The sequence below is a fragment of the Boleophthalmus pectinirostris genome, unplaced genomic scaffold (assembly GCF_026225935.1).
Source record: "Boleophthalmus pectinirostris isolate CB_2022bp ecotype Guang Dong unplaced genomic scaffold, ASM2622593v1 HiC_scaffold_14, whole genome shotgun sequence".
Classification (NCBI taxonomy): Eukaryota; Metazoa; Chordata; class Actinopteri; order Gobiiformes; family Gobiidae; genus Boleophthalmus; species Boleophthalmus pectinirostris.
This window is the reverse complement of record NW_026571047.1, coordinates 2,736,376-2,808,464: the sequence shown is the minus strand read 5'-3', so window position 1 is coordinate 2,808,464 and position 72,089 is coordinate 2,736,376. Positions and strand designations below refer to the sequence as shown.

Genomic DNA, 72,089 nt, shown 5'->3' with positions numbered 1-72,089 from the left:
CATTCCATTAAAACAGGGGGTAACACTTTATAATATCTACACCTTATTTAGCCTTAATAAAGCTTGAACAAAGACTTAATTAATAATGATTCAAGCTTAGTAACTACTTAATTTACTACCTGAATTAGCACTTAACTTGCACTTAATTCACCTGTGCTGTAAATAGTTACTCATAAGTATTTCTTACTTAATTACTCATGAACTAACTATTTGTGTGTGCATTTGTAAATGTATATTTAAGTACAAATTTGAGCATTTATTAATGATTAATAAGCCATGAGAGAATGATTTACTAGTAATGCATTATTGTTTCTCTGGAATTTGACCAACCTTAACAAATGCTTAATAAACATAATTAGTCTTCACTTTAGAAAAGCTCTCAGAAAGACTTAACTAACAGATAACAGCTGCCTGAATGATCATTGCATTGTATTATTAGTAAATCATTCTCTCATGACTTACTAATCATTAATAAATGCTCAAATGTGAACTTAAATATGCATTTGTAAACATGCAAATGGTTAGTTCATGAGAAGTATTGAGTAACTATTTACAGCACAGGAGAATTAAGTGCAAGTTAAGTGCTAATTCAGGTAGTAATGAAGTAGTTACTAAGCGTGAATCATTATTAATTAAGTCTTTGTTCATGCTTTATTAAGGCTAAATAAGGTGTAGTTATTATAAAGTGTTACCAAATAGGGTGACCATATTTCCATTTGTGAAAACCCGGACACCTTACCGGGGGTGGGAGGTGGGGCCTCGACACTGAGCTACAGTCGTCCCTCGCTATATTGTGGTTCACCTTTCGCAGTCTCGCCATTTTGTGGATTTTTTATCTTTTTCTATTTTTTTGTTTTTGTGTCAATTTTGCATGCTTTTTTTTTTCAGGACTAAACCAGGTCTAAACCAGGACTAATCTTGGACTCAAAAGAGAGAAGGCCGAGCAGTTTGTCCACAAAGCTCGATCGGGCAATTGCCGCTTTTACTTCCGTGATGATTGGAGCTCTCCATCGGTCCTTTCTTCATGTGATCACCTCCGAGCCTGTCCTGACAGTGAGTCCTGGTTCATTTCTGGTTTAGTCCTGGTTCAGTCCTGGATTAGTCCTCCTCTTCAGGTCTGGAATTAGTCCTAGGTTAGTCCTGGGTTAGTCCTGGTTAGTCCTGGTTTAGTTTTAGTTCAATCCATGGTATATGCAGCGTAAAAGTTTGATATCATCTCGGGTTAAAGGGCAGGTGCGGTGTTATACTGGGGGTCTCCAAGACTCCATTACGGAATGAATCAATCTTCAGTTCGTTACATAAAGAAGGAGGAAAACAACATAAGGACGACAGCAGCAATAAGTTTTAAGAAGATTGTTGTAACTGTCCTGTCTGAGAAAAGTGTATAAAGTTTGTGCTGAGGGGTTTTACAGACTTAAAACAGATACTAATTGTAAAATATAAAATTGACTACTTCGCGGATTTCACCTCTCGCGGGTTAGTTTTAGAATGTAACCCCCACGATAAACGAGGGACCAATGTACTCTCACCTCACAACCTGTGCACATGGCCTCCCACTTGTCGTGACCAGGATGGAAAACTGAGAATTTCTTGTACATGCGCATTTGTGCTTCGGTATGTTGCAGACTGACCGACTGTTTGTGTCTCTCGCTCCTTCTGAGTCACAGACGCTACAAGAGACGCTCAATTTAATGCCCCCAATGAACTGTAATGGAAAACCCGGACATTTACATCACTTAAAAAAAAAAAAAAAGTCCAGGACAGGACACAAAATACAGACATGTTTGGGGAAAAACGGACGTTTGGTCACCCTAAAGTTGGGTAAAGAAGCAGACTCATAATAGTTCAGAGCTGTTTTTGCTATTAAAACACACCATTAAAAGTGACCAATATTAACCTTACAGTCTATAATCGTGTTACTATAGAATAATGACATCAAAGTGTCTCTGCTTTTGAAAGATCATAGAACTCTTCGTACAACCATTCCAACAGCACGTTTTGAACACAACACAATTACTCTAACATTATTTCAGAGCAGCTTGTTATCCGACAAAAGTATAGTCATATTTATAACGACAAAAATCTATTTACGGGAATAAAACCGACTTAATAGCGCCGCTGAATCTGGACTGTACTTTTGGATTTGTTAGTGATTTCACATAACACATCAGCTTGCAATGCCAATGTCTATAATTGGATTCCCATAAAAGCTGGACTCACACAATACCTTTCCTGTATTCACCCTCCCACACTGCACGTTTGGTAATGGCTTAATGGAAGAGGACTCACGCTGTATTACTATAGACTATTCTTACGAATTTGGAGGCTGGACGTATGTAAAACTGACCTCATTATTTGCTTGAAGACGACATACTGTGTTTCTGTCTGCTACAGTTTATAATAGTAGGTATAATCTTTGACACCCATGGACACCCACATGGTAATTTGCACATTTAAAAACACAATATTCATCTAAAATAAACAAACTTAAAACAAACAAATCTGCTGACTTCACCTTAGAAAACTGCGATGCCCAACGGGAGCTGACTTCACCGTTATCGTCATTGTCAGAAAATCAAATTGGAGATTGGAGTAATGATGGTGGTGAAAATGTTGAAAATTTTCAATAAAAAAAAAAAAAAAAAAGTAGCTATTAACTTGTTAGAACTGAAATACAACCAAAAATTGTTCAAGGTTAAATCCTTTAACCTTCCACACTAAAATCAAGTGAATATTAAACAATGAAATCTAAGTCTCACTGCCTTTGAAAGATGATAGAACTGGTCTCACAACTATTTCAAGAATATGTTCTGAACACAACTGAATTAGTCAAACATTATTTTCCTCACCTTTCAGTACAGCTTGTTATCCACCGAGGTACAGAAATGCATTCACAAGAATAAAACTGACTCATACCGCTTATGAATCTGCACTGTACTTTTGGGTTTGTTAGCGATTTAACATAACATAACAACATTTACAATGCCATACATCAATAATTGGATTCCCATAAAAGCCACGCACACAATACCTTTCCTGTATTCACCCTCCCACACTGCACGTTTGGTAATGGCTTAATGGAAGAGGACTCACGCTGTACTACTATAGACTATTTTTACGAATTTGGAGACCGGACATATGTAAAACTGACCTCATTTTTGGCTTATTGTGTTTCTGTCTGCTATATAACATAGTAATTATAATCCAGAACACCCATGGATGATTATGTTGTAATTTGCACATTTAAAAATGCAATATTCATCTAAAATGGCTTCATAAAAGAAGTTACTGATTTTAAAACAGCAGTCACCACGGGGTCAGTCTTATCATCAGAAGAGCCTCTAGTCAGAAAATCCATGTTCAGGTAGTGTTACAAATTGTTACAAATGAAATTGTATTTCAAGTTTTAAATATTTTAAAAAGTAAATATTAAAAGTAATAAATATATTAAACCCTTAAAATACAGCAAAAATGAGGAAATAATGATTTGGGTGGAAATGTCTGTCTTAAGTGGAACAGGGTTAATAATTGTCTGATTTTCAGGCAACAACTTGCAAAATGTTCAGTAATTCGAGCTCTACAACCTTCATTTCAATTTTATTTTAAATCTTTTTCTTTTAATATAGCATTGGTGGGTTTGTAAACCAACAAATGAAGTCATGCTGCCCTTAGCTAATGCTGTTATGCATGATTATGCATTTTCCTGTCAATATCTCTAAACATTTTGATGTTGCACCCATTTTTAATTGGTAAACATCCAAAAGTTTACTAATTCTTCCCTGATATCCAGGGATTATTCCCTGTTACTTTCACCGAATATACATTCAATTGTTCAAGAAAAATGTTCCTGACAAACATCATGGGCCTTCTGACTAGTGGGCTTTCTGACTAGTGGGCCTTCTGACTAGTGGGCTTTCTGACTAGTGGGCCTTCTGATGATAAGGGTGTAACCATCACCAATGGGAGCTGACGTTGCTGTAATCATCATTGTCAGAAAATAAAACTGGAGATTGGAGTACTGATGGCACTGACGCGTGAGTTGAAAATGGCCATTTAAAATATCAAAATGTTTAGCTATTAACTTGTTAGAACTAAATACAAGCAAAAATGTTCAAGGTTAAATTCTTAAACCTTCCACACTAAAATCAAGTGAATATACAACAATGAAATCTCAGTCTCACTGCCTTTGAAAGATGATAGAACTGGTCTCACAACCATTTCAACAGAATGTTCTGAACACAACTGAATTACTCAAACATTATTTTCCTTACCTTTCAGAGTGGCTTGTTATCTGCTGAGGTATAGTCAAGTTTATAACAATAGAAATGCATTCATGAGAATAAAACCGACTTAATAATGCTGCTGAATCCACACTGTATGTGTAGGTTTGTTAGCGATTTAACATAACATAAAAAATGTTTACAATGCCATACATCCATAATTGGATTCCCACAAAAGCCACGCACACAATACCTTCCCTGTATTCACACTCTCACACTGCACGTTTGGTAATGGCTTAATGGAAGTGTGTCTGTGTTGTATACAATAGGCTTTCTCCGAATTAGAGAGCCACACCTATGCTAAATTGAAATACTGTATTTGTTGGACTATTAAATCAGAGAATAATTCACACTAGCTAGAAGAAGAAAAAAAAAAATCATATATAAGTCGCATCAGACTATAAATCGCATTTTTTTGGGGACATTTATTTTATAAAATCAGAGACCAGAAACAGACATTTCATGTTGAAAGTCAAGTTCTAGAGAACAACAGACTGTTAACGTCACATATGAACAGTTCTTCAGATAAACTATGACATAAACAACAGAACAGAACAAGTTTACCAAACTCTCCATCTCACTCCAAATCACTAAATCCATTCAATTCTTCATCCTCGGTGTCACTTCTGAACAACTCGGCCTCCACCTCCGGAGGTAAACAGAGCGTCACTTCCTCTTCTGTGTCGCTGTCGTCAGACTCAGCATCAGTTCCAGTTAGAATTATTCGAGCCTTTCTGAATCCAGACAGGATGGTTTCAGTGTCACTGATGACTGGTTCGGTTGTCACTGCTCGATTATCGTTTTCAGCTGCAGATTTCACGACTTGCAGTTTGTAATCTGCAAAATCTGATTTTGTTTTTGGGGGCATTTGTGTTCAGTTTTCTTAGTCGTCTTTATAAGTTTGTTTAAATGTTAAATTGTTCAGTGGTGCAGAAGTAATGGTGCGATCGACTGACATGATACAGACAGAACAGAGGCTCTTTCTGCAGGAGACATGTGCAGTAGAGTGAAGTGACAGTGGTACAGGAGGAACAGGAGCAGCAGAAACTCACACACAAGACTAGAACGCGCTTCAGTGTGAACATTTTAATATAGAAGGAAACACCCAAACCATTAAAAAACATGTGACTTATAGTCCAAAAGTATATGAGATTTTTTTTTTTTTTCTCCTTCAACACAGGCATTGGATCGATTCATGCATGTTCTTGAAATGACCAACATGTTTGCCAATTACTCAATACCGAGAACAACAACAACAAAACCTTTTCTTTTAACCTTAGTAAATATAGAACAATGAAGTCAAAGCCTGCACTGCATTTGAAAGAGTATAGATCTGGTAACATTATTTTCCCCGCCTTTCAGAGCAGCTTGTTATCCGCCGAGGTATAGTCGAATTTATAACGACAGAAATCCATTCACAAGAATAAAACCGCCTTAATAGCGCTGCTGAATCCGCACTGTACTTTTGGGTTTGTTAGCGATTTAACATAACATAACACAATCAGCTTACAATGCCATACGTCCATAAAGGGATTCCCATAAAAGCCACGCGCACAATACCTCCCCTGTATTCACACTCCCACACTGTGTGCTCCGTAATAGTTTAATGGAAGAGGGTCTGCGCTGTATACTATAGGCTTTCTCCGAATTAGGGTTCCGGAGAGGACCATAATGGAGGCATTGACTGGGCCTATTGGATTCTCATTACGGGGCATGCAGCCAGGTGGACTACAGAGGGATGTTGCCCACGGCTCAGGAGCAGCAGGAGAGGAACATTTAGAGCAGGCCGGTTATTGCTCTTCTTCACAGATCGTTATAGTCCAGGCTCGGCGAAAGTGAGGCGAGGAGGAGTTCTAGCATATTGGAGCGCGGTGTATCCTCTGACAGCGGGTTTGGCACGAGAAGGTCTGAGTAAGGGAGAATGGATATACAGTACTTAAAGAGGAGGTATTACACTTCTATGGGGTATTAATTGTTAGTGCAGAGTATATTTAGATTACCAAGTCACCTTTTTATCATCGTGATGATTACTTAAACATGCATGGATGACATATGGGCCTGGTCAAGCAGAAGTAAACACAAGGCCAAAAATTCAAGTTAATGCATCTGATATAAAAATGTATTGAACAGATACATATGTACTCTAGTTTATGAAACTGTTGACCTTTTTTCTGTACCATTTTTGGTTCTAAAGTTCCATATGATTTTAAACAGACCATGTATGAAACATGGAACAAAAATTATTTCCCAAATTTCAAAGACCTGCAAATCATGTCAATAAATGGATGTATTTCATCATATCTTGTGTTATTCCATCTTTGAACTGTTGATGAAGGTACATGATTTTTCAAAAAAAAAAAAATTATTTAAAATGATCAAAATGTTCTTGGAAGGACTGATATATTTTATAGAAATAGTTTCCTTTCATTTTGAAGTAATATTAAAGTATTCAGAAGAAAAAAGTGACAAATGATGTCAAATCCTGCACCTTCTACTTGTTTGTACAATTTTCCCTCCGTTACTTTTCCCTCCGTTACCATGACCTTTCTTAATAAAAAATCTCATGACTCAAAAAGTAAGAGGTTTTTCAACCTAATCTTGTACCATATGGTAGAAAACTATATGAAGCAAATATTCAAACCAGTTTGTTAAGGATATGGAAGTGAGAACCAAGAGTTATCACTGTTTGGATTTATTGACCAAAAAGTGCTGCATATTTCATTCCCTCCGTTACTGACATGAGTTTTAAAATTTTTTGTCAACAACAGTGTTAACTCTTTCCTACATTCTGATACTTTACTTCAATAGTCCCTCTAGTTTCTGAATAAGAGACATTTGAATGTAAAAAATCTGCCACTGTTTCCCTCCGTTACCACTTGACTGGACCCATGTAACACCACATCAGACATGGTTTTGATGAGGGAGCAACATTATAACACGGTAGAAAGATCAACCATGTCAATTTTGCATAATACCACCCATAGGTTTGACTGAAATGATCCAGAGTATGAGGTTAAACCATGTTACGTCCCCTTTGCTACGGGAGAAAGGGAAGTAACAATAACAAAAAAACAAGATGTTTAAGGTTTAACAAAAAATTGTGCATTTATTATTTACAGTGTAGGAAAAGGGGGGAGCACAGAAATTTGGGGAGAAAATAAAAAGGATTTAAACTAAATAATCTACTAAACTAAGGTGCCCTAACTAAGTACAACGCAACAAAATCTAACTAAAGTTGCACTGCGAAAACAAGGTGTATCAATGAAATCAACAGAGGCAACATTATAACAAAAAACAAAATGAGACAACCAAAATTCAATCAAACAAAAGGGGGAGCTGGCCGCAGGGATCCAGCCGCCCCGAGCAGGTGGAAGACTGTCCTTTTATACCCTGCGCTCCCACAGGGGGCATCCACGGATTGGTGGGGGCGGAAGGGTGACCGGCCAATCCTCGACGTGATCTGACGCCCAGCCTCCGTCCGGCGTCCACTGCTCCCGCGCATTCGGGTCCAGGACTTGCAGACCGATCACATAACACACACAAAAGCAAATGGAAAGAATGGGAGCACTCTAATACCAGAGGGCCAAGGCCTGTAACAACCAACTCAAATCAGGCCAAGTTATAGCTCAGATCTGCACAGAGTTGACCCATCTTAAATTTATTTTCTGCCATTTTTGCTTGTGCAGGTGAACGTGCCTGAAGACTGGAGTAAGGCCATCTTCACGGGGTACAAGCACGGTCAGAGGAACCAGAGCGAGCACACATCTCTGCTGAAGCTCGAGGGCTTCTACACACAAGACAAAGTCGACTTCTACCTGGACACAAGCTGCAACTGCGTCTATAAGGCCAAAAAGAACACAGTGACCCCTGGTGACAAACCCAATAAGACTTGTGTGATTTGGGGCAGAGTGATGCGAGCCCATGGCAGCAGTGGGATGGTGCGCGCCAAGTTCAACATGAACCTCCACGCCAAGGCCATCGGGCACCGTGTCAGAGTGATGTTGAACCCGACACAAGTCTGAGGAAAAACTGGTTTATTTGTAAATTAATGAATGAGGTTATGATATTTTTTCAAGGTGCATTTGGGCAATAAAAACACCTGAATTACTACAAGACCAGTTTAATGCCATACTGTGGAACGTTACAATCAAAGCTATAACCGTGGTGTGAAACTCCCCCGTAAAATCACACAGTGTCATTCTGGGTATCCCCACATTCATAAGTGTAACATGTCTGGGATGGCTCTCACTCTGTTAGTTTTGTATTGTTCTGCACTGGCCTCCACCCAGAGCACAGCGCTGCCATGTGATTAATCAGTCTAGTGTGGGACTTATCACCTGCAAACCATTTGAATTCTTGTAGCCAATAATAAACCATCATGTAGATTAGATCATTTGATGAATAAAGACTAGACTAATGATGTTCTATTCAAAACTACCAAATGAATTCTTTCCTGCAGGTTCTGCTTCGTCATAGCAATCAACACATTTCCATTCATGTTTTATATGTGGAAATAAAATGCCCACAGAACCATTTGAACAGTTGAACATTTGTGTACAAGGCTGCATTCAGACTGCAGCCTGAAGTGACCCAAATCAGATTTTTTGGCCTCTATGTGACCTGTATCTGATCTTTTAATGACAGTTTGAACGACACAGATCCAATTTTTTCAAATGCGACTCACGCCACTTGGATATGTGCTCCTGAAACCGATACATATCTGATCTTTTGACATGCGACTTCAGTGTGAACGGCCAAAGCACATTCATTTGACCTACACATTATCAACAAGCCACAAACGTCACTATTCTGCGCTGAAGTAGGCGAAAATTGTTAATGAACTCTGTGTCACTGAAGCGAAGCACATCACCACTCACCACTCTTGGCTACATCTACGCCACGGCCAAAAACCTCGTCCTTCTCCTTCTCAGTCTCCTCCTTAAAACAAGTAAGTTGTTCATGTTCTGGCTCCGGTACGAGAGGAACTTTAAAATCTCCAGGTGCTCGATGCTCGCTGTGGTTGACGTCATCGTGTCTCCAGTGTCACATGTGGGACACTTTCGGGCCGTTTACTGTTCACACTGGAGTCACATACAAGTTTACAATTTAATTGGAAATGTGTACGACCTCGCAAAAACATCGGATTTCACAAAAAAATCGGAATTGAGCGTTAAACCCTGCTGTCTGAACGTAGCCCAAATGTAGTACAAGGCTGTGTGTGGGGATAAGTGATTTTCTGAGCACTCAGGCCTCAGTTGCAGAACAGAACAGTCTTACTCAGACATGCAGGGTTTAATCAATAAACAGTATAAACCACTGTAACATGGTTAAAAGCTCTAAGAAGTAAATGTTGCAGAGATGTCTCCTTTAATAACTGACACAATAAAGGACCAAGGACACTTCCAGCTTAGTCCTTTTGCCATGTCTTTGTTGATAACTCCATCTGACCTGCTCCTCTGAGGTTACACTACAATGGAATATGGTCAGACTTGAATTGACCACTTCAACAATGTGTGGAGTGTTCACGTCTTTGGATCTAGTAGTGACGGTACATGATTACTCTTTACAACTCTAGGGCTATTCAAACCACCTCTACAAGAAAAAAAAAAAAAAAAAAGTTTAAGAAAACGTTTTAAAAAAGTAATACAAGAACTGCCCCTTGGACCACTTAAGTGACAGTAGCGACCGCGGTCAGGTTCACAGGGCCAATCAGGCTCTGTGACCAAGAAATGGAAGCTCTGGCCTCTTGATGACAGTGGAGATTGGGGTTAGAGTTTGTCATTGTCAAACCACTGTGTAAAAAAGAAGTCCATGTAACAAGCAACGCAATATCAACTTTTTAAATTATACTTGGTAAGCCCTATATGTATGTATATCTACATAATGATATTTACGTTTGGTAACACTTTTGACATGGATAGTTAATAGTAAAGTGCATAAGTGCTTAATTATTTATTTAATCCGTGTGTCATTCGTTCTTTCATTTTTCAATATAAAACCAAAAATAAGAAAAAAATAAAAATAAAAATATTTTCATCATTATTTGTCTCCAAAACCAAATTGAGGAAAAAACAAAACAAGACGGATAACGATTTGTTTTTTTCAGTTTTCGATTTTGTGTTTAAATGAATAATGGGAAAAAACTGATAAAGTTTCCTATTAACGTGACTTAAGCTGCGATGCCAGACTTTTGCACTGCATACGGACTGAACCAGGACTAAAGCAGGTCTGACCAGACCGGAACCAGACCGGGACTGGGACCAGGACTTAGACAGGGATGAGACCAAGACTGAGCCTGGGACCAGGACTTCTCAGTCCGGGACCAGACTAGGACTGAGACCAGGACTGAGGCTGGGACCAGACCAGGACCAGGCTGTGATTGAGACCGGGACCAGACCAGGATTGAAAACGGTCCTGGTTTAGTCCTGTTTTATTCCTGATTTAGTCCGTATGGGGCGTAAAAGTCCGGCATCACAGTTTCAGTCACTGAAAACCATTCATTTAAACACAAAATTGAAAACTGAAAAAAAAAAAAGAAAAAAATCGTTATCTGTTTTTTTCATTTTGGTTTTGGAGAACAATAATGAAGAAAATAGTTGTTTTTTTCTGTTTCTTATTTTTGGTTTTATATTGACAAACTAATGAAAGAATGATACACGAACGGATTTTCTTTGTTAGTATTTATAAAGTACATTCAATGCATTTTTGTTTAAGGCCTTTGGTTTTTTTTTTTTTTTTTTTTTTTTTTTTTGGGAGTACTGACCCATTAACTATTTCCTTCTCATTAAAGTAATGAAGATTACAATAAATGTTTTTTTGTGCATACACTGAAATGTTAATAAACATCAATACGTGTTTGATTAATAAAAAACTAATAGCTGAGTAACAGCTAATCATTTCATTAGTTAGTAATATGTGGTCTCTAAACTCAAGTGTTACACCACATTTATTTACATTTATGTGACATATATCAGGTAGGTGAAAAATACAGTAGTATCGGTATCGTTAAGGACTATGCAATGCCCCATTTACACAATTAATTTAAACTGTGAATCGATATCTTAATATCTTATAATTTGCAATATTATTTTAAAACAACTCAAGAAAAGAAAATAGTTCTCAGATGTTTGCATTAGAAAACTGGTGCCCTTGAGCTGCAGATCAAACTGGCTAACATCAGATTCTTTTTTTTTATTTTTTATTTATACCAAAATGACTATGTGATGCTGCCAAATCCATAATTGGTGAACAAAGTAAGTTTGTCACAGTGGGCGTGTCCTGGTGGAGCTGAAAACAGGGTTGATCAGCAACACGAGGTCTTTAAAATAAGTGATAAAGTCGCTCAGACATGCACGAATCACTCCAAATACAACTTTGAGCGGGTAAATGAGAAGGGGACACAAGAACCCAGCAGGAAGCAAGCCAGGCTATCCAAAGAATACTTTTCTTTCTCCCACCCCAGTGTTCGATTCCAAGTGTATGATGTTGGTAGTAGCTTCACTTTTTGTTCCATAATGGTTCATTGATGTTACTACAGACCAACTTTTGGAGCTTAGAAAGAAACATTTTGAACCTGAACAGAGAATTCCAAACTCTGTGAAAGTGTCTTGATTATGGGTCCATTCTGTTCCAAGTGAAAGGGCCAGGACTCAGTTTTGAGCAAAATTGGTCTTGTCCCAGTTTAGATGTATTGTATAAGCAGGTCTTGTGGTCAAAGTAAGTTCACTGTGTACTGTCAGCTTTTGTTTAGGAACTGTTTTACTGTCCAATAATCAGGACGTGCATGTTAAAGGTTGTATAGAGGATTTTCCAAGGAACGAGAAATGCAGCGACTGTTTGTCCTTTTTCAAATGTTGCGCATGCGTGAAACCACCCCCCCTCCCCCACAGCTCCTACGTAGAAACGCCTCCTCCCACCTCCTCTTTACGCCAGAAACAGGTTTGTTTACAGCCGGTGAGCTGCACATGACTTGTAAACAACTAACTACAGTGTTGGTTAGGCAAGGCGGAGAAGTGAGGAGCTGGGGGAGCGGGTGTGCGGACATTTCATTCGCGGACGAGAAGTGAGGAGCAGGGAGAAGAGCGGAGCAGGGAGAGAGGAGAGGAGAGGGGAGAGGGGAGCGGTGCGCGGAGATTCCGTGCCCGGAGAAGTAAGGAGCAGGGGGAAGAGCGGAACGGGCAGCGGGGACAGGAGCAGGAAAGGGGAGCAGAGAAGGTTGCGCGGAGATTCCGTGCGAATGAACTAGCTACAACACGCAGCAGCAAGCGGACTCTTTCTTTGCCTTGAAAATGACGTTTTCAGACATAGGATATCGCTTTCGTGTCCTGAAAAACGTTTGACTAGCTCTTGGAAATAAAGTACGTTTTCATAATAAGCAGAAGTTTCCTGTCCAGGAGTAATTTGTGGACCAGTGCGTCAGTCTTTAGACCCTTCGTCTGCTTCAGTCGCGCCATCGCTGGAATGAATCTATAAGAATCACCTTAGTTTGGCTTCGCTGCTTTTCCCCTTGTCTTCTTCTTTCAGCGACCTCAAAAACTGACTTTCTTTTGTGGCTAACTGCTCCTGGATTCTTGTCGCCATTGCAACAAACTTTGTGCGAACTGCGAGGAAGATATAGGTCAAAAAAAGCCGCCAAGAACTGTTGCGTTGGTGGAGTAAACAGCGTCTGTGCGTCTTGCGTCTGTGGACTGTGTGACATTACGTAAACCACGTAACGGCAGCGCGCAGACAAGTCAGTTACACTAGAAATGTAGGGAGTTTGATTGACAGCCTGTCAGCTCACAGATAACGAGGCAGTGTCGTTATCTATTGGCAAATGTTTAGCCCCACCACGTCCAGAGTTGATGAATTTTTATTCTCTTTTTTTTGGTCATCATAATTACAAGGCTACTGCACCTCTATAATGCTATCATTGACAACTTGAAACAAAAAAAACAAAAAAAAAATCCTCCATACAACCTTTAAGACAGAAAAAAACTGGTTCAGTGTCCTTACATCATCTAGTTGCTGTTAGGGGGTCAGTCTTATCATCAGAAGAGCCTCTAGTCAGAAAATCCATGTTCAGGTCGTGTTACAAATTGTTACAAATGAAATTGTATTTCAAGTTTTAAATATTTTATAAAGTAAATATTGAAAGTAATAAATATATTAAACCCTTAAAATACAGCAAAAATGTTTGAGGAAATAATGATTTGGGTGGAAATGTCTGTCTTAAGTGTAACAGGGTTAATAATTGTCTGATTTTCAGGCAACAACTTGCAAAATGTTCAGTAATTCGAGCTCTACAACCTTCATTTCAATTTTATTTTAAATCTTTTTCTTTTAATATAGCATTGGTGGGTTTGTAAACCAACAAATGAAGTCATGTTGGCCTTAGCTAATGCTGTTATGCATGATTATGTGTTTTCCTGTCAATATCTCTAAAAATGTTGATGTTGGAGCCATTTTTAATTGGTAAACATCCAAAAGTTTACTCATTCTTCCCTGCTATCCAGGGATTATTCCCTGTTGCTTTCATCAAATATACATTCAATTGTTCAAGAGAAATGTTAATGACAAACCAATAGAAGAGGGAATGATTTTCTGACTAGTGGACCTTCTGACTACAGGACCTTCTGACTAGTGGGCATTCTGACTAGGGGGCCTTCTGATGATAAGCTGTTAGAGCCCACCCGCCCCCACATTTTGAAAGCTCACTGCGGCGTGGGCGTTAGTGGGACTGCAGAATGCGGGAGTGGGCGGGTGGGATGATAAACTGCAGTCCCGCAAACTAAATACGAGTCTAAAGTAAAATATACAAATGATGAATATAAGAATATCATGCATCATTTGTGCGGGAGATTTTATTTGGCATTAATAAAAAACATTTTAAGCAGCAGACTGTCCCCCCTCCCGTACGTCGTGTGGGTTGCACCACTAAACCAGAATTAAACCAGCTCTAAAACCAGGTCTGAAACAGGATTTAGTCAGGACTTTATCATGCCACTGAACTGCCCACCACGCCTCCTCCCATATGCAGCCCAATTTCTTTGGCTTCTCTGTGTTTGATAGAGCTTAAGAAAGCAAAGGTTCCCATCCTGCGGGACTTGCGGGCAGGCGGGAGCGGCACTGAAAATTACAATACCTTGAGGGAGCAGGACTGAAAATTCTGTCCTGCGCAGACCTCTAGTTGCTGTTAAATCCTACGAGTACACTGGGGAAATCAGTGAAAGATACTAGTGAGTAGGATTATCAAAAGTTTTTTAACCATAGAGATTGTTATTGTTTTGCCTGGAATGTCCCATGGTATGACATTAAACATTTCCATCCTGCATTTATTCATTACAAGTGTTTCTATTGCTTAAAAATACAATAATTCCTTCTGTGAACGGAGGCGACTCTCCACAGATCTGACCTGTAATGTAATGTAGTGCTGTAACCTGCTTGTCTATACTGTGGAACATTCTAGACAAAGCAATAACATTTTCATGGAGACAAGCAGGTGGCGGAATCTCCACTAGAAATGTTACACAGTGAACCTTTAATCAATACTACAACTAGTATCAAAAGTAGATACTCATTTGAACAGGTATCGATATTAAAAAAGTCTCATTACCAGGACATGGATGAACTTTTCTTGAATGTGTTTAGAATGATGTTTCTCTGTATCAGAACAAGTATCAGAGCACATAGACTAGTTCACACACATGGACACTACAAACAGTGTTGGGAGTAACAGATTACATGTACCAGAGTTATGTAATTACAGTACAAATTATGAGTAACTGTATTCAGTTACAGTTACTGTTTCAATGAGTGGTAATTGTGTTTTGTTTTGTTTTTTTTTTTGTTGTAATTCCACTCATTGCCAGACACTAAACTAGGACTAAATCAGGATTGAACCAGGACTGAACCCAGGTCTAAACCAGGACTAAAACCAGGTCTAACCTAGATCTAAACCAGGTCTAAACCAGGACTAAAACCAGGTCTAAACCAGGATTAAACCAGGTCTAAACTAGGTCTAAACCAGGTCTAAAACCAGGTCTAAACCAGGATTAAACCAAGTCTAAACCAGGTCTAAACCAGGATTAAACCAGGTCTAAACCAGGGCTAAACCAGGACTAAACCAGGTCTAAACCCGGATTAAACCAGGGCTAAAACCAGGTCTAAACCAGAACTAAAACCAGGTCTAAACCAGGTCTAAACTAGGACTAAACCAGGACTAAAACCAGTTCTAAACTAGATCCAAACCAGGTCTAAACTAGATCTAAACCAGGACTAAAACAGGATTTAACAGGACGAAACCATTCTATCAGTAAAGTCCGGACTTTTTATTGTCTTTTAGCAGATAAAGCATCTTATGTGAAGATATCTGAGTCTTTGCTACTTTACAGCAAATCAAGTAATCCAAAGTATTCAGATTACATTACTCACTTTAAGTAATTTAATGGATTACGTTACAAACTACATTCTGGGTTATGTAATCTGTAATCTGTAGGGGAATATATTTTAAAAGTCACCTTCCCAACACTGAACATGAACCTACTGCACCACTGACAATTACACACATATAAAACTCATGGGAATAGAAAAGAAAGTTCTACCAGTTCATGTTGAAAATCACATTCTTTTAGTGTTGTAGTACTCAAAATCGATCTTGAGTGCATTTGGACTCGGTCTTGTCACAGACTCGAAAGTGACTCTCGTCGAGTGTGATCATATTTCATTGCGGCCGCTGCTGTTGGCAACAAACTTTTACCAGTGTGCGGGAGCGCGGTGCTTCTCACTGCGCGGCACGTCACAACACACATGGTCCCAGTGTGTGACTTGTAATGTCTTGAGTGTGTGCCCTTGTCTCAAGGCAGGTTCAACTTTTGAAAACTTGATCCTGCCTCATGTCACTGCACCACTCCTCTGCTTTTTTTTCGCATGCTCCCTCCTCCCTGTGTCTAGCGCAGACAGACTCTCTCCTCACTGAGCGCTGATTAGAGGAGTAAGACAAAATGTGAATCAAAAAACAAATCCACATATGCTACTCTACTGTGACATCCACATATGACAGTAGAGTAGCCCTACTGCGATGTGTGGGCTGAAGTTTCCTTAATAAAAGTGCACAAATCCATTTGTATTTGACACAATGGGCATTTGGTTTGGTGAATGTGCAGAGGCTGGTAAACAAGCTCTCACCACAAAACCAGTAAAAGAAAGTGACTCCAGTTAAGGACTACTTGAAAACTACTTGAAAAAGAAAAAAAAAAAAACAGGTTTAGAAATCCTATCCATTTACTTCAGTTTGAATCAGTTTTGTGTAAAGTGTCGGTGGAAGTTCTCTTAAAGAAGAGGTTCTCAAACTGTGGGTGAGGGTCCAAAAAGGGATGCAGAGTGTTTAAGTGCAGTAGAATTTCCCTGGCTTATTTTAAGACTAAATGAACATTTATCAGATCAAATGGAATTAGATTGATACAACCATTGATATAGATGATTTTTAAATTGCAAAGGTGATTTTGATTTGGTCTCAACCTTTAAAAGTCTTGGTCTTGTCTCAGTCTCGACCCTCAGAGGTCTTGGTCTTGTTCTGGTCTCGACTAGTGTGGTCTTAACTACAACACTTCGATTCTTTTATCATCACTGTGCGATCAGAATCAGTATTGAGTATTAAGTCTATTCCTTGGTGTCAAAATCAAGTTTGAAATTTTAGAGCTCATCAAATGGACACAACCAAAGTTAGTATTTTGCCATTGTTCACCAAAAATAATATGCTAATACACACTTTAATTCACTTTGGGGACTTTAATTTGAATTTCCAACAGGAGACCCACTTAGGCCGAACAAAAGCTGCACCCATCATTTCATAATTAGGAGTATTATGAGATCGGAGCATTTATCCACTCATTACCAGACCACCACCATATAATGATTCTGCTATGGGCCTCTCTTCTCCACAGCGCACAGAGAAATTAAATGCTGGGATTGCACCACGTGAAGTCATTAGCATGTCAAAGCGCTGTGTCTGTGTGGTGGCGGTGGGTCTGGAGCTGTGGAGCTGTCACACTGTTGATGTGCTCTGTTTAGACCTGGACTCAACACAGGAGAACAAAGAGGAAAGAATAGAAATCCACAAGATATCTGGACAAATACCAAAACATCACTGCACCAGATTTTCTTTCAGTGGACGTAGTTATCAGCAATAAACTTTTTTTATCAGATTTTGCTAAGGGGGTATGAAACCAAATCAGGTTTTTTGAGCTTCTCCCATTGTTGTCTCATCGAAAAACATGTCTGAAGATTGTTTTAGATGTCATCCGAGCATGTTTGAGTTGTGATCTCCATTCATCCATCCATTTTCTTCCTCGTATCTGGGGCTGGATTGCGGCGACAGCAGTCTATAGGCGAGTTTCATTGTTGACAAAAGCGCGCGTTGCATGCTGGGAATTATTTTGGTCGGCGGCAAGAAACACTAATTCAACATGACGAACGGAGCGAGAAAGCACGTAAAGGGTATTGATCCCGGTTATTTATCCACTCTAACAGCAGAGGACCCAAGACCATTTGACCAGAAATTGGTCATAAGCATCGATGGAGCCAAATCACCCTTTTCAACCCCGACAAAAGCCTGGACCAAACCAAATTTCTGGTCTGAATCACCAACTACCTGGACAAATATTCACTTGGGCGATATCCACAATGACTTGGTGGAAACTCCTGGGTCATTCACAGCAGAAAAGATGAAAACCTCCAAGAGTCTCGATGTGTTGTTGAACTTGTTGGAGTCCACGGTTTGTTAGGATCTTCTACGTTTGCTCTGCGAATGTTTGAAAGCCATTTAATTCACCGTTAGTGGTTCTTTTCACTCAGAATACGAAAAAGACATTTACCTTCTTCCGTGCTTCTATTTGTGCATCCGATAATGCAGCAGAAATTTACCATTATCGGGGATAAATACGTTACACTGTGTTTGACTCCTACCAAAATATTTCCCAGCATGCAACGCTGGGCTTTTAATAACAATGACATCAGATGAAACTCGCCTATACAGGTGCTCCCAGACTTCCTTCACCCCGTACACTTCCTCCATGTCCTCCAGGGGGACCCCAAGGCATTCCCAGGCCAGCTGAGAGATATAGTTGCGATCTCTTCAAACTTTGCTTACGGTTGTCAGTAGAAGCCTGTACAAGACTCCGCCCATAATCCTATGTAACCCATGATCCTCCACTTACCTGAGCAACCAGTCCATTCTACATTATGGTAGAATCCAGAAGTGTAATCAGACCGCAGAGATCAGAAAACTCTGTTCAAACTCCACAGCTGCTCATTTATATCACGTGTCTCTTAACTCCCGAAGACATCTCAGAAATTCTTGTATCATTTAAAACTTAGGCTACGTTCAAACTGCAGCCTGAAGTGACCCAAATCAGATTTTTTTCGCCCTTATGCTCCTGTATTTGATCTTTTAATGACACAGATCTGATTTTGTTTCAAATGCGACCCAGGTCCTAAAACTGATACATATCCGATCTTCTGACATGTGACTTCAGTCTGAACGGTCAGGTCACATTCATCCCTACATTAAAATTACCAACAATGTCCAGGCTGTCTGTGGGCAAATGGGTGTGCTGGTGCGCTGGGGGAGGTGGTGGTGGTGTAGCTGACTCATTCTCTGGGGGAGGTGGTGCTGCTGACTTATTCTCTGGGGAGGGGAAGGTGGTGATGCTGACTTGTTCTCTGGGGGAGGGGAGGTGGTTCTCTGGGGAGGGGAAGGTGCTGACTTGTTCTCTGGGGAGGGGGAGGTGGTTCTGCTACTTCTCCTCGGGGAGGGGGAGATGTTCTGGACTTGTTCTACTTGTTCTCTGGGGGAGGTGGTTCTCCTGACTTGTTCTCTGGGGAGCGGGAGGTGGTGATGCTGCTGAGTTGTTGTCTGGGGGAGGGGGAAGTGGTTGTGGTTGTGGCAGTGGTGGTGCTGTCAATGGTGCTGACTCGTTGGCTGGTTCTCTGTTTGGTGCAGTAGGGATGCTTCTCCCATTTCTCTTTTCTCTCACTGGATGCACAGGACCCTGTCCAGGCCGGTGCCTCAGAGCGTGGAGGAGGTTTTCCGTCAACACTCTCACTCCACCTCTGCTTAGGTGTGGGCCATTTCCCTCAAAACAGGTCCTTCCGTTTCCAAAAAAAGATCAAAGTTCTCAATGTAGTGCAATCCTCTGGCCGCACACACATTCAGCAGCCACGTGTTCAGCTGAACAGTCGGGTAAATTTGTTCCTGTTCCTTAGGTCTATGTTGGGAAGAGGTCCACTGATAAATGTATTAACCTCCACTTTATTAAGCTCCTCGAATAATTTAGTGAAATCCCTTTTCAAGACTTCACTCTGTTCCATTCTGATGTCCACTGCACCCACATGCACAATCAGCTGTTTAACCCCTTGGTGTGTTGACAAACTTTTGGCAGGAGTTTTGTTATCTCAGAAACAGTGTACGTCGGGTAGCAGCATGTTAGGATTCTTCTGTGACTCACACCACTGATGCCCCGTCTCCAGCAGCAACGTATCTCTGACCTTGACGTTTGGCACAGATTCCCGGTATGCCTGCACTCTTTTGCCAACTTTATTGTTCTTGTTTTGTGATGACAGTACATTATCCGTTTGTACGTTAACATCAGTCTGTGACAGTGGTGAAAATCTGTTTGTTAGCTTTATTGTGGGTGATATAATGATATTAGCATTGTCTTTTATCACTCGCTGCGCTGGCTTAGCATTTTGGTCTGTACCAAGTTTTGGAAAAGACACAGTATCAACTCAGGTTTAAGTTGAAATAATTTTCACCCTCTTCTCTGGAAGTAACTGTAGGTTGCTCACCACTGGAAATCACTGGTAGTGTCTGATGAAGTCCTTTTTCAGTTTCTAAAGCAAATATTCGTGCTTGTAGCTCATAAATTAAAACAAATAATCTGTACATCTTCTGGCTCCGGTATGACAGCAACTTTAAAATCTCCAGGTCAACGCTGCGTCCATGTCTGTAACACTCCAATTCTCATGCAGGTCACTTCTGAGGCGTTTAAAGTTCACACTGGAGATCACATACAAGTCACATTTAATTGGAAATGTGAGCGACCTTGCAAAAACATCAGATTTCACAAATAAATCCAAATTGAACATTAAGTCCTGCAGTCTGAACGTAGTAAAGTTTGGTGTTTTCATTGTTGATTCATGTAACGAATGGCCTGTTCGTTACGTAATAATTACACATGCACTTTCATTCATTTTGCACTTTATATATATTTACATTGCACTTTATAGCACGCAGCACTTATAAGATATGCTAATTTGCACATATTAACATATTAAGAATTGCACACATTTGTATTGTTTTAAATATATATATTTATTGAAAACATTGTCGGTGTCACGTGGGCCGGTCGGACGGGCACTTCCGGGTTTGGCGGCCGCCATCTGCGAGGATACACCAAAAGCTACAATTGGATAGTGTGCAATATATGTGCCGTGTTTTAAATTAGTTGTGTGTCTTGTGTGTGTTTGTGTGTGTGCCATGTGGTATTTTAGAGTGTGAGAGTGGTATGTGCGTGTATGTTTGGTATGTGAAGTGCTTTTACTTACCCGTGTCTTCTGTCCAGGTGTCTGGCGAAAAGATTCCCCGGAGCAACACGACACCTTTTAAGAGTTCCGGGCTAACTCATCACGGCGGACATCGGGGGGGAATAGCACTCGTTTTAATTGGGATATTCACGTTGGGTTTTATTAGGAATTAGTTTTAGGGTTTTATTATTTTTGTATTTGGGTTTTATATAGTTTATACATAGGTTATTTTACACCCCTTGGAGTTTTATATGGTTTTATCCAGTAGTATATAAGGCGCCTGATTAGACCATTTCCATAGTTCTGCTGCTGGAGAGACCTTGCTCCATATCCTCCCTGCACTTTTGCACCGCACTTTGTTTTCTGCACTGGCACTTTGGAATTTTGAAAAAAGAAATAAAAAAATTTGTGGACCACACTAACCTGCCTCCATCATCTGTTCTCGGTTTCTCACTGCAATCCAGCCGCTCTACCCGTCCTGGTCACAATTCAGTTGAAATCTGTTGTGTCTCAGTCCTCTGGGTTATTATATAGAGATTTTAATTAATTTATTTATTTTTTACTCATAAAATTCCACTTTAGCTTTCATCTGGAACAGAGTATGCATCTCTCTGATTGGTTAATCCACCTTTTAAACACGACTTCTGGAATCAGGGAGACGGAATATGACTCCAGACCCACTTGTCTTTGTAAAGTTATAAAAGTGCGAGTTAGGGATGGGCATGATTAGTCGATTAATCGATAATTGATCATTAAGAATTTCATCAATTACGTTAATTTTAATCGACAAACCAAATATAGGTTGCTGTGTGTAGCGTGACCAAACAGTGGTCCGTACATGTGTCTCTCTGCACTCAGAAGGAGCGAGACATAAACAGTCGGTCAGTCTGCAACGTACCGAAGCACAACTGTGTATTTAACGATGATTTGTACAAGAAATTCCACACTTTCCGTTGCGTTCGGGACAAGTGTGAGTCCATGTGCACAGTGTATAAAGCAGCACATATGTTTCGGTGTCCAGTGGGAAAAAGTTTTACCAGGTGAGAGTCGCGCAATGTTGATGACGAAGTCCCCACCTCCCTCCCCCCGTACGGTGTCCTGGGTGTGACAAACGCAAATCTGGTCACACTAACCTGCATTCCACTGAGTCATGTCTTTTAATCCGACAGAAATTGACCACATCAGCGACACAAGAGCTGTAGTTTTATCTTCGCTTAGTTTATGCAAATTAGTGATGCAGTTTTAAGTTTTGTTTCTGTGAGAGTTGTGCAAAACTGAATTAAACACATTATAATGTCAAACGGGCTGATGTGGCTCTAGAGCCGTTACGGTTTATATGTCGTAAAGTTTAATTTATTTCTGCAGATTAGTAGTGCAGATAGTAATAATAATGATGATCATTTTAATATAAAAACGCTAATGATTAATTGATAATCGATCGTTAATTCTTCCGACGATCGATTAAGAAAATTTCATCGAATGCTCATCCCTAGTGCGAGTGGTTCTGGCTGGACAAGTAACTCCTGCACAGCTATTTTTTTCATAAATATACAAAACTACACAGCAGCTTGAGAAACATGATGAGATGTGCAGTAGTTTCATTAATGGGGCTGTGGCATAGTGCTCTGAAAGGGGAGTGTCTTAGTGTGGAGAGCAAAGGAAGAGGGAACTCAGAGCATCAAAAACTAAACTGAAACTTATTAAACATGTTAATGAGTCTTCAGAAAATATAACATTTACAAAACAATAAAAGGTAACATGGTGATCTAAATACAGTAGGTGTATATGTTTTAATTAATTAGTTAATACCCCATCGAAGTATTTTCTTAGTTACTTTTCCCTTTCAACACACTAGTACTACGAGCTTTCACCTGCAACTACATGCACAAAACATTCCAATTTATCCTTAAGTGTCCACTGGATTTTACAGAAGCATTTGTTGACAGCAAATGCCAGTCAAAATGACTGAAATTACATCTTTAAAAATAAATGCAAAACACTGTCTGTCTAATCTCTAATCTATTTGCTCAAATGCTCTCCAAATACCCTCTAAATACTTTTGTATCTGTGCCAATAAAAGAGCCAAGATATGTTTAACATGGCTCTATCCATTTTTCATACTTGTGAAATTTTGGCCATTTTTACTCACAGAATGACTTATTTTGTATGAAAACATTACACTTTTAAAATTAACATTATCTAAGTTTCAAATTAATTCATTTAAATGTTTGATTTTTCTCACCCCACACTGCCATACCTTTATAAAACACCAAACATATGCGTGTTTATAAGAAAGTTAATGCATTAATTTTGGTACTTTGAGTCCATTCCATTAGGTAACACATTTAAGTATTAGAAAAACTGACTAACTGACTGAAAATGGTAATTAAACTGTTATTTAATGTATTCTGAACCCCACAAAAATTAAATGTAAAGGGCTCGTATGATGCTGTTTTCTGCCCTATGTTCTAATGTAGTTTCCTCATCACAAACAGATCTGGAGTTATGTTTTGTTTCATTCACACGTGTTTAACACACACGGAAAACAATCTGTATCAAATTGTGATGTCGTGGTATTACAGGACATCTGTAATAGTTTTTAAACTTACCATATTTTTTTTTAACTATAAGTCGGACTTTTATTCTTGGTTTGGGTGTTTCCTGCCACTTATACTCCAGTGCGACTTATATATTAAAATGTTGAGAGTGAAGTGTGGAGAGGCTCTGGTCTTGTGTTCCTCCTGTACCACTGTCACTTCACTCTACTGCACATGTCTCCTGCAGAAAGAGCCTCTGTTCTGTCTGTATCATGTCAGTTGATCGCACCATTACTTCTGCACCACTGAACAGTTGAACATTTAAACAAACTTATAAAGACGACTGAGAAGACTGAACACAAATGCCCCCAAAAACAAAAGCAGATTTTGCAGATTACAAACTGCAAGTTATGAAATCTGCAGCTGAAAACGATAATCGAGCAGCAGAAAGAAAGTTTGGAGTGAAAGAGAAACTTGTGGCACCGGGAGGATGCATCATGAAACTTTCCTGAAGTCACTGGATGGATGGACAAAGTCTGAACTTCAGTGACACTGAAACCATCCTGTCGGGATTCAGAAAGACCAGAATAATTCTAACTGGAACTGATGCTGAGTCTGACGACAGCGACACAGAAGAGGAAGTGACGCTCTGTTTACCTCCGGAGGTCGAGGCCGAGTTGTTCAGAAGTGACACCGAGGATGAAGAATTGAATGGATTTAGTGATTTGGAGTGAGATGGAGAGTTTGGTAAACTTGTTCTGTTCTGTTGTTTATGTTATCGTTTATCTGAAGAACTGTTCATATGTGACGTTAACAGTCTGTTCTTTACGGAAGCCGAGAGGGGTCACAACAAATACAAATGACCGTGGGACTCTATTTTAATGCAAACACCGCAACAAATACAAATGCCACAAAACAAATGCAAATGCCGCAACACATTGAAAAGCCACAACACATTAAAAAGAAGAACTACAACGTGAAAAGTAAAGGAACGGAGAAGTTGGAAACGTAAGTAAAAGTCATTTATTGTTTTATCATTATTCGTTTCACATTGTAGTTCTTCTTCTTCACTTGCCGCTTGATCGGTCCGTCGGAAAGAAGAGTCCCGCGGTCACTTCCGTTGTGGCTTTTTGATGTGTTGTGACATTTTCATATTTGTTGTGGCATTTGCGTTTGTTGTGACCCTCTCGGCTTCCGTAGTTCTTCTTTCTTCTATTGTTATTACTGTAAGATGAAATGTCAGTTCCTGCTATCCGATTTCCTCCCAAAAGTGCAACTTATGATCCGGTGCGACTTATATATGTTTTTTTTTTTTTCTTCATTACGCACTTTTTGGTTGGTGCAACTCCAGAGCGACTTATAGTCCAAAAAATACAGCAATAAATCTCCAGTAGAAACATTTAAATCATTTCAGGCCTGGAATTTCCTATCTCTACGGACTAAAAGGTAGAAAGTAGCTGTTACCTTAAAAACCAACCGCTTCATGACATCACAAGGTGGAACAGAGCATGTTGAGCTGTAGACAGACTAAAAATCCAGGATGTGAATGAAACAAAACACAAATCTGGGTGTGTTTTTGAGGAGGTAAAAACATTCTGACGTGACTTAAGGCTCTTTAAAGTCAATTTTGTGTTATACAGGACATTTAAAGCCTTTACTTTTTTGCAACGTTTTAACACCCCACCAAAAAAAATAAAAAAGCCTTTATTCCAACAATCGCCGGCTTACCGTAATCCGTCTGGTCTTGGATCCATAAAGAGTGGGTGGTCCATTGTGTGCACGTACACAGAGGGAACAATGGCTGAATGCAGTGGACAGTGTTCCTTGGGTGGCGCTCTATAGATCCAGTGTGTTTGAGCCGTGCAATTCAGACGTGGGAGTGAAGAGGAGGACAGTTGGCAGAGCTCCGTGGAGGTGGGGATATGGATTCTCTGTAGAACTGCGCTGGCAACGCAACCTAGGCCTGATGCAAGGGGACAGCGCTCTAAGTGCTATATCCTTGTAAATTATGGATCACTTCTATACTTCTATTGAATTAGTTTATCTCTTACTGTTTGCTTTTATTCATTCTGGGAGCCGTTCGCGGTGATTTGGCCGGTTGCCTGTCCCGTCCCGCCCAGCCAAACTACAGCAGTTTGAAGCGGATACCTTGTGGTTGGACGGTGATTACTCGACCCACTTGATCCGCGCGTGCATTTTAAATGTGCAAATGAATTATTGACTGCAAACTAATGCATGTAATGGTTTCAGAGGAGTCTGTGTTCCCGTGGACGTGCTCCTGTATGTGGGAAAAACATCAAGTAGATCTCATAATTATACATGTGTGTGAAGGAGAACAGATTTATTGATGCTCTTGTTGCTTTCTGTTTGCAGATTCTTATGAGCAGAGGCCACAATGGAACAGGATTTAGTTAAAAATGTGTAAATAAATACAAAAATACTGCACTCCAGTAATAGTAATGGCATGCTTATAATAATAATAATAATAATAATAATAATAATAATAATAATAATAATAATAATGAATCAGTTTCTTAGATTTCTTTAATGTTTCATTTTTATGCTTTTTACTGTGTTTTGTTACTGTCCATAACTTTCACCTGCTGCACCCACATACACAAAATTTCCTGATCTTATAATAATACATACTACATTTTGAAGTACTGCAGTACGATTGGGTTTATTGAAATACTGAAAATGATAAAATGATATTCTAAATAACTGAGTGAAAACCTTTAGGGACTTTGTCACCATGAATCCATTCAGCAGGTCTCAGACCATGAGGAAGTGCAGATACTGTACTGTATTTGTATGTATTTCATTTTGGTTTTATATTTATATATATATATATATATATATATATATATATATATATATATATATATATATATATATATATATATATATATATATAGAGAGAGAGAGAGAGAGAGAGAGAGAGAGAGAGAGAGAGAGAGAGCTTTTGTGGAGAGGTTATTTATTGCTTTTAAAATACCTTAACAAGACTCAATGCAAATGAATACTGTCATAATCCCAACAATTAAAGTAAAATAATAATAATAATAATAATAAAATAAAATAAAATGAATCATGGTATATGGAGTTGGCATGAAAAACAATTTTAGCAAATGAACTGGTAGTCCAATGAGGTTCATTTTGTCTTCCGATATTTTATGTTATTAGATTCTTTTTCAGACCAACAGTTTATTTTCATCCCTGACAGTCTGGACTGCTCACTAGTGCTCTTCCTCAGAGTCACAGGATGTTGCTGTGTCCTGTCAGTCCCACTTCCTCTGGACAATATCCCGAGTGTGTGAGAATAAAAAAGCCCCTCATCCCAGTATATAGTTCTGTGGACACGTTTCCATATGAAAACAAACTCTTGGTCTAAAAAAATAACTTAATAACAAATGAACTTGTGATTTAGTGACAGCCCACGATATTATTGAGAGAACTTTTATGATACAATATCAAGATATGTTGGTTATTGTTACATCCCTAATAGAAAGATATTGCTGTCACACCAAAACTAATGGCATGTTTTTTTGTTTTTTTTAATAGTCTTCCAACTTTGCAGTGCTCACTATTAAGAAAAGCAGTTCACCAAACAAAGACAGAAGGTTTTTCCAATAACATTTTATGACGCTCCATCCCAGTCTCTATAAGAGGAGGCTTGGCTAAAGGCGCTGCACCTGATTTGGACTCTGATAAAACATGAACAACAGAACTAGTTCAACAGTTTGAAGTGGTCCAAAAGTTCTTTCTTACTTACCTTATGCATATTGAACATCCTAATTATTCATTGTGATGATTTTATGAGCGCGTTCAGAACTCTCAGAGGCCAGAGCTGAGTTTGACATCACAGTGATTCTAACAACAACCAGTGTTGGAGAGTAACAGATTACATGTACCAGCTTTACGTAATCAGAGTACAAATTATGAGTAACTGTATTCAGTTACAGTTACTGTTTCAGTGAGTGGTAATTGGATTACAGTTACTTTGTTGAAATAAACTGATGACTTACATGGCGGTATTTTCCTGTTTTCACATTTTGGGCTATATCCGTAGTTTTTTATTTTTTATTTTTATTTTATTTTATTTCAGTAATTCCACTCATTGGCGGAAACCCAAACAGAACATGTGCAATGAGCTCTGGAAACATTTTGTTAAAGTTGGTGGTGTCAGTCACACAGTGGACGAGGTTGTTAATCATCGTTGTTGATAATAATCTGATTCCGCATCATTTTGAGTAAAAACATCCAATATTACTGATTTTTACTAGGCTGGCAATTTTTTATGTATGTATGTATGTAGGTATTTATTATTATTTTATTATTATTATTATTATTATTATTATTATTAATTATAATTGTATTATTATTATTTTATTTTTTTTCTTCTTCTTTTATTTATTTATTTTATTTTTTTATAAACAATATGACATCTCTATCAATTTATTTAATATGTTTAAGGAAAGTCTGGGCTTTGTATTCTATTTAAGCAGACTAAACAGCAAACAAATGTCTGTTCATGGAGACTTGGGCTCAACAGACAATTTGAAGAGAACACGAATTTTCAGCATGTGGTTGGTACATTCATATAGTTTTAAAAAGCAAGTAATCCAAAGTATTCAGATTACGTTACTCACTTTAAGTAACATTTTGGGGTATGTAATCTGTAATCTGTAGGGGATTACATTTTAAAAGTAACCTTCCCAACACTGACAACAACTACCATGTAAACACACACTTCCTGACTCTCCTTCCTACAGTAAAATGCTTTATAATTGCAGACAGGAGGCAGTGGGCTTATTTTGACCTCAAGAGCTGCTTCTACGATAAATCTGTTCTGGAGAAAGACACACAAAGGCTTTTCCACAAATACATGGAACAAAAAAAAAGATAAGACGATGAGCAAACATAGTCAAAGATCAGGATTACCGACACTATTAAGAAGAACCCAATTTACGTGAGCCAATCCCGTCTAGATTTTAACACCTTTTTCCATCTTCTCTTTTCCAAAGTCTCCCAGACAGCTTTGTGAAACTTGACCAAGTCTGAAACAAAAGTAATATCCAATAATCCTATTTGGTGGCTGCAGACCTGAGGACCAAATGTAATATTCTTGTAATCCATAAAGCTTGTTTGCAGTAATGTGCTGTGTGTGGGGAGAGGGCGTACGGCATCGCGCTCTGCTCCCTGCGCTCACACGACTTTTAGAGCAGCTTCAGTGTTGTCGAGATAATCCAGTAGACTGCCTCCGCTCCCCAGAGGACTGAATCTGGGACAGTCGAGTCTTACCTGCTCCTCGTCCAACGCGCGCAGGCAACGGGGGGGAGCAGCTCGGCACTATACTGGGACTTTTATTCTCTGAAACTGATTAGAAATGACTGACAAGTGAAAGATTTTAAGAGCTTTGGAATCGGAATGCTCATGCTGTACAAGTCTATTTTCACATTATACTTAAATAAAATGAATATTCTCTTGATAAAGGTAATCAAATCGTAATTTTACAATACATAAGCATTGGCCTGTCATGATTCAGAGCTAAATAAGTTATGTCTAAAATGAAAAATAAAATAAAGCCTGTCAATCTATGATGGGCAGTGTTGGGAAGGTGACTTTTAAAATGTATTCCCCTACAGATTACAGATTACATACCCCAAAATGTAGTTTGTAATATAATCCATTAAATTACTTACTAAAGTGAGTAATGTAATCTGAATACTTCGGATTACTTGATATTGTCATGTTTTTTAAAACTACACTTAATTCCTGGTTTAGTCCTACTTTAGTCCTGGTTTAGTCCTAGTCTGGTCCTAGTTTAGTCCTGGTTTAGTCCTGCTTTTAGTCCTGCTTTAGTCCTGCTTTAGTCCTGCTTTTAGTCCTGGTTTAGTCCTGGTTTAGTCCTGCTTTTAGTCCTGGTTTAGTCCTGCTTTTAGTCTGGTTTAGTCCTGCTTTTAGTCCTGGTTTAGTCCTGGTTTAGTCCTAGTCTGGTCCTACTTTAGTCCTGGTTTAGTCTTGGTTTAGTCCTGCTTTAGCCCTGCTTTATTCCTGCTTTTAGTCCTGGTTTAGTCCTAGTTTTAGTTCTGGTGTAGTCCTGATTTAGTCCTGGTTTTAGTCCTGGTTTTAGACCTGCTTTAGTCCTAGTTTAATCCTGGTTTAGTCCTGGTTTAATCCTGGTTTAGTCCTGGTTTTGTTCTGGTTTTTGTCCTGGTTTAGCTCAAAATGTGAAAACAGGAAAATACGTGTAATCCATTTATTTCAACAAACTGTAATCCAATTACCACTCACTGAAACTGTAACTGTAACTGAATACAGTTACTCATAATTTGTACTCTGATTACGTAACTCCGGTACATGTAATCTGTTACTCCCCAACAGTGATGATGGGATTACCATGAAAAAAAAAAAAAAAAAAAAGATGACCTTCCCCCAGCACCTGCCCTGAAATGGCAGTTCTAATGCTGATACAAGGACAGAGAAAGATCATTTGGCAGAATAATGCTTAGAACAGGAGTGTCAATCTCAAATTCACAGAGACCAAAAAAAAAATAAAAAACTGGGACTAAGTTTTGGACTAACCTAAATATGTATTTAAAAGTTTAAACAACATCTGCATGTTTTCTCTTCTTTCGAGATATGTAATGTTAAACTTTTTTCTTAGTAAAATAAATGTTTAATAATAGTTTTGCTTAAACACTGAATCCAGAACAAGCATAATATAAAATAATAACACAATTTTAAGTGAATAATGTCTCTATAGTTGGCGGGCAGCTCTAATACAGATTTGATATTATCTCGCGGGCCAAATATAACTATATCGTGGGCCAAATTTGGCTCCCAGGCCTGAGTTTGACATGTCTGGCTTAGAACAAGTGTGGTGATGGGTGATGATGATCTCAAGACTTTTACCTGCAGCATCACAATCTGGGAAAAATGTGTATTTTCTAAGTCACAGATGGAGAGAAACATGATTAATGAAACAAGTGTGAATAAAACAAAATAAAACGCCAACAGTTGGATGAGGTTACAGTGTTATAACATGGTTAAAAGACTAAAAGTACTGTATTTTTCGGACTATAAGCCGCATTAAGTGAAACAAACGGACGACACTTGAGACTGATCCTTAGTCCAGGCGTCCACGATCTATTGGCAGATCGTGGTGTAATTCGCCCGCGGTTACGTCTCTGTCTTAGTGAAGGCGGATTATGAATGTGAATGTGGTTGGATCATTTTTTTTTGTTTTTTTTCCTATGAGGACGACTCAAATATGCACTGAGTAATAATGTGTTTAATGCAGCTTTGTGCACATTTGTTTACATTTTACAGAAACAAAACTTAAAACCACATGGCTCATTTGCATAAACTATAAGCTCTGAAAAAAAACACTGTGTGCACTGATGTGGCTTCTGTCGGACCTTAAATTGGGTTTTACTCCGTGAGACTCTTGACTACTGTAGCTGTAATACTCTGACAATCCATCAAGTGGTGCGGCTTCGTAGTTTATCAAACTGGTACAAAAACAGTTTGACAGATTTTTGAGTGCCATGTACCACATAAAATCAGTTCAAGGTCAGTAAGTACAACCAGAATTAATACATAAGGCACTGGATAATGAGGCACACTGTCGATTTTTGAGAAAATGAAAGGATTTTAAGTGTGCCTTATAGTCTTATAGAAAAATACGGTTCATTTTTCATAAGATATGTCCTTTAAAATGTGTCTGTAAGCATCACATGAAAAATCTATTGTCTGTGAAGTAAATATGCATGTGGTGGAGCTCCGGTGCAGTGGTCCAGAGCATTCCAGATCATTCAAAGTAGTGAGAGGAGCTCAGAACACAGGGTGTGCAGTGTGCTGGGGCTGGGAGAGTTATAGTCTGAACATGTGGTCTCACTCTGGAGCTTCAAAGGTGGTGACCACAGCAGCACGGCTCTGTGAGGGTCACACCACCACAACACCATCCAGACACCAGAGTCACAACAGACTAGTGCCGTCTCAGTGAGGGATTATACTCTTGTTTTGAAGAGGATACTGAAGGTTTCTGTTTGGTAAAATTCTATTATTTGCCCCACCTACATAAACCATGACAGTTTTCGTACCATAAGCTCTATTCACACAGAATCAGTACAACCTGGGATGTCTGGTAATCAGTGTTGGGAAGGTGACTTTTAAAATGTATTCCCCTACAGATTACAGATTACATACACCAAAAAGCAGTTTGTAACGTAATCCATTAAATTACTCAAGGTGAGTAACGTAATCTGAATACTTGGGATTACTTGATTTGCTGTAGAGGAGTAAAGACGAGGATATCGTAACATAAGATGTTTTGTTTTCTAAAAGAAAATAAAAAGCCCAGACTTTACTTAACCGTATTAAAAATATTATTGATAGAAGAGGAGGAGACACGTCCGCCCGGCATGGTTTAGTCCTGTTTTAGACCTCGTTTAGGTCTAGTTTAGATCAAGTTTAGTCCTGGTTTTAGTCCTGGTTTAGACCTGGTTTAGATCTAGTTTAATTTCCCGCAATGAGTGGAATTACCGAAGAAAAAAAAAAAAAAAAAAAAAAGTGAAAACAGGAAAATTACCGCCCTGTAATCCATTTATTTCAACAAAGTAACTGTAATCCAATTACCACTCACTGAAACAGTAACTGTAACTGAATACAGTTACTCATAATTTGTACTCTAATTACATAACTCCAGTACATGTAATCTGTTACTCCCAACACTGCTGGTATTTAGCAAATTAACGCCCCACCTCTGTGTTACTCACATTCGCTCGGGATAAGCAAAGTCTGCAGATGACTCTATTTTACTGACATTGATGGAGATTGAAAGAGAAAAGAACGCAGAAAGAAAAGAAAGAGATAGAAAAGGCACAATTACAACAAAAAAACACTGAGATGCAGATTCACATGAGACTAGAATTATCACTGGACATCTGTGTTTGGCGAAATTTACCGTAAAACACCAAATAATAGTCAGAGTGTTTGTTTCAATCACTTTATAGACCAGGCATTTATTTGAGACCAGGTGGCAGTTACAAAAATCTTGCCTGCAAAACTGGGAAAACAAGCTACTCAAATTCTTTTAACCAGTATGACTATAAATTACAGTTTTTATGGCACGTCACAAGGAGGCGTCGCCGTTATACGATGTCCTGGCGACTACTTTGCCGACCTTGTTGGCACTACTCCAGCTGTCTTGTCCTCTGCCTTTTCTCGCCTCTTTGCCACAACTTTCCTCTTACGCCACAGCAGCTACGAGCACATCGCTGCTTCCTCTGAATCGTCAAACTGTAGTAAAATAATTTTACCAAAACTCCTAAAAACTGATTCCATTTCCTGCCCATTATGTATCTTTCTTTTTGACGTCACTTCGAATTAGAGATTTCACAGCAACATCATCTCTTCCTCCACTTTTTGAGTGAAGCTGAGGCTGATCGGACGTAGCACAGAGAATAGAGCCATTCATTCAGTCACACAACAGGTCTGGTGTGGGCAGGACTGACCTGCTCCTGTCGCTGTAAACATCAGGCTTTCTGTGGTGTTGCTGCACTAATCATCACATCTTGGTTAAATAAAGCACAAAAAACTTCTTAGGTTCTTTTTAAAGACAATGCAGTAAAGTGTATTTACCTTGTTGACATGTTTCGGCTGCAAGACATCTTCAGAACTGTCCCCGGTGTTGGTGGTGACGTGTCGTATATCAGCTGTTGTTTCTTCCTGTAGGTGTGGTCGCCCGATGTTCTCTGGAGGAGGGTGTCCCTCGTTTCCTCGGAAAGAAGGCACGGGAGCATTCCTCCTTTCTTCCTTTCACACACCTGGGACACCCTCCTCCAGAGAACACCGGGCGACGGGAGGCATGGTCAGTCTGAGCGACCTGCCAGGTCCATCAGGTCTGACCACGCCTACAGGAAGTAACAACAGTTGATATACGACACGTCACCACCAACACCGGTGACAGTTCTGAAGATGCAGCAGCCGAAACATGTCAACAAGGTAAATACACTTTACTGCATTGTCTTTAAAAAGAACCTAAGAAGTTAAAGTATATAAGAAGACAAAATTAACATCATTGGCTTAAAGCACAAAAAAACGGGAAATGGGAGTTTGAGCAGCTCCTCGGCAGCAGCTACAACCACTGCTGGGAGCATCTGCATAGGCGACTTTCTCTACAGACTCAGCGTTGGGACGTTTGGAACCGGAGGTTATTTATCAAAGTATACACCTGCAGCCGGTGTTTAAAGGGGACTTGGCGGTTAATTAAAATGTGGCTATTATTTGGTGTTTTACATAGGGGTGTCAAATTATCAAGTTAACTGTGATTAATAAATTAAAGTCATATTTAGTGCGTTATGTTTTTTAATTGCGTTAATCTCGTTTTTAATCTCTAACTTTACTGTTTCTGTATGCGTGTTGCCTTGGGACACAGTCCCGCTCCCGCACTGTGCAGTCCTGCTCCGCTCACTCCTGCAAAGAATTGTCATTTTCATTCCCATTCCCGCCCACATCTGCGATAAACCTGCACACGTCTGATCTGAAAACATCACAACACAGACAGAACAGACTCACCTTCACCATCAATACCCCTCTGTCACAGAAACGGAACTGCATCAGCGCACAAGAGCGTTTTTTTTTTTTTTTCTCGCTAGTTTATGCAAATGAGCCATGTGGTTTTAAGTTTTGTTTCTGTGAGACTTGTGCAAATCTGCATTAAACACATTCTAATGTCAAACGGGCTGATGTGGCTCTAGAGTTGTTATAGTTTATATGTTGTAAAGTTGAGTTTATTTATGCAGATTAGTAATAGCAATAATAATGATGATACTTATTATTTAAAAACGTCAATGATTAATCGGAAATTAATTGTTAATTCTCCCAATTAATAAAATTGAATCGAATACCCAATGGGGACGTTCACTTTCTTAAACGGAAAGGAATTTTTAAAATTGTGTGCAAGGTCACGCAGGTGCAGAACTCTAAACTCATGTTTTATTTCATTTGTATTTTCTAATTATTTTGAGTTTGACAAAAGAACACAGAGGAATGTAAATGACTGCGTCTGTTAAAGTTTGTTAAACAATAAATGACTTTATAAAGTCACTTTTTTGTTATATGTCAATCTTCTGATCTGCCACAATAATGCAACAATGAATTTGAATGAAAATACCTCAAGTTGAAGCTTTTCTCAGTAATTTTTAGGTGAAATTTAAAAAAAGAGATTAACTAGATTAATTAATTACAGATCATAAGTAATTAATCGGTAACTTTATAATAACTAGACCTTATTTAGCCTTAATAAAGCATGAACAAAGACTTAATTAATAATGATTCACACTTAGTAACTACTTAATTATTACCTGAATTAGCACTTGCACTTAATTAACCTGTGCTGTAAATAGTTACTCATAAGTATTTCTTACTTAATTACTCATGAACTAACATTTGTAAATGTATATTTAAGTCAAAATTTGAGCATTTATTAATGATTAATAAGCCATGAGAGAATGATTTACTAGTAATGCATTATTGTTTCTCTGGAATTTGACCAACCTTAACAAATGATTAATAAACATAATTAGTCTTCACTTTAGAAAAGCTCTCAGAAAGACTTAACTAACAGATAACAGCTGCCTGAATGATCATTGCATTGCATTATTAGTAAATCTTTCTCTCATAACTTACTAATCATTAATAAATGCTCAAATGTGAACTTAAATATACATTTGTAAATATGCAAATGTTTAGTTCATGAGTAATTAAGAAGTATTGAGTAACTATTTACAGCACAGGAGAATTAAGTGCAAGTTAAGTGCTAATTCAGGTAGTAATTAAGTAGTTACTAAGCGTGAATAATTATTAATTAAGTCTTTGTTCATGCTTTATTAAGGCTAAATAAGGTCTAGTTATTATAAAGTGTTACCAATTAATCTCTCAATTTTTTTTACCTCTTGACAGCACAAATTTTACGGTAGGAGGTCATTTGCAGCCAAATTTTTACTTTACAAATTACAGACATGACACATTTGCACGGGATCAACATCTCAGGCATCCTCTGCAGGTATCACAAGTCTAGGTGTATAGGGTTATAGACTCAGTACTCAATCTCATACTTTTGCATCACTTCAAAACCACTGTTTTAATACTATGACGTAGACTTGCAGGAAACATTGTTCACCTGGTTCTTCTTTCTTTCCTATATTTGAACCACCTGCCTCTCCAGTCTCTCCATCTCCGTCTCTTTGCTGAGACCTCACCTGTCTGAGACCTCACCTGTCGGAGACCTCACCTGTCTGAGACCTCACCTGTCTGAGACCTCACCTGTCTGAGACCTCACCTGTCTGAGACCTCACCTGTCGGAGACCTCACCTGTCGGAGACCTCACCTGTCTGAGACCTCACCTGTCTGAGACCTCACCTGTCTGAGACCTCACCTGTCGGAGACCTCACCTGTCTGAGACCTCACCTGTCTGAGACCTCACCTGTCGGAGACCTCACCTGTCGGAGACCTCACCCGTTGGAGCCGCAAATAAGACAGAGGTGTCATTCTTTCTTCGGCGGCGCTAATTGCAAGCTAATCGCCGACACGTCTCGGTCTCGGTGTCGTTAATGAGAACCCGAGCGCAGTGATCACAGGCAGGCCAGTCAGTCCCAGCAGGATTAATATGGAGTAATTACCAGTCTACAGGGCACCAGTCTGCGGCATAATTGATCACATGACATTTAAGTTCCACTAATGAGATTAATATGTCAGTCAGGGAGGGTTCACTTTATTATTCACTTGAAACCAAAGCCGAAATTTCACCAGGAACATGGTGTTTAAGTGTGTCCCCTCCAGCCAATCACAGCAAAGTACTTGTATTTCTCAATCCTGTTCATCCTGCTCATGAAACTACTGCACATGGCATCAGGATTGTGAAGTTGTACTGTATTGTTTTGAATTCGTTCTTTCATTTTTCAATATAAAACCAAAAACAAGAAAATGAAAAAAACAACTATTTTCTTCATTATTTGTCTCCAAAACCAAAATGAAAAAAACTGATAATGATTCGTTTTTTCAATTTTCGATTTTGTGTTTAAATGAAGAATGGAAAAAACAAATAACGGCCGTTTCCCGTTTATGTGACTTCTGTGACTGCGATGCCGGACTTATGCACTGCATACGGACTGAACCAGGACTGATCCAGGACCGGGACCAGACTGGGACCAGAGCGGGACCTGACCAGGACCAGAGTGGACTCCGAGCTTTGACTCTGAGCCTTCGCAGGGTCCAAGCTTCGAGCTCCGGCCCTGCCATGGGTTCTGAGCCTCCGGTCTGGTCCCGGTCTGGTCCTGGTTTGGTCTCAGTCTCAGTCCCGCTCTGGTCCTGGTCTGGTCTCAGTCTCGGTCTTGTCCCGGTCTCAGTGCTGATCTCTGTCTCGGTCTGGTCCCGGTATGGTCCCAGTCTGGTCCCACTCTGGTCCCGGTCTGGTCTCAGTCTCGGTCTGGTCCCGGTCTGGTTCCGGTCTGGTCCCGGTCTGGTCTCAGTCTCGGTCTCAGTCCCGCTCTGGTCCCGGTCTGGTCTCAGAATCGGTCTGGTCCCAGTCTCAGTCCTGATCTCTGTCTCGGTCTGGTCCCGCTCTGGTCTCGTTCTGGTCTCAGTCTCGGTCTCGTCCCGGTATGGTCCCGGTCTGGTTCCGGTCTGGTCTTGGTCTCAGTCCCAGTCTGGTCCCGTCCGTATGCGGTGGACAAGTCCGGCATCGCAGTCATGGAAGTTTCCGGTCTGGTCCCGGTCTGGTCCTGGTTTGGTCTCAGTCTCAGTCCTGCTCTGGTCCTGGTCTGGTCTCAGTCTCGGTCTTGTCCCGGTCTCAGTGCTGATCTCTGTCTCGGTCTGGTCCCGGTATGGTCTCAGTCTGGTCCCGCTCTGGTCCCGGTCTGGTCCCGCTCTGGTCTCGTTCTGGTCTCAGTCTCGGTCTTGTCGCGGTATGGTCCCGGTCTGGTTCCGGTCTGGTCTTGGTCTCAGTCCCAGTCTGGTCCCGTCCGTATGCGGTGGACAAGTCCGGCATCGCAGTCATGGAAGTCACGTAAATGGGAAACGGCCGTTATTCATTTTTTCCATTCTTCATTTAAACACAAAATCGAAAACTGAAAAAACGAATCATTATCTGTTTTTTCATTTTGGTTTTGGAGACAAATAATGAAGAAAATTGCTGTTTTTTTCATTTTCTTATTTTTGGTTTTATATTGAAAAACAAATGAACGAATGATACACGGATAGTTTTGCATCATGATTTTGTATATTTATGGAGAATCGTCGTGGGGGCATGGGTGACGTAGGCTTGTGGGCGGAGCATTGTACACCCTCGAACCATAAGAAGGGTTTGAATAGGGCCAGAGAGAGATCACTAGATTACTCAAGCACGTATTGTTGACATCTAAAACCTCTTCAGTCATGTTTTTAATGAGGGAACATTATATCATGTTAGAAAGCTCCAAAAAGTCAATTGTGCATAATAAGCCCTCTTAAATTTGAGTCTTTTTACCTCACGATTTGGCAAATTTTGTTTTTCTTTGTGTTGTTGTGATGGTTTTCAGCATTGATCTCATAATAAGCATCAGTCTCCCACATGTACAAAGAGGTGCTCTTTGGCTCAGTGATCAAAGAAATATCAGACAGTCTCATTGGAAGCTGGATTCTGGTTTCTTCTCTTTCATTGCATTTTTTTGTTAATTTGCTGACATAAAGTGTCTGAAGTTTCAACCATTGTTTTAGTCAACAAAAAGATTACAATGACAACATTAAAGGGTCTATATTAGGCTCTTCTCTGATCTATGTGAATATGTGATCTATATGAACATGTGTGGATGAAACAAAACACAACTGCAGGTCTGTTTTTGATGAGACATTCTAACATGACTTAAAGCTCACAAGAATCAATAGGCCTCATTCGTGAAACATTTGTACAAACAAATCTCTACTTAATGCCTTCTTATGAACATTTTGGGATTCACCAAACTTTTTCTTAACTGAAAATGTTCTTCTGGAAGAATAAATCCTACAAACAGTCAGGAGCACTCATAAGAACAAATATCCTACTGTTTTAGAATATTATTACTCTGATAATGCAAGTGAAAATTCTAATTCCTTCATAAGCCCTTCAAGTTAACCCCACCCCAGCCCCCCTCCCTCACTATTTATCGCGAGTCTGTGATCGCAGAACATGTTATAATTATGACGAAAGTGGACACTTATTTCAGTACGTTTCTGACTTATACCTTCCCTCCCTGAGTGTGTCATGTGAGTTTGGACATTTGAAATCTCTGCTGAAGTCGTTAAACAGTCGTAGTCTGTAGAAGTTCCACCTGACCTCCTCATCACTCTCTCCCTCGAGCTTTCACGTGTCATAATGGCAAACCCATGTTGACCATATTTGGAAGTTCAGAGGGTGTTTCTAACCAAATACATATACATTTTCTATAGACATGAAATGTAAATGAGCGTGGGGGTGTTCGTACAGTAGCTGGGTGTTGGTGAATTAGACGCAACTGTTAATTAAGAAGGAATTTGCGATCCTGAATCTGGCACAGTTCTCTCAGCCTCTTCTTAAAGTGGAAGTTACAAACATGGAGGAGGCGCTGTGGCTTAGCTGGTCAAAGCACCTGTCTTGTAAACAGGAGATCCTGGGTTCAAGTCCCAGCAGTGCCTTTTCACATTCTGTTCTCTTCTGTAAACATTCAAAAAATTCAAGTCAGACGCCTGACCGTTGTCTAATCACAAAGGGATTTGAACCATCACTCTTGTTATCAAAAGTCCATGTTAGGTGGTCAAAACACTTGTCTTCTTTGAAGGACATCCAGAGTTCAAATCCCAGCAGTGCTTTTTCACTTTCTCTTTCTCTGTGAGTAACCATCAAAACAATCAAACATAATCTGATTACCACAAAAGTGGGTCAAAGCCTGATTCTTCTCACCTCAAGTTCCATATGTATTAGGCCACGTGGTCATCGAAGTGCTATAATGGTCTCATTTTAAATGTGCTGCATGATTTAAATATCTGGGGTTTACACTTTACCTTAATAATGGGTTTTGTGTGCCTATGCCTAAAGTGCTTGTAGATGGCGCTGTGGCTTAGCTGGTCAAAGCACCTGTCTTGTAAACAGGAGAGCCTGGGTTCAAATCCCAGCAGTGCCTTTTCACATCCTGTTATCTTATGTAAATATTTAAAAAAAAAAGCATGTGTTCATAACCACAAAGGGATTCAATCCCTCAATCTTTTGATCTGAAGTCAGACACTTTATCCATTAGGCCACGTGGTGATGTACAAACATCCCTAGCTTCTGAAGGAGCAGGATAGTTTGTCTGATTCTTATCTACAATATGCCAAGTGCCCAAATTTTAGTTTTCCTTCATGTTCATGTCAAAAGGCGTAGTTGTTCTAGCTGTGTCTTAACTGGGCAAAACACTTGTTGCGTAATCAGGAGATTCATATCCCAGCAGTGGCGTTTCACATTCTCAGCTCTTCTGTAAATATTCAAAAATGAAGCATGCACTGATAACCATGAAGGGATTCAAACCCACAATCTTTTGATATGAAGTCAGACACCTAATCACAAAAGACTCACTCTTGTGAGTCCATCTTAGGTGGTCAACGCGCAGGACATCCTCAGTTCAAATCCACATTCTCTTCTCTGGGGATAACATTAAAACAAACACATACTCTGATTACCACAAAGCAAATCACGCATGCACGGACAACCACGAAGGGATTCGAACCCTCAATCTTCTGATCCGAAGTCAGACGCCTTATCCATTAGGCCACGTGGTCATGATGAGTTTTGAATTAAGAGCTAATTTGTCTAAATGTTATTCACAGTATGTCAAGTGCCAAGATTTTACATTTCTTTCAGGCTTACATTAGGCGCTATGGCTTAGTTGGTCAAAGTGTCTCTATAGAAAACAGGAGATCCTGAGTTAAAATCCCGGGAGTGCCTTTTCATTTACTGTTCTCTGTGGGTAACCAGTAAAACAATAAAACATACTCTGATTACCACAAAACAGTTCAAACCCTGATTCTTCTCACCTGAAGTCAGATTCCACATATATTAGGCCATGTGGTCATCGAAGTGCTGTCATGGTCTAAATTTGAATGTGCTGGATGATTTGTATAACTGGGGCTTGTTTATACTGTACCTAAGACTGGGTTTTCGTCTGCATGCCTTTGCTTAAGAAAAGATTAATGAATGAGGCCCAGTGTTGCCTAATATATGACCTTTAAACCAATAATCATGTACAGACCAAATTTCAGAAACACATTTGCTCCAACTGTTATAATAAGGGTTTCCAACCTTTTTAGACCAGGAGCCCAAAAGAACTATCCACTCCACCCAAGACCCACATTGAAGTGAAATATTTCTGTGGTTCATTGTTATTCTGGGTTGTTTCATTATATCATTTCTGCATTATTTTTCTATATGACATCTTTTATATAATTGTGATATACTGTATTTTTATTACTATATTTCTATGTGAGCTCCTGTGTCCAAGTATGTCTAAGTCCAAGTTTTACTAAAATATACAAAATCAATTAAAATAGATTTGATCCAGTCATCATTTTGATATCAGATCCTCCAGGTCATCTTGCGACCTCCAGATCTGTACTTTGCGGCCCCAACCCCCATCTGGAAAGCTCTGTCCAATACAATCTGACCCCTCAGCCTCCTCTTCATCACCACTAGTGTCTTGACCTCGAGAAGAGAATTTCTCAAACAAATCTATAATGTTCTCCCTTCAGTGCATTCTAACCAACTCTCAACTTTCTTATTTTTTTAGATATACTAGTATACTGTTCACTGCCAGTTAGGGGTGTGCAAAAATATAAAAATATTGATATATCATATAGTTTAATGTGACAATACAGTATCGATATTGTGGGGTTCTGTATCGATATATCGCAAACAGTATTTTTTGGTATATTTTACTCAATTATTTCATTAAAGAGCTGCAGTTTCGTTGCTTGTTCACAGTAAGGAAACTGGTTTATGTGGCACATTTGACATTTTCACTGTTTGGGTAAAATGTTTTATGTCACATAAACTTTGCAAAAGAAGTGGTTTAACAAAAACTTTTATTGTCACAGCTATGTTTTTTTTTTTTTTTAACCATATTGAAACGATTTGAAATATACCGTATCAAATTGAAAGTGCACTGCATTGAGGTATGTATCGTATCGTGGCCTGTGTATCGAGGTATGTATCGTATCGGCAACTTCTGAATGATACCAGCACTACTGAATGGCATAATTTTGGTGTGGTATTGTGTCTTACAGTGGGAACAGTGGCTCAGCGGTTAGAGCATTTGTTCACTAAGATCAGAGGATTGATTTCCACTTTTACCAAGTTTGGTTGTTTTGTCCTTAGGCAAGACACCTCACCCAGCTGGCATAGTATGAATGTGGTGTATGAGTGTCGGTGGTGGTTCTTTCTCTTCACTTTGTTGGATGGAAGACCACTGGGAAAATCAGGTGCCACAGTGGGGTGCAGTCACAAAAACACATTGCCTAGTATGAAAGTGGTGTGGGCGTGAGTGATGGTGGTGGTCAGAGGGACCGATGGTGTTGATTGGCAGCCTCACTTTTGTCAGTCTGCCCCAGGGCAGCTGTGGCTACAATAGTAGCTTATCAACACTGGGTATGGAGTGACAAATGTCTGTGAAAAAAGCTATATAAATAAAATACTTACTTTCTTACTTACTTTCTTTCTTACTTACTCACTTACTTAACTTATTTACTTACTTACTTTCTTATTTTCTTACTTACTTACTTACTTACTCTTACATACTTACTTACTGAAAATACGTTATTTACTTACTTACTTACCTGTAGTCAAGAGCGCACTAATCGAGACCAAGACCAGTCCACAGGCTCCCGAGACCAGGACAAGACCAAAACCAAAACTTCTGAGAGTTGGGACAGAGGCAAGACCGAAAACCATGGCCCATCGAGACCAAATCGAGACCATCTTTGTCATTTCCTACATTTATATGTATTTTACAGTTATTTTGGCATATTTATATTAATGTTTCTCCATCTCCATTTTATCTGATCAGTGTTCATTTAAGCTTGAAATAGGCCAAACAAACATACTCTCTTACTGGTTTTGCAGTGATATTTAGCAGCCTTTGCACATTTACCGGCCATAATGAAATATGATCCGACTGGTCGATTATCAGACCTCCAGTCCAAAACAAGTCAGAGACCAAATGCCATCAAGACCAAGACAAGACCGAGACCAAATGCCATCAAGACCAAGACAAGACCAAGACCTAACGCCATCAAGACCGAGACAAGACCGAGACAAGCCAAGACCAGACAAGACAGACTATCCATCAAGACCGAGACAAGACCGAGACCAAACGCCATCAAGACCGAGACAAGACCGAGACCAAGCGCTATCAAGACCAAGATAAGACCGAGATCAAACGCCATCAAGACCGAGACAAGACCGAGACCAACTGTGCTCAAGTCTGAGAAGAGACGAAGACCATAAAAAAAGCAGTCTCAAGACCGGTCTCGAGATCCAAACCGGTTTCCAGTACTACGATAAAAGGCAAAAGGAGCTGTTAACTTAAAAACAACAGCTTCATGATGTCACAAGTTGGAACAGAGCATTTGGAGCTTTGGAGATGTTGACAGACTAATAATAAAGCTTTACTCAAACATTTAAGGTAACAACTTTCAAGATTTGGCCAACACCCAGCTGGCTTAGTATGATGTGAGTGTTGATGGTGCTGATTGTGCAATTTTTTTTTCTGTTCCTCTGTCCCAGGGCAGCTGTGGCTACAATAGTACAACCGCTGAGAATGCAGTGAACAAATAATGTACTTCAGGTGTTTTGAAAGGTGCTTTATAGATGATGTGCATTATTATTATAACAGTGCGCATTTCCTTGTTTTATTTTACAATGCATCTTTTCAGTCTACTCTGTCATTACTCGAGTCTCTTTGTCAGTTATATTACAGTAATAAGAGCTGACACTCAAACATAAAGAACTGACTGAAAGAAAACATCCACTTGAAAGCCAAATGTGGGCGGACATTTTTTTATTTTATTGCTATTATTTCTTTTTCATGGTAAAAGAAACCGATTTGCCTTGGCGTAATGAAACTTAAAGGTTCTATATTACACAGAATTGACTCTTGTTACCTCATCAAACACAGACCTGGAGTTGTGTTCGTTTCATTCACACATGTTTGAGTAACGCTTTATTATGAGGCTAAAGAAATATTCACCTCCTGTTCCAAACCAGTGCTATGGACAAAGGAAAGTAACACAAACAAGATGTGAAGTAATATAAGTAAGTATAATAACGAAAAGAAGATGTTTTATTTCTTTCTATGATTTAGTTTTTATATAATTTTACAGGTTTTATTATTTTAAGACTAGTATTATTTTAGTAGTTTGTTTTATCATCTTATAATTGTTATTATTATTATTATGTATTTGTGCAGCACTTTGGAAACTGTTTGTTTGTGAAATGTGCTCTAGAAATAAAGCGGATTGGACTGGATGTTTTACATAAGATAAATGGGTCCGGTCAAGTGGTAATGGAGGGAAACAGGGGCAGATTTTTGACATTCAAATGTCTCTTATTCAGAAACTAGAGGGACTATTGAAATAAGTAAAGTATCAGAATGTAGGAAAGAGTTACACTCCAACAGGGTCAAGTTAAACCTGTGATATTCTTTCAAGTTGTTGACAAAAAATTTAAAAACTCATGTTGGTAACGGAGGGAATGAAATATGCAGCACTTTTTGGGCAATAAATCCAAACAGTGATAACTCTTGGTTCTCACTTCCATATCCTTAACAAACTGGTTTGAATATTTGCTTCATATAGTTTTCTACCATATGGTACAAGATTAGGTTGGAGCGGGACGTCAATCTTCCAAACAGGCACGACGAACATCGGAGCCAGCCTTAACAGCGACTGGACCACGCCCCACCAATCAGACGCCAGGTACCACACAGCACAGGCAAATACAGAAGGCACAAGTGGGGAAACAAACAGGAAGTGCCGGGCAAGGTGGAGCCAGGCGAGGTGGAGCCAGGCGAGGTGGAGCCAGGCGAGGTGGAGCCAGGCGAGGTGGAGCCAGGCGAGGTGGAGCCAGGCGAGGTGGAGCCAGGCGAGGTGGAGCCAGGCGAGGTGGAGCACTGAGTGAAAAAGATGTAATACATATGCCACACCTGTATGTGGTGCTGTAAACAGGATACAGCCAGAGCCACAGGACACACAATAGTACAAAGAGCGCATGCAAATAAAACCCTTCCTGTACAGGGTTCTCTTCTGGTAACGTGGCGGGGTGAGGATCACTTTTAGACCAGGAGCCTCCAACCTGTAGGGTTCCAAGTAGCTGGCCAAGGAATTTCTGTGTTTTGTGGATAATAAATTAAATTTGATTCATTGTGATAGTATTTGTATCATTTTGATGGTGCACTGATAAATGGATAATGGTTTATGTTCTTCCTGCTCACCATCTAAGGCTCACTATGGCGCTTATATTTACTTTATGTTAAGTTTATGTTGTGAAAATAGAAAATAATCACTACAAAATCCAATCTTTGTGAAAGTTGTCGATGCCCTGTCAGCCAAACGCGGGCAGTTTGAATTCCCCCAAAAATGCCTTGCACTCTATGGGAGAATTCTTTCTGGATCTGCGGCCGCGGGAAGCAGCGAGCTCCAGGCAGATGGGGACTGTTGACTAAATCAGATCTACACCAGGACTAAACCGGGTCTAAAGTAGGTCTAAACCAGGACTTAACCAGGACTGCACATAAAGTTCTTCCTGCACGGGGTTCTCTTCTGGTCACGTGGCGATGACGAGGTCGCAACGTCATCATTTTCCAAAAGCTGCAGGTTAGTCCACACGACAGCTCAGAGTTCTTCACTCTGGAACCGGTTTTCAAAAAAAAAAATAAAAAATTGCTCACCTGGAACACTGGTTCTGTGTGGACGAAAGGCCACAACAGATAAAAACTTCAAAATAATGTATATTTTTGATGAGGAAATCATGGTATTGACCTGAATCTAGCTTCTCTATCATAAGCCCGTTAAAGGTGCATTGTGTAACTTTTCTGCCCATTCTGTCCGTTAAATGCTTTGCTATTATTTTGTCCTGAATGTTTCACAGTGTGGCATTAAACCTTTCTATTTTCATGGAAACCAAACCAGACTCAGTTACAGGTCAGATCTGTGGAGAGGCGATCACAGAATACTTGTTTTTATAGCTGGTTTTGATCTTTAAAACCACCTGTAATTGAATAAATGTAACATAGAGCTGTTTAATGTCACACTGTGGAACATTCCAGGCACAGCATTGACACATCCAAACATTAAAATGCATTTCACTATTGCTGCAAAGTTACACTATTATATTTGTCAGAGCCCTAAGTGAAGTGGTACATGTTGTGATTATGATTATTATTATGGAAAAAAAAAAAAAAAAAGAATAAACATGGACATTGAGAAAATGTTTTGAAAGTGGCACCCCATTATTATCCTCCAGTGGTCAGGTCTGAAAGCTGCTAATGTTCTTTTATTCTTAAAGGCGCTGAACCTGAGTTTTACTGATTTAAAGGTGCACTGTGCAACTTTTTGTTTGGGGGTCTGTCATGTACCTGTTTCTATGGATATTTCATTGTTCTGCCTGGAATATTCCACAGTATGACATGAAACAGCTCTACTTTACTGAACCTATCTCTGCATCCTTTATCTGTAATCTAGTCCCTGTTTTCTTGGTCATTGTATAGTGAAAAATAATAGTACAATAGTAACACCAATAACATCATAGCAGTAGTTATACACCACCTAAATCTAGTTATTACAGTATTTTGAAATAAATCCAATCGTAAATTAATAATAATAATTAAAAAAAAAAAGACTCCATAACCTCACTGTCTTTGTGCTGGCTGCTCTGGTTAAGTGAGAATTCCATTTCATGTGCACCACCAGTCACACTGCAGTATTCTCTGGAGGCTTTCAAATGGCTTTGTAGTCCCTATAGAACTTATTTGCTGGCGAATAGATATCTGTGCCACAGTAACAAGCCTGTGCTTATGCTGAATCCTGCATGTACCACAGTTTAAGGAGGAAAAAAAGAAAAACGTACAGAGCAGGGGGCGTGTACGGGAACAGGGGAAACCGGGATTTTCAGAGCAATGGTGTCTCAAATGCAAGAGAATAAAGACGACTTCAGGCTTAAGAGTTCTTCTCTCAAACTGATAAATCTTTGTTCCACCTTGTGATGTCATGTGGTAATACAGGACGTGCTCCACTATGTTTGCATGCTCCATACACCTTCACTGGAATCACTGGATACATTCAGCCCTGGAATTGCCGATCTCTACTGAACTAAAGGTAAAAGGAGCTGTTGAACTTGAAAACTACAGCTTCATGACATCACAAGTTGGAACAGAACATTTGGAGTTTTGGAGATGTGGACAGACTTATAATAAAGGGTTACTCAAACATTTGTGAATGAAACAAAACACAACTCCAGGTATAAACATTATAACATGTCTAAAACCTCACATGCCAGTTTTGCGTAATATAGGACTTTAAAAAAAAAAAAAAACCTCCTGCTGAAGCATCTGGGGCGTGTGACCTTTCCGTAGACCTGACCCTCTCCGCTGTAGCTTTAAGTGCTCTGATGGCTGCTGTGCTGTCTGTTAATTGGAGTCCTCTCCGAGCTGATCTCTGGTTGAACACTGTTTAGTGGTCTTTTAAGGCCAATTAGCCGCTCGGAGCACAGCCTCAGCGCCAGCGTCTCTCATTAGAACCTGCGTGTGTGTGGAGAATTTGTCTTCAGATAAAACAGACGGCATGCTGGGTAAAGGAAGCCACTAATACTATTAAGCTGGTACAAGGTGACACATTTCAGCTAGTTTGCTCTTAAAGAGGGGCTGTTTTACTTCTGTGGGGTATTAACTCTATCTCAAGCTCTGCTGCTCAAATTAGACTTTAATCTGAGCTTTACTTTTACTCAATCTGACCAGAAAGAGCTGATTTAGCTGGAACTCCACAGAGTGGAGGTCCATGACAGCTCAGGTGAGGTGATCTGTACAAGTCTGTCAAATCACAGTGACAAACTCCAGCATTAGGCAACAGTTTTTCAGTTATTAGAGTGGTAATACCTGCAGTTGGCTTCTTATCTGGCCAAAATATGTGGGTCCAATGTAAATTAATATTTAGAGGTTGCTCAAGACACGTGAAAATGTCCCGATAGGGCCTGTACTATGACATAGAAGCAAAAAAAAAGGTGTTTTTGAATAATGTGTCATTTTATTCTGCAAACACAAACTGAAACTTGCATTAAAAAAAACTTAGTCCATAAAAGTTACTTACTTACAGTAGATCCTGTTTGTGATTTTCATTCTTTGTTCGGCTACAGTTAAAATCTTGAATAAGCAACATCACTGACACTTTCCTGGAATGCACAGTTTTAAAAGTCTCAAAGTTTGCATCATCAGCCCAGTCTGCTGCTGGGAAATAGTTCAAAATGTTTTTGGCAGATCAGGGCGGCGTTGCTCAGTTGATGTGGACTGTTTGTCCACTGATCCAGAGGTTGGTGGTTTCAGTCCCGCTCTCGACATTCTGAAAGTCTTGGCATAAACACCATTGAGCGGTCAAATTCACAAATCCACAGGTTGGTGGTGTGATTCCAGCTCTCATGGATGAATGCTGTTGTGTCCTTGGGCAAGACACTTAACCCACCTGTGTCTGCGTACACTGATGTGTGAGTGGTTCCTTGTTGTAAAGCACTTTGAGCCTTGAAGTTGGAAAAGAGCTGTATAAAAATGTGACCATTTACTGTCAGGAGTTACAGAACCTTAGGGAATTGTGCTTGAGTACGGTTCTAAAGTCCTAGAAAAATGCTATAGTTATTTTCCCTGGTAACTAGTTACTTTTATAGTGGACTAACTCAATTGCTCTTTGAGAATAGTAACTAGTAACTATAACTAATTACTTACAAAATGTGTCAAGTTCCAGGAAACTTCATGCAGTTTCAACAACCACTAAAAGATCTTCTGTTTTCATGGCTTAGATGCTAAAACATAATGCATGGTTCTAATCAAGATGATCGGGAACTTTATTTTTTACCATGTTTTCATGGACCAACCTCATTCCCACTTTCACTCTCGTAATCGTAAATGTTCATTTCGTGATTGTAATTCTTGATATGGTCACTTTTCAGTTTGTATTCCTTTGAATAAAATACACACAATACATTTTATGTACAACTGGACTCATTTGAGAGTTTACAAATATTTATTTGATGCTCAACTACACACAAATGTGCACAGATTTCCCAAAATATGCACAGATTTATATCCTATGCACACGAATACTTCTGAAAGCTTTCTTACTCCAGAGTTTTCTGTTTAAGAGAAGAACTCAGCCTAAATCTGCAGGGTTTGTGTGATGAACATGAGTGAAACAGAAAAATCCCACACACCGTCCTGCTTGCAAAATGTATTGAGATTTATTAGGACATAAAGTACAACGTTTCGGCACTAGGCCTTCATCAGGCTCTTTTTGAAGGCCTTGGTGAAAGTCTAATGCCAAAACTTTGTTCTGTTTGTCCTAATACATCTCACATTTTGCAAACAGGACAGTGTGCGGGATTTTTCTCAATGTTCTTGGGCTGTTCCCGCTCCTCCAACACACTCGTCTTAAGTAACTGATGTGGGAAATGCTCATTCTTTTAGAACATGAGTGAAACAAAACACAACTCCAGGCAGTGTTGGGGAGTAACAGATTACATGTACCGGAGTTATGTAATCAGAGTACAAATTATGAGTAACTGTTTTCAGTTACAGTTACTGTTTCAATGAGTGGTAATTGGATTACAGTTACTTTGTTGAAATAAATGGATTACACGGTGGTATTTACCCGTTTTCACATTTGGGGCTATCCCGTTTTTTTTTTTTTGTTTTTGTATTTTTCTCCGTAACTCCACTCATGGCCAGGACACTAAACCAGGATTAAACCAGGACTAAAACCAGGACTAAACCAGGACTAAACCAGGACCAGGACTAAAACCAGGACTAAACCAGGACTAAACCAGGACTAAAACCAGGACTAAACCAGGACTAAACCAGGACTAAAACCAGGACTAAACCAGGACTAAAACCAGGACTAAACCAGGACTAAACCAGGACTAAAACCAGGACTAAACCAGGACTAAACCAGGACTAAACCAGGACTAAAACAGGACTAAAACCAGGACTAAACCAGGACTAAACCAGGACTAAAACCAGGACTAAACCAGGACTAAATAAAACCAGGACTAGACGAGAACTAAAACCAGGACTAAACCAGGACTAAACCAGGACTAAAACCAGGACTAAAACCAGGACTAAAACTAAAACCAGGACTAAAACCAGGACTAAAACCAGGACTAAAACCAGGACTAAAATAAAACAGGACTAAACCAGGACTAAAATAAAACCAGGTAAACTAAACCAGGACTAAAACCAGGTCTAAAACAGGATTTAACAGGACCATGCTGAGTGGACCGTGTCTCCTCCTCTTCTTCTATCAATAATATTTTTAATATGTTTAAGTAAAGACTCGGCCCTTTCATTTTCTTTTATCAGACAAAACTTCTTACGTTACGATTTCCTCATCTTTGCTTCTCTACAGCAAATCAAGTAATCCAAAGTACAAATTACTCACTTTAAGTAATTTAATGGATTATGTTACAAACTACATTTTGGGGTATGTAATCTGTAATCTGTAGGGGAATACATTTTAAAAGTCACCTTCCCAACACTGACTCCAGGTCTGTAAACTACATTATAACATGACACAGAAGAGCAGAATATGGGTCCTTTAAAGCTTTACACTGGAACATTGCGGGTAAAGGAACAAACTCTCCGTCACGTTTGTCATGGATCGCTCTTTTCTAAAAATGGCCCAACATATTCACTGCCAATTTTCCCATCTTATAATCATTGAAGATTAGCTCCACTAATGACAACATTTTAGCTGCTAATTATCCACTGTGTAGTTTCTAAATATTCCCGAGCTCTGTCTGTAACGCCAGAGAATCGTTTCCGTCACGTTGCCATCTGCTAACTAAACCTACCAAGATTAAATGTGCGATATGACATTACAGTACGTTTCCCATGCCAAACGCCGCTCAGGATTCCACCCTCCTCTGAGCCGTAACTCAGCTTCCGCGGGCACCTCCCACACGTCGAGGGAGGAGGGGGGGTGCGGGTCTGATGGAAGAGTTTGCGCGAATTAGCCTGCTCAGCTGTGATCCCCATTAGCGTCTTGGCTAAGAGCTAATGAGATTAAGTGAAAGTTTAATCATGCGCTAATCTACCCGGATTGGCCTGCTCCGGGGCCGAGCTCGCTAAACAAAGCAGAGGAAGGTGATCCGGCGCAGGTTCTTTGGTCTGAAAATCGACGCTTTAGCTCGGAGGCAGTTGATGAGAAGCCAAGGTAAGAATGTGGGAGTAGCTTTGTCACTGTGATACATTTTGAATATATTACCGCAGGAAATATTGGAATAAAATATAATGATACTTCGCAGTGACATTAGGCTGTTTTCTTTTCTTATTTTTTTTTTTTTTATTTGTTTACATGTAGTTGCTGTAGTGACACAATCATAGAACTATAATGAAATCCGCAGGTGAACCCTCTCTTATTACTCCTTTACTGTCAGCTCTCAGGGACGCCAACATCTCCACTTTTAAGTCCTCAGCCGTCATACCTGGACTTTCACTCGGGGCGGGTGAGGGTTGGTCCGTATCCGTGCGTGCGTCGCCCTGCACAGCTAACCTCGTGGTTGTCCTCGTTACAGGCCCCGGCCTCGCTGGGTTAGCTTGGTTGCTATCGCTTGCGCAGAATTTGTATTTCTGAAGCTTTTCCGCCATCAACTCTCAGACACCACTCGTTCTCCTACTTCCTCTGATGTCGTTTCACAGTCTGTTGCACAAGTTTCTGTTCAAAAGTTGCTGTTTTATGAAATAATATTACGGATTTTGCAGGAGCCCTGAGATATGCATTTTACTCCATGTCTTGCTCACTAGCGCCCCCCGCAGGTGAACCCAAGGTGCTCATTGGTGCATGGGCCCAAATATAATTTTATCTTCCTCATTTACTAATGTGCACGGCGTGGAGCGTTTGGACCAATCAGAGCGAGAGCTGCTAGAGTGGAGCTAGAGCGGGCCCAGAGCCAGGTGAGGCTCAGTCTGACTAAGATCACTTTGAGACCAGGAGCGTCCAACCTGTAGGTCGGGAACTACAAGTAGCTCTCCACCCCCTCACCAAGGAATTTCTGTGTATTGTGAGTAATACATTAGTGTACTGGAGGTTGTGTGGAGAAATGGACACTAAAAATTGCCTGAAAATGAGGGTATATTGGGAACAAATAAACACTGTCGCACTGTCTTCCAGTAGGAAGACAGTGCCAAAACCTGTTTAAATCAGCTGACTGGACACGTCACAGCAACATCACGTGACCACTCTGAGGAAGACGCTAGTGAGCAGTCGAAACTGTAAGGTATGAAATAACACTCTAGGTCTGAAAAAAATAACCTAATAACATAGAATATTGGAAGACCAAATGAATCTCATTGGACAAATAAACACAACCTCAACAAGTATTCTGGGATATGGAATTCCGAACACATCTGGTGATGTATATAATCTATAATATATCTGATGTAGTAAGGAAGGAGGACATGTATTTGACAAAAAAATGTTTTAGCTGCATCTAAAAAGGGAATTACAAAGAGTTGGTTACAACCAGATCCGTCTGCACAACAAGACTGGACCAGGATTGTGGAGAGTATTTGGAATGGATGATGGAAAGAATAACATATAATCTTAAACTGAAAGGTAGAAATACAATGATCAATGGGAAAAATGGAATGTATTCATAAATGACACCAGTAAAACAACATAGTACATTAAAAGGTCAATACCAAATACATGTTTAAATAAGAACCTGTGACTCCAGACTGTTGTTACACTGTTTTTGATTTTATATTGTTGTTGTATGTTTTGGAATGTTACTTAAAACCAATAAAAACAAAGTTAATAAATTAAATTGGATTCATTATTATTGTATTTGTATCATTTTGATGCCTAACTTGGTGCACCGATAAATGGATAATGGTTTATGTTCTTACTGCTCCACATCTAAGGCTCATTATGGCGTTTATATTTACTTATTTTCATTGCGACTGCTGAAATTGGTAGCTTTCTGTGATTTTCATTTCATAAAGGTAGCTCACAGGAGAAAAAAGGTTGGAGACCCATGTTTTAGGCACTTTGAGGATTAAAAAAAATAATAATAATAATAATTATTATTATGTTGTTAAAATAGAAAAGAATCTACAAAATCCAATCTTTGTGAAAGTTGTCGATGTCCTGTCAGTCAAACATGGGCAGTTTGAATTTCCCCACAAATACATTCTATGGGAGAATTCTTTCTGGACCTGGGGCCTCAGCGAGCTCCGGGCAGCTGCATGGCGGGCTGTGGGGACTGATGACTAAACCAGATCTAAACCAGGACTGAACCAGTTCTAAAGCAGGTCTGAACCAGGACTGAACCAGGACTGAACCAGGACTGAACCAGGACTAAACCAGGACTAAACCAGGTGTAAACCAGGACTAATCCAGGACTGAACCAGGTCTAAAGCAGGTCTAAAGCAGGTCTAAACCAGGACTAATCCAGGACTGAACCAGGTCTAAAGCAGGTCTAAACCAGGACTAACCAGGACTAAATCATGTCTAACCAATTACAATAATAAAAGAGCAGGGACAGCCAGGTCAAGTCCAGAGGTGTGAATGCTCCTTACGACCCTGAATGATTCTGTTAATACGATCCCACACTCAGTGCACTTCAGTAGGTCTAACTGACCAACAGAAACTGTAAACAAGTAGGTGTGTTAGTTTCAGAGTATTTTCAGTGTAGTCAGCTCCTTCCTTCGGGCAGATATAAGGAAATGTCCACCAACATTGTGACCACAACTGAAGAAGCAGCTTGGATGAACTGATAAACATATCTGACCAAATAAACTTTTGTCCAGTTGACAAATTGGATTTCTCCTTTTGCCGTGGATTCTACCTGCACGACTGAGGGATTTTACACACATATGATCATAATAGTTAGTATTATTAGTATTATTATAGTAGTTATTAGTATTAATAATCATTTATAGTGCACAATACTTACTACTCAGTTTATTTAATCAAGAGTAAATAAACTGAGTATTCAGTATTGTGCACTGTCACAGACACAAGGTGAGGGGCATTTTGGGGTGAAAGAAGTTCTGCATTTTATCACCAAACATGTGGCATTTCATGAAAATTATATAATCCAACATAGCTCCCACCATATGACGTCATAATATGAAAATTAGATGGTTAATTTTATCCCTACATAAACTTTCTCCGTCTTTTAACACCGTGTGAGTTGTGTGGTCCGTGGGTCTTTAATTTATTTATTATATTTATTAAGATAATTTATTGTAAGTATTTTTTGCTCTTATTTGATTTGACTAGTTTTATTGTCTTAAAGAGGACTAGTGAAGTTAAATAGAGGTTTATTTTATATTCCTGTACATTTATTTATCTGTTTGGAAGCAGTTTTGTGTATGAGATGTGCTATATAAATAAAGTGAATTGGATTCACACACGCACACTGGAGGCCAAGGACGCACCCAGAGCCTTCATCTGTGCGGGTTCTGATCCGCAGCGGACAAACAAAAACACTCCACCTCCAGCTGAGCTGCCGTGCCCTGCTATGATGGGGTTTTACAGTTTCCCGGTTTGTGAAAGTCCATGTAAACACAGTGTCCTGAGTTCAGTCTCCTGGATGAGCCGGTGGTCTATTGCAGTTCTGAGAAACCAGGAGACTCTCAGTGGGAGACGTGAACTGAACTAACAGTTACGGTAAGAGCAGCAACTTCCCCAAAATGACTCAAACTTCCACCAGGGCTTTTTAAGTAATAATATTTTAGACTTCTAAGCAAAATAAAGCAGTCCACTGTTTAATCCAGTCACATTTTAATACCGGGCTCACCTCTTTGATTGCATGAGTTGCTCTTGAACTAAACTGACATGTCTGCTGCCAATCTGCACCATCAGCTACAACCCTCACGCACACAACACATTCACACTGGGCAAAGTGTCTTGCTTGAAGGACTTAATGGCTTTTCCGAGTCTTCCATCTAAGCACAATTGATACATTTTTAAACACGAGCTGCATTTAGGGTTTGTATTTGATCCCCTGACCAGCCAACAACACTACAGTTTACAAGAGTTTTCCAAGAGAAAACTACGTTTTGTAGAAACTTGTTTAACCTCCTAGGACCTGAGCTTTTGCATGGCTTTATAGATTTCTCTTTGTTATTTGGGCTGATTGGGATCTGATATATAAAAACATATGATATAAATCATTCATTTTATGTTTTAATCATTTTTGATGAAGCACAATAAAGTCACAACTGAATAATGATTTTCAAAAACTATATATTTGGTGCCTGAACATTCCAAAATGTGTTGGATATATAGGCGAGTTTCAGCTGACGTCATTGTTATTAAAAGCCCGCGTTGCATGCTGGGAAATATTTTGGTCGGAGGCAAGAAACACGATAGCGTCCAAACACAGTGTGTAACCTCGCATATTTATCCCCGATAATGGTAAATTCCTGCTGCATTATCAGATGCACAAATAGAAGCACGGAAGAAGGAAAATGTCTCTTTCGTATTCTGAGTGAAAAGAACCACTAACGATGAATTAAATGGCTTTAAAACATTTGCAGAGCAAACATAGAAGATCCTAACAAACCGTGGACTCCAACAAGTTCAACAACACATCGAGACTCTTGGAGGTTTTCATCTTTTCTGTTGAGTTGAGTTTCCACCAAGTCATTGTGGATGTCGCCCAAGTGAATATTTGTCCAGGTGGCGATTCTGACCAGAAATTTGGTTTGGTCCATCTTTTGTCGGGGTTGAAAAGGGTGATTTGGCTCCATCGATGCTTATGACAAATTTGTGGTCAAATGGTCTTGGGTCCTCTGCCGTTAGAGTGGATAAATAACCAGGATCAATACCCTTTACGTGTTTTCTCACTCCGTCCGTCATGTTGAATTAGTGTTTCTTGCCGCCGACCAAAATAATTCCCAGCATGCAACGCGCGCTTTTGTCAACAATGAAACTCGCCTATATGTCCACATGTGTGGACACCAGGTCAAAGCTGCTAGATGTTTAGCTTCTTGCCATATCTGTGCCATAGTTACCGTACCAACCATTCTAAATATCCAGGATACTCTAATTGCACATGTATACATGGAGATAAGTAACCTGGTTTCTTTGAGCTCAAGTAACAACATGTCCAGAATACTGTCATAGTGCTCAGCACCAGGACACTCATGTGCATGTAAACACACTCAGAGACAAACTGCCCAGGATAACACATGAAAAGAAAACTGTTAGAATAATGAGAATATTGGGTCTCATTCATGAAACATTCGTACAAACAAATTTGTCCTTAAGGCCTTCTTATGAACATTTTTGGCATCCACAATTTTTTTTTATTTTTTTTTTAGCTGAAAATGTTCTTCTGTAAGAACAAATCCTACGCACAGTCAGGAGCACTCGAAAGGATAACAATTCTACTGTTTTAGAATATTATCACTCTGATAATGCAACTGAAAATTCTAATTCCTCCATGATTGTAAGTTAAATATTTTCTTAAATTATTTCCCGTATTTCCTGTCCCAGCCCCAGTGTCTCCAACATCAGCCTCCTGACCCCCCCATGACCAAAGCACACTCACTCCTCCCATATGCAGCCCAATTCCTTTCGCTTCTCCATGTTTGATAGAGCTTAAGAAAGCAAAGGTTCACATCCTGCGGGATTTGCGGGCGGGCGCAGGACAAAATATTGCAGATGTGGGCGAGAGCGGGACCAAAAATTATAATTCTTTGCAGGAGAGGGACTGAAAATTCTGTCCCGCGCAGACCTCTACTTTCATGTGTCATAACACCAAACCCCTGTTGGCCATATTTGAAAGTTCAGAGGGCGTTTCTAACCAAATACACATTCAGGTTTTTATGTAAATGCAACGTAAATGAGCGTGGAGGTGTTCGTAGTTGGGTGTTGGTGAATTACCAGCAACTGTAATTTAAGACGGAGCTTGTCTGCTTTAAGAAGTTTACTTCATAATGTGAGGTTCCCAGAAAAATGTGCCAACCCCATATATGAGAGATACACAAGTACAAGAGGAAATACCACATGGAAAAGTGCAGCAGAAACATTTTAAAGCAATTAAAGTGAAAGCTCTACAAAGGAGGAGGACAGGCTGTTCTGTACTTTAAATCCTCAGTATGGAACATGGACGATAGAGTAAAAGAGACGGATGAGCATAGAAGTCATTATTAAAGCTCCTATACTGATCAAAATTGACTCTTGTGAGCTTTAAGCCATGGAATAATGTTGTACCTCCTCAGAAACAGAGCTGGAGTTGTGTTTTGTTAGATGCACACATGTTTGAGGAATCTTATATTATTAGTCTGTCTACATCTCCAAAGCCAATGGAGCACTTCCTGTTTTACCACATGACAGGTGGAACAGAGTGTTAGAAGAATATGCAGGTTGTGTTGTGAGCAGCTTTTTAATAGAACTGTAAATGTGATAAGTGTAAGTTTGATAGTTTTGTTAGAAGGTTTTCTCCCACCAAAAGACAAAATCTAAGTTAGTCCTGACCAAGACAAGCTCAAGCTCTGGAGATGGATCCACTGACGGGTTACTCCAGCAGTACTCATGGGTCAAATGCAGAAGATGATGGATTTACCCACAAGGATCAATAGGAGGGTTTCAGTCACGTGATCACGATGATGCGTGAATTTCAGGTGGAGGGCAGGAAGTGAAGACAAACACGGCTCTGGAGAACACAGATATGGAGAAGAGTTCTTATTGTAAGGATTTAGAGCCAGTAGCGAGGCAAAAGTACGAGCAGTTAGTCGACAAGTATATTGGGCGTGACCCCGTCTATTGAAAATGAGAGAATTTTCGACCGATGTAAAAGATTTGCCGACAATCGAGGCAGAGGAGATCAAGAACTATAGACATCGTTCTACGCCAGACAACAGATGAAGGCAAAGTACAAAAGTTTGGAGGCATAGAACTTTTTTTGTCAGTGGATGGGTCCTCAACCTTGGTGCAAAACGCTGAAATGATGATTATCGTTTGGTCTTCGCCGGGGTGAGTGTTTCTCTTATTTTATGTGTATAGACGTTATGGGAAAAACTGCAGTGTATCAGCAGTGACCTCAATCTGAACTATTTAATGTCAACAAACATCATTAGCCATTAGTCGTTAATGATTCGTTTATGTTTAGGTAAACCACAAAAAACAATTTAGCTTTGTAACAAACCTTTGTCAAAGTGGTCACTGCAGACACGAGCATTAGAGAATTCTGCTCCTCCCGACCGCAAACAGGTTTGTAATCCACTTTTTACGCCGTTGTTCTGTCAGCTTTTCCCATTTCTGACATTTGTGGACGACTATCTTCGGTACTTCGGTAAAAAATCGCTTTTCCTTCTCTCAGTTAGAACGATTGGCACAGTCGTAAACTACACAACACATGGGCATTTTCCTCCAGTCAGTTCACTTCCTGCCTCCATCTGATTTTGCGCTGACAAACGGAGCCCTGTGACGTCACGTGAAACCCACCTATAATGTGTGCCTTATTCTCACTTTAATCTTAGTTTATTATATAAAAAAAAAAAAAATGCATCTCCACTTCTGTCACCAGCACAGGGTGAATAACTCAGGAGTCCTCAGTAAAAATGCAACATCATAAAAGTTTTGTATGTATTAAAAAAATAAATAAAAATCCCTGCTTTATACCACAGAGCACATCAAACGTGTGTGGGTGGAGCCTCCAGCGTGGGGGGTTCATATCAGCGTCTATGGTCTGGATTAGGCCTGACTCATTTCACTGGGAGACTCTCTTAAACAAAAGTGCACAAAGCTCTCAGCGGTGAAGGACTGCAGGAGTTTCACATTCACTTAGCAAACACTAAATGTGCCCAGTGTATTTGAAGGTTATTAGAAATGTTACATTTGCACAATTCATGGCGAAAAGTGTTTTTTTCTAATAAAAATATGAGCACAATTAATAATGCATTAGTCTTATACAGCACTTTTCCAGATGCTCAAAGTAATGTTTGGTGCATTATTCATTCTCTCCACATTCTGTAGTGCTGAGATACTATTGTAACCACAGCCACGACACGAGGCCGGCCGGGGTCAGCTCTATGTTCCAACAGCTCTATTTTCCCACAGCTCTATGTTCCCACAGCTCAATGTCCCAATAGCTCTATGTTTCAACTGCTTTATGTTTCAACTGCTCTATGTTCCAACAGCTCTATGTTTCCCAGCTCTATGTTCCAACAGCTCTATGTTTCCCAACTCTATGTTCCAACAGCTCTATGTTTCCCACAGCTCTATGTTCCAACAGCTCTATGTTCCCACAGCTCAATGTTCCAATAGCTCTATGTTTCAACTGCTTTATGTTTCAACTGCTCTATGTTCCAACAGCTCTATGTTCCCACTCTATGTTCCAACAGCTCTATGTTCCCTCATGTTTCCTCTATGTTCCATATGTTCTCCTCATCTATGTTCTCTATGTTCCAACAGCTCTATGTTCTCCATGTTCACTCCAAGCTCTATGTTCCCTCACCTCTATGTTCCAACAGATCTATGTTCCCTCACCTCTATGTTCCAACAGCTCTATGTTCCCACAGCTCTATGTTCCCTTAGATCTATGTTCCCAAACCTCTATGTTCCCTCAGCTCTATGTTCTCACAGCTCTATGTTCATTTAGCTCTACATTCCAACAGCTCTAGCTCTATGTTCTCACAGCTCTATGTTTCCTCATTTCTAAGATTTTTCTTATTTCTAAGACTTTTTTCTCAAAATGAAACTCTAATCTACCTCATTTAAAGGGATGATTCAGAGTCATTTCAACATAAGATCCTTTGCATCATGACCTCTACATTAGATCTGGACCCGGTCAAGCAGAAGTAAACAACAAGGCCAAAAATTCAAGTTAATGCATCTGATATAAAAATGTATTGAACAGATACATATGTACTCTAGTTTATGAAACTGTTGACCTTTTTTCTGTACCATTTTTGGTTCTAAAGTTCCATATGTTTTAAACAGACCATGTATGAAACATGGAACAAAAATTATTTCCCAAATTTCAAAGACCTGCAAATCATGTAAATAAATGGATGTATTTCATCATATCTTGTGTTATTCCATCTTTGAACTGTTGATGAAGGTACATGATTTTTTTTTTTTTTATGTATTTAAAATGGTCAAAATTTGCTTGGAAGGACTGACATATTTTATAGAAATAGTTTCCTTTCATTTTGAAGTAATATTAAAGTATTGGGAAGAAAAAAGTTGACAAATGATGTAAAATCCTGCACCTTCTACTTGTTTGAACAATTTTCCCTCCATTACTTTTCCCTCCGTTACCATGACCTTTCTTAATAAAAAATCTCATGAGTCAAAAAGTAAGAGGTTTTTCAACCTAATCTTGTACCATATGGTAGAAAACTATATGAAGCAAATATTCAAACCAGTTTGTTAAGGATATGGAAGTGAGAACCAAGAGTTATCACTGTTTGGATTTATTGCCCAAAAAGTGCTGCATATTTCATTCCCTCTGTTACCGACATGAGTTTTTAAATTTTTTTGTCAACAACTTGAAAGAATATCACAGGTTTAACTTGACCCTGTTGGAGTGTAACTCTTTCCTACATTCTGATACTTTACTTATTTCAATAGTCCCTCTAGTTTCTGAATAAGAGACATTTGAATGTCAAAAATCTGCCCCTGTTTCCCTCCGTTACCACCAGACCCATGTGAAGGCTCTGCTGCTGGAGAATAGTTTGGGTGTAACTGACGACCAAATTGGGGGGAATTGGGGATACAATCTGATGCAAATTCAAAGTGATTATAAAGGAAATGTGGGAACGTAGGGCCTAATTTGGGAAAAAAAATAATAAAAATAAATAAAAAAATAGAAATGAGGGAACATAAGGCTGATTGAACAGAGGCACTCTCCCAGGCTGCCAATCTGCTCTATCAGCTCCAACCCTCCAACACACCACTTTCATACTAGACAACGTGGGTGAAGTGTCAAGTGTCTTGCTTAAGGTCACAATGCCTTTTCCCAGCTGTCTCCTGTCTAAGCACAATTTATACATTTCTTAACAAGATAATATAGGGTTTGTATTTGTGAAGTCCTGGTCAGCCAAGGACACGACATTTTACAATTGTTTTCAGAGGTATAATCAGGTATAATCGTACTTGTACACGGTAGGGTGACCATATACAGGCGCGTAGTAATTACACACGGGCGGGTCAGGACTAAACCAGGTCTAAACAGGTCTAAACAGGACTAATCTTGGACTTAAGAGAGAAAACGCCGAGCAGTTTGTCCGCAAAGCGCGGTCGGGCAATTGCTGCGTTTACCTCCGTGAGGTGCGGAGCTGAGCCGGTCCTTTCTCCTGCGGTCACCTCCAAGCCCGTCCTGACGGTGAGTCCTGTTTCAGTCCTGGTTTAGTCCTGGTTTACTCCTGTTTTAGTCCTAGTTCAGTCCTGGAATCAGTCCTGGGTTAGTCCTGGTTTGGTCTTGGTTCAGTCCGTGGCGTAGACAGCGTTCAAGTTTGATATAAGCTCGGATTAATGGGCAGGTGCGGTCCTGTACTGTGTGGGTGTGGTGCTGTGGGGGTCTCCAAAAATGGACCCGTGCAGGACTCTACGCTGTAGGCTCCATTACGGAATAAATGAATCTTCAGTTTGTTACATAAAGAAGGAGGAAAATAACAAAAAGACGACAGCAGCAATAAGTTTTAAGAAGGATGTAAAAAGGGCTGCACCTGTCCTGTCTGAGAAAAGTGTATAAAGTTTGTGCTGAGGGGTTTTACAGCCTTAAAACATATATAATATTTGTAAAATATAAAGTTGATACCTCGTGGATTTCAACTATTGCAGGTTATTTTTAGTACGTAACCCCCGCGATAAACACGGGACCACTGTACTCTCACGTCACAACCTGTGCACATGGCCTCTCACTTGTCCCGACCGGGATGGAAAATGGAGAATTTCTTGTACAAGTCATTGTTAAATGCACATTTATGCTTCGGTATGTTGCAGGCTGACCGACTGTTTGTGTCTCGCTCCTTCTGAGTCACAGACGCTACGAGAGACGCTCAGATTAATGCTCCCAGTGAACGGTAATGAAAAATTTGCATCATTTTATAAAAAAAAACCCCGGACGCCCAGGACAAGACGCAAAATACGGACATGTCTGGGGAAAAACGGACATTTGGTCACAGCAGCAGTTACATTTCTTCTGGTCAAACACTTTTCATGTGTTTGCATTTTCACTCACAGCTGATGTTTCAAATCCATGACCAGAGACCAATGAGGCTCAAAGGTGATTTTGCCACTTCTATAAAGGTTGTATAGAGGATATTTCCAAGGAACGAGAAATCCAGCGACTGTTTGTCCTTTTTCAAATGTTGTGCATGCGTGAAACCACCCCCCCCCCCACAGCTCCCTACGTAGAAACGCCTCCTCCCTCCTCCTCCTTACGCCACAAACAGGTTTGTTTCTGGAAAACAAGTACTCATCACTGCACATGACTTGTAAATAACTAACTACAGTGTTGGTTACGCAAGGCGGAGAAGTGAGGAGCGGGGGGAAGAGCGGAACAGGCAGCGGGGAGAGGAGCAGGAAGGGGTGCAGAGAAGGGTGCGCGGAGATTCTGTGCGAATTAACTTGCTACTACTACAACACGCAGCAGCAAGCGGACTCTTTCTTTGCATTGAAAATTATGTTTTCAGACATAGGATATCGCATTCGTGTCTTGAAAAACGTTTGTCTAGCTCTTGGAAATAAAGTACATTTTCATAATAAGCAGAAGTTTCCTGTCCAGGAGTAATTTGTGGACCAGTGCGTCAGTCTTTAGACCCTTCGTCTGCTTCAGTTGCGCCATCGCTGGAATGAATCTCCAAGAATCACCTTAGTTTGGCTTCACTGCTTTTCCCCTTGTCTTCTTCTTTCAGAGACCTCAAAAACAGACTTTCTTTTGCGGCGAACTGCTCCTGGATTCTTGTCTGCCATTTCAACAAACTTTGTGCGAACTGCGAGGAAGATATAGGTCAAAAAAGCCGCTAAGAACTGTTGCGTTGGTGGAGTAAACAGCGTCTGTGCGTCTTGCGTCTGTGGACTGCGTGACAGTCGTACGTAAACCACGTAACGGCGGCGCGCAGACAAGTCAGTTATACTAGAAACGTAGAGAGTTTGATTGACAGCCTGTCAGCTAACAGATAACGAGGCAGTGTCGTTATCTATTGGCAAATGTTTAGCCCCACCACGTCCAGAGTTGATGAATTTTTATTCTCTTTTTTTGTCATCATAATTACAAGGCTACTGCACCTCTATAATGCTGTCATTGACAATTTGAAACAAAAAAAAATCCTCCATACAACCCCAAACAGATCATTGGAGAGGCGAGCCCGCTCAGTCATGCAGGTTTTTCAAGGTATTTGTGAGTAAAACTTACAACTGCAATGAAATAAATGCTACAGGTTTGAATCTAATCCAGGCGCCGCCCAGAGGCTCGGCGTAGTTATGAAAAAGGAAAACTTTTTGAAAACGATGCTGTGTGCACGATGTTATTTTGGAAAATGGAGAGAGGAAAATCGGTTTCTCATATACATACTGGCTCAGTGTAAATGTAGCCTGAGACTGGGGCTTCTCTGTGGAGTTCTGATGGGTTTGATGGACTCAGATTTCAGAACAAAACAAAAATGGGGTGTAATATGGATAATAAATCAGGGAAGAATAATAACAGATGAACCTATGTCACTAAATGCTACATACAGAGTTTTTCCCCTGTTGACACTCGTCTTCCAGTTTAACATCTGTACTTGGTTTAAAAATGATACCACATAAAAACGCTGCGTGTCTGATCCTCAAACAGAGAGGAGAGGCTGGCTCTGGCTCTGGCTCTGGCTCTGGCGAATGTGACGAGTCAGCTCTTTTGTTTCCTTAAAAAGGGGGTATTACGCTGAATCGACGTTTTTCTTTCTACCATGTTATAAGAGTGTTCCCTCATCAAAAACACGCCTGAAGAGGTTTTAGATGTCATCCACGCGTGTTTGAGTAATGTCGTGATCTCTTCCGGGCCCTATTCAAACCCTCCTGACGGTTAGAAGCTGACAAACACAATGTGATGTGCAGCAGTTTCGTTAGTGGGGACGCAGGCAGATTGTGTCGTGATGGCGCTCTGAAGGAGGGGTGACTTACCACAGCGAGCAAGTTTGGTGAATATAGCATTTTAAAAACAATAAAAGTGTATGTGTGAGCAGTTAATACCCCAAAGTAAAATAATCCCTCTTTAACTTGAATGCTTGAAACCGGAGACCTGAATCTCTTTATAATTTATGAAATCACTTTTTTTCATCTTTATACTGATTAACACTGAGCCAACAGAAGAATCAGCACATGCATTATTAATATTGTAATGCAACGTTTTATTTAGAGTATGCATAATTTCAAAGGCTAAACACACTCCAGTCTCACTTTGAACCAGTTTAAAGGTCCCGTATTACGCAATTTCTCATCTGTTTGAATGTACTTTCCTCATCACGGACGTACCTGGAGTTGTGTTTTGTTTCATTCTCGCAAGTTTAACTCACACGTTTTTTCTCGTAAATGGAAAACACTCAATTTTAGCTCTGCGGTTTTCAATCTGTACTGAACAAAATGTAAAATGTAGCTTCGTGGCAGAGCATTTTGAGCTTTGGAGATGTAGACAGATTCATAATAAAGGTTTACTCAAAAGGTCCTCCTATATTACACAACACTGAGTCTTGTGAGCTTTAAGTTATATTTGAATGTTGTGACCTCCTCAAAAACAGACCTGGAGTTGCGTTTTGTTTCATTCACACGTTTGAGGCCGAATTATAGTTCTGCATCGACTCCAACACACTGCCGCCGTCGCCCTGTCGCCGTCGTTGTTGATTTATGGATCTTCATCAAAGTAAATCACCGTCAAATGATAGGAGGTTAGGATTTAAAGGACCAATCACAGCCCTTATTGTCTGTGTCTGTTACAAAATGTTCTGAGATGTACGTCAGTCGACACAGACGCTCTGCAGAGGGAGTTCAAGGTGACGCAGGCTACGTTCACACAGAGCCGGTTATGTTGAGAAACAAATATTTCCCTCCCTCGTTTTCCAAAATAACATTGTGCACGTTGCATTGTTTTCAAAAAAGTGTTTGTTTACATCAACCTGCATAAATGCTCCATCGAGCGCCGTCATAACTACACAAAACCTCTGAGCCTGGATTAGTTCAAACCTGTAGCATTTATTTTATTACAGTTGTAAGTTTTACTCACAAATACCTTGAAAAATGTGCGTTACTGAGCGGGCTCGCCTCTCCACAGATCTGTTAGAGAAGTGGCAACATTTTTGACCTCTGAGTCTCATTGGTCTCTGGTCATGGATATGAAACATCAGCTGTGTGTGCAAATACAAACACATGAAACGTGTTTGACCAGAAGAAATGCAACTGCTGCTCTGATGCTTCATCATCATCATCATCATCATCATCGTCATCATCATCGTCATCATCATCATCATCATCATCATCATCGTCATCATCGTCATCGTCGTCGTCATCGTCATCATCGTCATCATCATCGTCATCATCATCATCATCATCATAGCAAAAGGGAAACTTTTGCTCTTTGGTGCGTCAGCTCCTAAAACTCTGTTGATCTCATTTTACACACAAACGTCAAACCATAGTTTTCTAGAATTTCCACTCTAGCCAGAGTTTTTAAAAAGATTTTCTTTTGATTTGCTCAGCCTGCTCCGACTTGAGTGGAGATCTGAGGCAAAGCTCCAACACACACTTATTTTCAATATCAAATTAACAAGTAATAATACAGGTCAACAGTAAATCATCCGAATAGCCTGTTTATCCCCCTTGAACAGATACACACACACACACGCATGCATATGCACGCACACACACGCGCACACTCACACACATATGCACGCATAACACACACACATATGCACGCATAAACACACACACACACACATATGCACACACACAGACACACACAAGAACCACACTGTCACCAGCCCCTGTCACCTTTGTCCCTATTTGTGTGTAATCTTCCTAATCGTCTGTCTTGTATCTTGTATGTTGTTTGGTTCCTATTTGTTGTAATGTATGTAGTTTTCAAATAAAATTATTAATAAAAATAAATAAATAAATGTGTAAAAGATGAGAACACACAAAGGGAAATGTTTCCATTTTTAAAAATACCCGTGTATGGGTAAACGGGGCTGCAGACATTCTGGGTCATGACACTGATGATTTGAAGCACTAAGAGAAACTGGACTTCAGTCTGTGTGCATCTCCAACGCTCCCAACGCTCTCTTTCACCTTGTGATGTCAATGAAGCCGTAGTTTTCAAATCAGTAACTCCTTTCAGCTTTAGTTCAGTAGAGATTGGCAATTGCAGAGCTGAAGCTATCCAAATGATTCTAGTGAAAATGTTAGCACAATGGAGCACTTCCTGTATTACCCCATGGCCTCACAAGTGCTTTCTGTTTGAGAGAAGAAGCCTAAATGTGCAAAACAAAACATAACTCCAGGGATGATTTTGATGAGGAAACTGCATAATAACATACTGTACAGGCCCAACACAAAATACGGGCCCTTTAAAGCTTACAAGAATCACTTTTGAGGAATATAAGACCTTTAAACAAATCTTAGTCTTGGTCATTTTTCACTGTGATAAGTTTGTTGTTACGAGTTTTTCCACTGGCTTCTGTCATATAAATAATCTTTTCAACAGCTCTATGAAATGAACAGAAGAATCGGATCCCGTAAAAGAGCCGAAAACTCACCGGCCCAGCAAGGTCAAAGTGTCAGCGAGTTCCATCATTTACAAACGCCGACTTCTTAACTAATTAAACCGAAAAAGAATCATATTTACACTTTCATCTGTTTTGTTTGTATTTACGCCGTTTTTAACCTTGGATTTTCATCATTTGTGGTCGATTTTGAATAATTAATGTGAGATGAGAAATACAGGCCCATAAATGAGTGAGTTTAGAGTGATATTTACAGCGCGCGTACTCAGGGCTGACCTCACGCTGTCAGCCGTGAGTGAATACGACGCTCGGCTCACACACTATAAGTCAAAGCGCTGTCTGTTCCAAGGACACAGCCCGGGCCCCAGACTGGCCCCGCCGAGCAGATACTAATGTGTTGGCGTTGTTAGCATAGCGCCATTCATATTCGCAGCACAGTGAATAAACGCGGCTACATTGACGGGTAAATTAAGTGTGACGGCCGAAGTAACTCTCACTCTAAGAGCCGGTGCTAAGTCTTGAGGCTGATATTCAACGCCGACGTGCTTTGTGACTACCTCCGATCATGTGCCATGTTTTCAGGACTATAAGTCACTCCAGAGACATAATAGTAATAGTAATGAAGAAGAAGAAGGGGAAAAAAAGGACCAGGAACTGACATTTCCTGTGTAAAGTCAAGTTGTAGTAATAAGAATAGAAGAGAGAAGAACAGACTGTTAACGTCACATATGAACAGTTCTTCAGATAAACTATAACAACAGAACAGAACAAGTTTACCAAACTCTCCATCTCACTCCAAATCAGACTCCAGGGCTTAATGCTGAATTCAAATTCTTTTTTTTTTTTTTTTTTTTTTTGTGTGAAATCTGATGTTTTTGCGAGGTCGTTCACATTTCCAATTAAATGTAGTTAACATGATTGACTGAGATTCAGGAGCAGGACCACGCCTCAGCCGCCCCCTCCTCTCACCAGCCAACCACAACTCACCTCCACCACGCCTCAAATTTCCCAGAAGCCTATAGGTGAGTTTCATTGTTGACAAAAGCTCGCGTTGCATGCTGGGAATTATTTGGGTCGGCGGCAAGAAACACTAATTCAACATGACTGACAGGGCGAGAAAGCACGCATCGATGGACGACAAATCACCCTTTTCAACCCCGACAAAGCCTGGACCAAACCAAATTTCTGGTCAGAATCGCCAACTACCTGGACAAATATTCACTTTGGCGATATCCACAATGACTTGGTGGAAACTCCTGGGCCATTCACAGCAGAAAAGATGAAAACCTCCAAGAGTCTCGATGTGTTGTTGAACTTGCAGTAGAGTGAAGTGACAGTGATACAGGAGGAACAGGAGCAGCAGATACTCACACACAAGACTAGATCCTCTCGACGCTTCAGTGTTTCAGTATTTAATATATAAGTTGCATCAGAGCGTAAGTCACAGGAAACACCCAAACCATGAAAAACACAGTACCCACACTGTATTTGTAAAAAAAGTGAGTGAAGTGTCTTGCTCAAGGACACCACAGTATTGAGCAGTACCCGAAGCTGGCAGCTCTACCATCTGACTCTGCCACATTTGCATGCTTGGGTTGATTGGCTATGGGGGAAATCACAACTTTATTTGATTTTATTTCATCTGGTGCTGTGTTCTTGAAAACTTCGTGGGAGTATTAGTCAGAAATGAGTCCTTATGGGACAATGTCTTAACTTTCATTTTCTTTTGCTTTTCAGAAAACAAATCCTGGTGTATTACTGGTGTACAATCTGGGCAGCGGACGAGTCAGGTCTGTGCAGAGGCCAGCCCCATTACAGTAAGGAGGCATGTTTTATTGTTTCCATGTATCTAAATGGTCACTCGCTAAAGCCCAGCCCCTGCAGCATCATGAGTCAGTGCTAGTGCAGCCTCTGCAGCTCAGGGAGGGAGTTCTGGAGGTTGTGAGTTTTCACATGAGGCCTGGTCTGTCCACAGGGCGACAGGAGCTCAGCTGGTAGAGTGTTTGATCACTGATCTGAAGGTTGGAGGTTCAAATCCTGCTCTCGACATAAACATGATCATGATGGTTGATCTGGTTGGTCAGATTCACTGACCCACAGCTTGGCTGTGATGAATGCTATCATCGTGTCCTTGGGCAAGACACATAACCTGCTTTGTCCCCAGTGTCTGCGCACACTGTACACTGTATGAATGTGTGTGTGGGTGTGTGGGTGAGTGGTTCTGTGATGTAAAGCTCTTTGAGTGCCTTGAAGGTCGAAAAGCACTATATACAAATGTGACCATTTTACCATAAACTGAAAAAAAAAAATGATTTACAATCTATGATAGAGCAGATCTATTCTGTAAGATCCACTTTTTACAGCTTTTAATCATGTTATAGTTGTTTTGTCTCACTGTTTATTCACCTCGAGTTGTATTTGGAGTGATTTTCTGCATGTTTGAGCTATTTTTAATTGCTTATTTTCAAGACACCATTTTGACAATCAACCACTGTTTTCACCACCACTGATCCACGGCCACTGCTTTTATTTCATTTTCTTAAACAACACTTGTACATTTTGTACAAATGAAATATAAAATCTGTGACTTTATCTGCAGCTCTCCATCAGAGGAGATGCCAAGAGCTGCATGGCTTTCTGTTGTGATGGTGTTTATGGCCACTGTTGGGCAAGTGACTTTAAAACTGTAATGTGTTATTTATGACTTCTTACTGTCATTTCAAAGTCATTTGTTACATTACAATATTACTGCATTTTAAATGTAACACATTACATTACTATTGCATTACTTTAAGTTACTCTCACCAAAATAACTGTGAAGATGCTGAACTTTTGCACCGGATATTGACTGAACCAGGACTAAACCAGGACTAAACCAGAGCTGAACCAGGACTGAACCAGGACTTAACTAGGACTATACCAAAGCTGAACTAGGTCTAAACCAGAACTAATCTTGGACTAGAACTTGGAATCTAGGACCGCCCCTGAGAGAACCCCGAGCCAGTGGAACAGGGTGTCTGCAAAGCGCGAATGGGTGTCAGCTGCCGTGCGCCCAGTGGAGCGTGGAGTTCTGCGTCGGTCCTTTCGCCTGTGGTCACCTGACGGTCTACACGGGCATGTCTCCGGTGTTTCATCGCTGCTGATATTGCCGTTATTTTAGCAAATTTGTATGAAGAAAAACCAACCACTTCAAAGTCCAGGTTTAAAAAGCACTGTAATGTGCGTTACTGACATTTGAGTAAAACAGTACTGCGTTACAGCAAAAAGCAATGCATTGCAGTAATTTGTTACTTTTATAACGCGTTACTCCCAACACTGTTTCTGAATACTGTGATTTAAAATGTTGAGTTTATAACATAATGATCCACGGGCGTAGATTAAAACTGTAAGCAGACACAAGCACAATATTTCTTCTCTAAGTCACTGGCAGTGCAGGTTCAGTTGGGATTGTAGTATTTTATTTCAACAGAAGCACACAGGCTCCATATGGTCTGTTTAAATGACACAGGCTGTGTAGTGCTGTTGCCTTGTAGACTAAATGAGTGGACAGACACACACCTCTGGGTCTGGTCTTACATTTATCTCCTCTGCTGCTGATTGGGCCTCGCAGCTTTCACCAGTAACAAGGTCTCTGTATGTCCACCGTCCAACCAGAGGTCATCGCTTCTCCAGGCGCCTGCCCTGTTTGCTCCTCAATAATTCAGATGCCCCGAGTAGCTCCCATTTCCTCACACAACACACGGAAGACTCTCCAAGGTTCCATCTTTTTCCTTTTTTTCCCTTTTTCATTGGCAGTGCTGAATGCTCGATCTCCTTTCCCTCGACTCTTGCATTGCTAATGTGGCTTCCATCTCGTGTGACAAGTGTCTGTGAGCCGAGGCAGAGAGAAGCCAATCTGTTTTCATCAGAGCAGACCAGGGTCACTTCACTTCCATGGAAATAACACGGCAGAAAAACTCACAATGTGGAGTTTTATGATGTGAGAAATGTACCAGTTATATTTGGCTTTTCAACTCTTTTTGAATGTGCGTCCCTGTTGCTTGTAAAACATGTTTGCAGCTTTTGAAACGCTGCTCTGAACTATTTAAAGTGGCGTGTTATTCAAATTGTCTTCTCTATTGATTTCGGTGGGAGCCGTTCCACATACATATATATATATATATATCCATGGTTGGTATGTTAAACTTGATGGGAAAACAACATTATAACATGAGCTATGGAGATGTAGACAGACTAAAGATGTTACTTATACGCAGTCTTGGGGAGTAACAGATTACATGTACCACAGTTACATAATCAGAGTACAAATTATGAGTAACTGTATTCAGTTACAGTTACTGTTTCAGTGAGTGGTAATTGGATTACAGTTACTTTGTTGAAATAAATGGATTACACAGAGGGATTTTCCTGTTTTCACATTTTGGGCTATATCCCTTTTTTTCTGTAATTCCACTCATTGCCGGACACTAAACCAGGTCTAAACCAGGTCTAAACCCAGGTCCAAACCAGGTCCAAATCCTGTCTAAACCAGGTCTAAACCAGAACTAAACCAGGACTAAAACCAGGTCTAAATCAGGTCTAAATCAGGTCTAAATCAGGACTAAACCAGGACCAAACCAAGACTAAACCAGGACTAAAACAGAATTTAACAGGACTAAATCCTGCTGTGTGGACGTGTCTCCCTCTCTTCTATCAGTAATATTTTTTATTTGGTTAAGTAAAGTCTGGGCTTTTTCTTTTCTTTTAGCAAACAAAACATCTTATGTGAAGATGTCCTAGTCTTTGCTTCTCTACAGCAAATCAAGTAATCCAAAGTATTCAGATTACGTTTACTCACCTTAAGTAACTTAATGGGTTATGTTACAAACTACATTCTGGGGTATGTAATCTGTAATCTGTAGGGGAATACATTTTAAAAGTCACCTTCCCAACACTGCTTATACGTCTGCGAACGAAACAAAACACAACCTGGTCTACTATTTATGAGGTCACATCATTATCATATGGCTTAAATCTCACAAGAATCCACTCTGCACAGTATTTCACGTCGTCTCTTTCATAGATGGTTCCAAAAATAGCAGCTTTTCTCACCAACATCTACGCACATTACAGCTCTGTACGTCCTGTTCTAGGTGTGTATAAAGCCATAAATACATCTACTTGTGTATAATTGACCTCCACCAGTCACAGTCAAAAGGTGAATGAAGTGTCCTGACCAATGGCACAACAACCGTATGCAATGGTGAAGGAAAAAAAAGATAAAATCCATTGAGGCCTTATCATTCCTACAGCATGTTTATGTTATTAAAAATGTCTTGGAACATTGCTGTAAAAGCTCCAGAAGTCCCAAGATGCTGATATTTTAACACCATCCTGGATGTGGTTATAAAAGGTTCAAGTGTGACACCAGTGCTGAGATTCTCGTACTTACACGATCACATACCATCCTCGGCTCATACGCCTCGTGCGTTTATGCTAATTTACAGTGTTAGATTATAATGAAGAATCGCTTTGTTATGAAGGTGATAAAACCATTGGTGTGTTAACAGTGGCACCACAGGCTTGTAGTTTATCAATTACTGTGATGCCCATGTTTTTAATTAATGTGCGTACATGCTGTTACAGATCTATTTCATCCATGTACAGCATGCTGGAGCATCCGGAGCCCCAGGCCCGGCAGCACAGAGGAGCTACTATCAGCTCTTATCGCAGTA

At 40.0% G+C, this 72,089-nt stretch overlaps 1 protein-coding gene and 3 non-coding genes across 4 annotated transcripts; 3 read left to right on the top strand and 1 right to left on the bottom strand.

Annotated features, from left to right (window-relative positions):
- Positions 1–5,951: 5,951 nt before the first annotated feature.
- LOC110159197 (60S ribosomal protein L35a-like) lies at positions 5,952–8,302 on the top strand. The gene is made up of 2 exons (XM_055150479.1): positions 5,952–6,065; positions 7,967–8,302. Exons 1-2 carry the CDS (start codon positions 5,952–5,954, stop codon positions 8,300–8,302), a joined length of 450 nt encoding a protein of 149 aa, XP_055006454.1.
- A 30,697-nt stretch (positions 8,303–38,999) lies between these two features.
- Positions 39,000–39,073, top strand: trnat-ugu (transfer RNA threonine (anticodon UGU)). Its single transcript has one exon. It is a non-coding gene; the product is annotated as a tRNA-Thr (tRNA).
- A 411-nt stretch (positions 39,074–39,484) lies between these two features.
- Positions 39,485–39,558, top strand: trnat-ugu (transfer RNA threonine (anticodon UGU)). The gene has a single exon. It is a non-coding gene; the product is annotated as a tRNA-Thr (tRNA).
- A 561-nt stretch (positions 39,559–40,119) lies between these two features.
- On the bottom strand, positions 40,120–40,192 carry trnar-ucg (transfer RNA arginine (anticodon UCG)). The gene has a single exon. It is a non-coding gene; the product is annotated as a tRNA-Arg (tRNA).
- Positions 40,193–72,089: the final 31,897 nt, after the last annotated feature.

Excerpts from the sequence above, each read along its gene's own strand:
- LOC110159197 (XM_055150479.1), top strand. The coding sequence starts at position 5,952 with ATGGAGGCATTGACTGGGCCTATTGGATTCTCATTACGGGGCATGCAG. Across the intron at positions 6,066-7,966 it reads GAGAGGAACATTTAGAGCAG|GTGAACGTGCCTGAAGACTG; the intron begins GCCGGTTATTGC and ends TTGCTTGTGCAG.